General features: G+C 49.8%; 7 protein-coding genes across 8 annotated transcripts; 4 read left to right on the forward strand and 3 right to left on the reverse strand.

Annotated features, from left to right (window-relative positions):
- Positions 1-837: 837 nt before the first annotated feature.
- LOC139669385 (noggin-like) lies at positions 838-1,602 on the reverse strand. The gene has a single exon (XM_071549859.1). The coding sequence runs from the start codon at positions 1,597-1,599 to the stop codon at positions 838-840; it is 762 nt and encodes a 253-aa protein (XP_071405960.1). The 5' UTR covers positions 1,600-1,602.
- Positions 1,559-8,549, forward strand: GALR3 (galanin receptor 3). The gene is made up of 4 exons (XM_071550075.1): positions 1,559-1,600; positions 4,028-4,414; positions 4,986-5,836; positions 8,509-8,549. The coding sequence occupies exons 2-4, from the start codon at positions 4,050-4,052 to the stop codon at positions 8,547-8,549; spliced, it is 1,257 nt and encodes a 418-aa protein (XP_071406176.1). The 5' UTR covers positions 1,559-1,600; positions 4,028-4,049.
- A 4,861-nt stretch (positions 8,550-13,410) lies between these two features.
- Positions 13,411-22,454, reverse strand: ANKRD54 (ankyrin repeat domain 54). The gene is made up of 8 exons (XM_071551753.1): positions 22,136-22,454; positions 21,737-21,784; positions 19,597-19,695; positions 18,235-18,306; positions 17,780-17,827; positions 17,542-17,666; positions 15,943-16,050; positions 13,411-15,255 (listed from the first exon to the last, which is right to left on the reverse strand). The coding sequence occupies exons 1-8, from the start codon at positions 22,437-22,439 to the stop codon at positions 15,181-15,183; spliced, it is 879 nt and encodes a 292-aa protein (XP_071407854.1). The 5' UTR covers positions 22,440-22,454; the 3' UTR covers positions 13,411-15,180.
- Positions 22,455-22,736: 282 nt separating this feature from the next.
- EIF3L (eukaryotic translation initiation factor 3 subunit L) lies at positions 22,737-32,209 on the forward strand. Its single transcript, XM_071551752.1, has 13 exons — positions 22,737-22,836; positions 22,913-22,961; positions 23,077-23,287; positions 23,878-23,957; positions 24,208-24,269; positions 25,609-25,678; positions 26,359-26,432; positions 27,206-27,377; positions 27,640-27,794; positions 28,544-28,714; positions 29,665-30,162; positions 31,147-31,227; positions 31,959-32,209. Exons 1-13 carry the CDS (start codon positions 22,804-22,806, stop codon positions 31,995-31,997), a joined length of 1,695 nt encoding a protein of 564 aa, XP_071407853.1. The 5' UTR covers positions 22,737-22,803; the 3' UTR covers positions 31,998-32,209.
- A 3,117-nt stretch (positions 32,210-35,326) lies between these two features.
- MICALL1 (MICAL like 1) lies at positions 35,327-56,553 on the forward strand. Of its 2 annotated transcripts, none has more exons than XM_071551754.1 (16): positions 35,327-35,519; positions 41,613-41,661; positions 43,480-43,621; positions 44,681-44,784; positions 45,506-45,642; positions 47,860-48,440; positions 48,978-49,041; positions 50,509-50,894; positions 51,177-51,655; positions 52,120-52,254; positions 52,584-52,710; positions 53,021-53,111; positions 53,488-53,561; positions 53,950-54,064; positions 54,399-54,445; positions 54,750-56,553. In XM_071551754.1, exons 1-16 carry the CDS (start codon positions 35,374-35,376, stop codon positions 54,869-54,871), a joined length of 2,799 nt encoding a protein of 932 aa, XP_071407855.1. In that variant the 5' UTR covers positions 35,327-35,373; the 3' UTR covers positions 54,872-56,553. The 2 variants fall into 2 exon arrangements, with proteins under 2 accessions (XP_071407855.1, XP_071407856.1); XM_071551755.1 differs by lacking the exon at positions 35,327-35,519 and adding an exon at positions 41,162-41,196.
- Positions 56,541-60,673, reverse strand: C3H22orf23 (chromosome 3 C22orf23 homolog). The gene is made up of 6 exons (XM_071551756.1): positions 60,498-60,673; positions 60,169-60,231; positions 59,638-59,814; positions 59,105-59,236; positions 57,877-57,977; positions 56,541-57,579 (listed from the first exon to the last, which is right to left on the reverse strand). The coding sequence occupies exons 1-6, from the start codon at positions 60,580-60,582 to the stop codon at positions 57,475-57,477; spliced, it is 663 nt and encodes a 220-aa protein (XP_071407857.1). The 5' UTR covers positions 60,583-60,673; the 3' UTR covers positions 56,541-57,474.
- A 26-nt stretch (positions 60,674-60,699) lies between these two features.
- On the forward strand, positions 60,700-64,617 carry POLR2F (RNA polymerase II, I and III subunit F). The gene is made up of 5 exons (XM_071551757.1): positions 60,700-60,769; positions 61,012-61,081; positions 61,207-61,337; positions 62,766-62,837; positions 64,430-64,617. Exons 1-5 carry the CDS (start codon positions 60,750-60,752, stop codon positions 64,518-64,520), a joined length of 384 nt encoding a protein of 127 aa, XP_071407858.1. The 5' UTR covers positions 60,700-60,749; the 3' UTR covers positions 64,521-64,617.
- Positions 64,618-66,815: the final 2,198 nt, after the last annotated feature.

Genomic DNA, 66,815 nt, shown 5'->3' on the forward strand with positions numbered 1-66,815 from the left:
TTTTAGCCCAGAAAGCGGAGGACTTTTCGCTGGGTTGAATGTAGAGGAAGACATCACTTTTCAAGGATGCAATTCCCAGCCCAGGCTCCCTGACCCACCCCAGACCTCATATGCTGCTCTGGCAGTCCTGAGTCTGGAGCTGTCACCTTCTACACAGATGAAGGGATAGGTGAGGGATTCATGTATCTCACCCATTTTACCTCGGAGTAGGAGATTGTCCTATCCCATCCTATTTCCATATGCACCCAGCCCCACAGATGCTTGCAGCCCTGGGTCCCTGCCTATGCCTCACTTCTATCCTTGCTAGGCTGCCTTGTTGCAGTCCCAAAACTGCTCCTCTGCCTGCTGATGCTCTGCAGCCTCCCTTCAGATCACTGATTCCACTCTGATCTGTGACCCACCTCCCTGTACCCCTCCCCTGCTGGCATTCCCCTACCCTCTCTCCCCACCCACAGCCCTACCCAGGCAGGCAGGGATGCCCCAGCCTGGACTGAGCCTGCTGGGGCTGATGCAAACGGGGACTGAACCTGTTGTTCAGTGCCACAATTTTCCCATCCCACATCCTTTGCTGGAGCTAAATGCTGCTCCAGGGCCTCCACTAACACTAATGCCTCCATGCATGGGCGAGGGGTGAAGCAGCTGCATCCCACCCAGGAGTTTTGGCAAGAAAGAGCAAAGACAGCAGCATTCCCACTTCTTTTCTGGAGGTTTATTTCTCCATTTGGGGATTATCCTCCCAGCTCCGAGGGTGAGTCCAGTCAGACTCTTGCCTTTTCAGGCCTTTTGGATGCAAAAAACAAGTACCAGGGGGTCCCTCCGTAGCCCTCTGCAGTCCCCTCAGCGGCAGGAACACTTGCAGGCAGTCACGACAGGGTAGGGGACCTGCCGCCAGGTGCAGTTTTGGGGGCCGGAGTGCTGGGGGACCCAGCAGTGCCAGGCCAGCAGCTTGATGTGAGTGAGCTGTGAGGGGCGGCAGGTCATGCCAGGGGGCCAGGAGCAGCCAGGGGGCCCGGTCTCACAAGTGGTGTGGCGCACCCAGCGAGGCCAGAAGACAGGTCCCAGGTCGACCCAGGCAGAGGTGAGGCGGCAGGCAGCCTGTTCCACCAGCCACTGCCGCAGGTGGCGGGCCAGGGCTCCTGGTAGCTCGGGGGGCAACCCCAGGACAGGGGGCAGCAGGGTGGGCAGCTCCAGCCCTTCCACCTCTCGCCACAGCTTGCGGCGGTAGCGCCCAGCACCCTCCACCAGGTCCCTGCTCATGGACTCCAGGTTCTCCTCGAGGATGGTGCTGTTGCGACCCCAGGGCTCCTCAGCTGCCATCCAGAAGGGGTCGAAGGCCAAGCCCAGGAGCCGGCGTAGCCGCCCAGGGCGCAGGTGCCGAGGCTTGGGGGAGTAGTGATAATCCTCGGGGGAGAGCGAGAGGCTGTAGGGCCGCACTGGGGCTGAGGGGCGGCCACGCAGGTGGGCAGTGGAGTCAGCAGTGCTGGATGGTATCAGTGGCAGGTCCTGGGGTTCCTCCAGAGCTGGAAGTTGGCGTGGGATGCCCAGCGATGGGAGCAAGCAGAGGAGGAAGAGGAGGTACCTGCAGTGTGGACCCGTCATGGTGAGTGGCACTGTGGCAGGCTGTGGCAGACTGCAGGCTTGTGTTCTGTTGCACCCCCTGTGTTATCAGCAAGTCCCAAGGCATGGCCTTCCCCTTTTCCCTGGTTACAGTGGCTGATAGTGAGCTGGCGGGGACACCGCCCTCCCTTCTGCCATAGGGGCATGTGGGATGCAGAGGCTGCATGATCCCTTCTGCCAGGCCAAGGGGTGCCACTGCGCCAACAGGGATATTGGGACTGCTGCGAAGAGGAAGGGGCCAGAACCTCCTTCTCCCCATCCTGCTCGATCCTTGGAAGAGGCACCCAGGATCTTCCCTGCAAAGGGAAGCTGATGGCCTTTGAGTCTTGCTGGGAAAGGATCACCAAGCTGCACTCAGTCTTAGCAAACCTGGAAGTCCTCAGGGTACAGGTTCTGTCACCAGGGTGGACACGGCAGGTGGGGCGGGAGGCTGGTGTGGGTCACTATTGTCTCTTGGCACATCAGCCAGCACCCATGCTGTCCCGGGCAGCTGTGACAGAGCTGAACCTCTGGAGATATCCTCCCTGGATGGCTTGTTCTTACTCCCTACACACTGGTGGCATGCAGATCTGGGCTGGATGGAAAACCAAAGCCTACTTTCTCCTTCCCCAGGTCAGACATTGTGGGAGAGGCTACAATCTGCTCAGTGCCATTCTACAAAAAATCAATAACAGCTAGTAATATCAATTAATTGCTCGTGCTCCAGAGGGTTTAGGGCCCTATCCCAGGGACAGGGCAGGGATAAGGCTTGCTGTGGTAGAATATTCATGTTTCTCGGAGGTGTTGGATAACATCCTGAACAACCAACATTGAGAGGTGGCCACTGGGGTCTATGGAACCCTTTCCCCCTCCATCCTCCCTCTCCCACCAGAGACTAGTGGGCTTTTTCTCTGCCAACCCCTCCTCTCCAGAGCAAGGAGCAGCTGAACCTGCAGGAAAGCTGGGCAGAGAGGAGTTAACTTCAAACCCAACCTCAGAGGAAGGGGAAAAAAAAACCGAACAGAGATCTATGGATCAGCAGCAAGGGAAGAGGGAGGGAAAAAGGGGAGAAGGAGAGAGAGCAGAGACAGTGGCAGGCAGGGGGAGGCAGTGGAGCACCAGGCAGGAGTGACTGGGGTGATCAAACTGCCTGGATAAACTCTCTGGTAGCCTGCATCCTCCTTGCCACCGCTGCCTGGGCTGGATCGGAGGTATCCCCCGAGCAAGCGACAAAGCTCCAGACCTTCCTCGAAAAGGTGAGTGCCGGCTTCCAAAGCTGAGAAGTGGTCTCAGGCTCCCTAAGTAGAGACATGGTTCCCATGCATGCCCAGAGGGAGACCAGCCTCCTCTGCTCCAGTGTGGGGATCACATGGGCCCAAATGGATAGTTATCAGTAGGACAAAGGGGACCAAAGAGCCAGAGAGGCAGGGAAAGTCTTTTGGTGGGATACACAGAGGATCTGGGAAACAGAAGTGGCGTAAGCTGAGGGATGGGGGAGCATGGGGTGAAGGAGCTTGCATGACTCAAAATCAAGCTAATTGCATGTCAGCAGTAGCTAGATAATGGTGTCTTTCCCCCTCAGTTATTGCTCGGAAAAGTACAATTTGTTCTAGTGATAGCACAACACGAGGAAGGCTCATTCAGAGATAGGCTGTTGGCACTCCCTGCCTGAGCACAGTGTTACTCAGTGCTGGAGAAGTTTTGCAGCAAATCACAATACCTTGAGCTGTGGTCATAACACACTCTTCATAATGATCATCATGTGTTTCAGGCAGCTCCTCCCATAGCTGCCACCATCTAGTCCATGACCACCTCTCAGTATCATGAAAAGGTGCCTCTAATTGCTTTTCCTCTGTGGAGCATAGCTACTGCACAGGGAACAAGGTGAAGCCAGCTCCTGAGTGGAGGTGGCCCCAGCTTAAGGAGTTTCCTCATGGTGAAAGGGTATCAGGATACTGCTGCTGTAGAGTGTGATCCAGGCATCAGATCCCTGCAGATGGAGGTGGCACAGCCCTGAGTTGAGTGTGCCAGGACCACTTACAGCCCATGGGAGCCCCCTTCCCCATGGCCTTGTGGTCTAGCCCTGTCTGAACACCAGCCAGGGTTTAGACTTGCCAAAGCAGGCAATCCCAAGAGGTTTAGCAGCTTTGGGCTTGTAGGAGGAACATAGGAGAGTCCAGGTGGCACGGCAGCAGCGATCCCCTGGGGAGCTGGGAGCACAGGAGATGCCATGATGGGGATGTCAATCCGAGCAGGAGAAAGGGGCTTCAGCTCTGCTCAAGCCAGGCAGGTATCAGCTGACTGATCCCAACAGCATTCTTGCCAGTGATGTCATGAAGACCAGCTGGTTGGGATTGGCACCTCTGGGAAAAATGTGGGTGTTAAAGGCTGGGATCAGGCACATTGTCTTTCTTCCTTTCTCCCCATGCAGGTCCCCACAGTCAGGTGAGGAGATGCCAGAGGGATGGAATGTCTCTTCTGACAGCCTGGAGCTTCAAGCGGCAGGGATTATTGTGCCCATCATCTTCTCCCTCATCTTCCTCGTGGGTACTGTGGGGAATGGGCTGGTGGTGGCTGTGCTGCTGCAGGCTGTGCTGCTGCAGAATGGCCAAGTCAAGTACACCACCACCAACCTTTTCATCCTTAACCTGGCTGTGGCCGATCTGTGCTTCATCATCTGCTGTGTCCCTTTCCAGGCCACTATTTACACCCTGGATGGGTGGCTCTTTGGGGCCTTTGCCTGCAAGGCTGTGCACTTCCTGATCTACCTCACCATGTATGCCAGCAGCTTTACCCTGGCTGCCGTCTCCATTGACAGGTAAGTCTCCCCTTTTTCCTGAGTCTGTCAGCTCAGAGAGAATGTGTTTGCCACCCTTGAGCTAAGGAATGGGAGAAAGGCTATTCCTTACCCTGTCAGGTGTACTGTAAGAAGCAGGTTGGAGTCCCCACAGGCAGAGCCAGCACAGCCAGCTCACCATGCCCTCTCCCTCCATCAAGCCAAACTCTTAGCCGGATCAACCAGCACTCAGCTGGGAAAGAGGAGTGCCCACCATGCATAACCAAGAGCAGGCAAAGCCCTTAGGCAGCAACAAATCTGAGAGGAAACAGTAGAGTCCTGCTCCTATACTCTGCCCTGGTTCAAGAGGCAGACTGCTTACTTGTCCTGAGCTAGCACAGCGGAGTGGTTGATGGAGATCCCAGCCCCACTGTTGAAATGATGCTGATACTGCTGTGAATTCACAGTAACCCTCACTCCCAAGAGGTGTGGGAGGGGAGGGATGGGTGGCTGCATGGGAAGGGATGCACAGATGGCAGCCCCACAGGGCAAGAAAAATACCTTATCTCACACATGCTACGTTTGATCTCCTTCCCCTTCCCCTCCTTGCCAGGTACTTGGCCATTCGCTATCCACTGAAGTCCCGTGATCTCCGCACCTCCCAAAATGCAGGAGTGGCCATGGTAGCAATCTGGTCACTGTCGCTGCTCTTCGCAGGGCCTTACCTCAGTTACTACCAGTTAATCCATTACCATGGTGTGCCCATCTGTGTCCCCATCTGGGAGGACCAGCACCGAAAAGTTCTGGACATCCTCACATTTGTCTTTGGATACCTCCTGCCCGTGACCGTGGTGACCCTGGCATACACTAGGACCGTCAAGTTCCTGTGGACTTCCGTAGACCCCATAGAAAGAATCTCAGAGACCCAGAAGTCCAAGCGTAAGGTCACCAAGATGATTGTGGCTGTGGCCATTCTGTTCTGCCTCTGCTGGCTGCCCCACCACCTGGTCATCCTCTGCTTCTGGTTTGGTCACTTCCCATTCAACCGAGCCACTTACGCTTGCCGTCTGGTTTCCCACTGCCTTTCATACACCAACTCCTGCCTCAACCCCATTGTCTATGCCCTCATCTCCAAGCATTTCCGCAAGCATTTCAAGCAGGTCTTCACCTGCCTCTTCTTCCAGAACAAGACTAGGAAGAAGAAGAAGAGAGTTGGAAGGAAAAATCATATGGTCAGTGTGGACAGAGGTTTCACCAACAGCATCAGAAGTTTCTATAGAGGCAACACTGAGGTGATCGAAGTCCCAGAGAACACCAGGAAGAAGGACCATGAAGGTGCCAGTCATGGCAGAGGATCAACTCAGCAGTTACAAGGTTCTGTGGTCTCTATTCAGAAGGAGATACTGGAGGAGGAAAGTTTGGCAACAGCTTGCCATTCCCTAGACATGACTCCTCTAAGAGGAACTCAGGAGTTTCTGACTGTTCACTACAGATTAACGAAGTGAAGAAACATATTTTTTCAGCCAGTGAGCAGCCACTCTGTTTCCAAACAGGCCAACTAATGTGAGGCAGAGGGGAACAGATTCAGCAGAGCCACCAAAAGATCCTGTAGCAATGGTAAACCCATTGCTCCCACTCACTTTCACTCACTGACCCACATCATTCATCTAGAAATCTCACAATCCACCCAAAAAGATGCAGAATGGACGGACATGTCAATGTGATGCCAAGTGAACTGGGTGGCAACAGGATTTAAGCACTCCATTTTCCAACTTCCTAACTTGCTAATTTTGTGCAATGACTTGAAACTCTGTGAGGGAGACAACCAAAACGAAAATATCCTGGTAGGAAATCCAGGCTGTAAAGGTCACATCAGAGCATGGGTGGAGTTCACAGTCTGAAATAGAGTAGCTGGCAGCCTCTCTTCCTGAGAGCCTCACTATACCCTGCCCACATGCCCTTCTTTGCCCATGTGCCAGGGGCAGCCTTTGTCCACCTCTGTCCCCTTCCCTTGCCCCTGCATCCAGATCAAAGGACCTTTGCTACACTGGTTGGTGTACAAGAAAGTCAGCTGTCTGTGTCAACAGCTCAAGGACACAATCTGCACAGCAGTCACTGTCTGCACTCAAATGATTTATGCCACTGTAGGCATGATGGAAAGGCTTATGTGCGGGCACATCTCTGTGTTTCCCCTCTGAACCTGTTCAAGGAAAAAACCACCATCTGGCCAGTCCTTCTCTCTACCCTGCCTCACCAGAAGTACTCACTGGAGGATGATTCCTAGAGCTCTGTCTCACCTGGTTTTAGCTCTTGAAAGCAGATCTTGTAGAATGCTGGCCCAATTCCTAGAGCTGCTTGAAGTTCAGAAACCTTTCCTGACAACCATCCTCAGTTCTTCCTAAACAAACCCAGTAACTCCTTTCACCACATTGTTCTACCTGATCCACCCCTCTTACTTCTGTTTGCCTTTTGCAAATTCCTGAGGGATTGCTGCCTCCTCTTTGATCTTTGCTTATTACTTGGAGTTTCATCCTTTCCTTCTGGGGCTGAAGGCCTGTTGCTGAGCAGTGACGTTATTCAGCGATATTAGTCCCAACATGCATTATTTACTCAGTTGGCCAGATGTGATGATGATAATGGTGAGTGAATTGATGGCTGTCACCAAAGCAGAAGAAAGTAGCCAAGTGCAAAATGAGCTGTGGAGCCAGGTGACAATCATGGTGAGACAAAGGAGAAAGAAATGGGCCCATCACACCCATGTGCACTTATCTCAATCCTCTCTCCTTAGTGCTCCTTTGTCCCTGGTGGAGAGGGCTTCCAAGAGGGCATGTGGCCAATGTTACTGAAGGGGTTAGGCCATCTTCCAAGGTGGCCACTGTTGGGGGATTGCTGTGGGACCCATGTCAATTTTGGAGAAAAACTTTCCCCTGCTCTGTCTCCACTGCCTCGAGCAGCTGAGGAGGAGCCTTTGGCTGTGGCAGCAACTCAATGACATTCTGCAGCAGAACCAAGAATTCTCCCAGCCTGACAGTGGGAAGTGCTGCAGGGATGGCAGGGTGAGACAAGAAATCACATTTCCAGAAGTTGCTGGAATTTCTCCCCTGCTTGACCTTAATAAAGCTGGTCATTCCCCTTCCTCTGCCGTGTTTGCTGTGTGTTGGATACAATCTCTGTGGCACATGGGGCTCTGCAGTTTGAGTTGGAGGTTGTGTAGGCTGCATGAGCCATCAGACCACAGGCTCATTAGCAGGGCTGCAGTTGTTTCATTTGACTTTGCAGACACCACAGAAGTATACAGAAGCAGCAAAGCTAAGAGGTTTAATACAAATCCAGCACTGATGGTGTTTAAGGGAAAGGAGACAGAAGTAGAGAGAAGGAGAGGGATGGTGAGAGTACATGGTGGAGGGGGAGCAATACAAATGAGAAATGTGTGGGGCTGGGTGGGAGCCAGCCCCAGGGACAGAAAGTAGTGGTGGGAAGGCAGTGCAAAGTGAGGCGCTACAAGCAGAGGGCAAAAGGGTGGATGAAAGTGTATGAGGGATATGGGAAGCAATGTGCTGGCACTCTTGTTTTGGCAGGAGCCTTTTCCCCACCCCAGTAATGTCACGCTGCTCTGGAGCTGGGGTGAGCATCACTTGACTATGCTGAGACTCCAGCCCCACAGCAGCTTTCTCCAGAATTTTTCTGCATCATGAGGCTGCCAGAGAAGCCCAAGAAAACAATGTCTGAGCAAGGCCTTTGATCAGTTTAGCATAGTGGGAGGGAGAGAGAGAGGGAGCTGGTGGGATTTGCATTTCTGCAGTGCTGTGGTTTGTCTGTGGTGCCTGGCAGAGCCAGGTCTGAGCATGTGGTTGACATCACACAGCTCCCATTTTGTCACATGGTCATGACTTGAGTGGAGAGGGAAGGGGAAACAAGCAGAATACTCAGCTTTCCCAGTGTGCCAAGTCCTTGTGCTGCAGGTGACTGCAGCCACCTGAGGCCACCATCTGTTGGATGAGACAGCTTTGTTATGGGGACACAAAGTGTGTGATGTCACCTGAATTGCAAGTACGAGCAAGACAGACCCTATTTGTACACCAATGCAAACAGAGGCCCTGAGCCTCAGTCCTCTGGCCTGGGAGCTTTTGCTGATGCTGTTGGACAAGACCAGGAAGAAACCCTAGAATGCAGCTAGAGACGCAAGAAATAAATCTCCATTAGCATCACAGTTTCTGACCACGTTGCAGGGGTTTTCTTTCCTCCAGGATCATCAGGCCCATACCTTATCCTCACTGAGATAGTTTTATGTTGGCAGTGAGAGATAAGCTTGCTCATTTAGATCCACTAAACTGAGTTCAAATCCCCCAGAGCTCCTCAGCCACCTCCTTTACTATCCTGTAGCCATGTCTGAAACCTGCCATCACTTCAGCTCAATATTCATGGTAAACTTTAAGCGATAGCAACAGTCCTCCTTTTCCTTAATTACGTATGGCATTTAATTAGAGTTGTATGGAGCCTGAGTATGTAACTCTTCACATGAGGCAGATCTGTGCCCATAATTTCTTAAGAGCAGGTGAAAGAGGGAAAGCTTGGCAAAAAGTGTTTAGGGAAAGCAGTGACATTGTGGGACACACATATTTCCAGACTGAAGCTGGGAAACAATTAGAGATTGTGATGCTGTAGGTTTCAGGGTGAATATCTTTGCCCTGAATAAGGCAGATCATTCTCCTTCCTCAGCAGTTCACTTCCCTACACCCCACTGCCCACAGCCAGCATGTGCATGGAGATAACCCTCCCAGCAAAGCCCTACGGGCTGACCAGGTGGAGGCACAAGGACTGGATGCTATGGCAGACTCTGTAGCCTGGAAATTTGGAAGGGCCACACTCCTGCCTTTCTGTGAGGGAACTCACACTGGGGCATGCTAGCTGGTAGAGCGGAGAGGAGACATCATCATCAGGAGGCAATTGCCAGCATAAGGCAGCATCAAATGCAAAGTTGTGGGAGGCTATGCAGCCCCCTCAGTGGTGTCCTGAGCCCTGCATGGTCTACAGAATTTGCTGGTATTCTCACTTGTCCCTGTGTGTGGTGCTGGAGGTTGTGTCAAAAGTAAAGGTGCTTTGGTCCCAGCAGTGTCCTCCAACACTGTCAGTGCTGTAGGCATTGTGCAGTGGGGCTGGGTAACATCAGGCAGCTTGCAGAGCTGTGATGTGCGTGAGCAGAGCCACGCTCTCCCCCTTATTTCTCTTCTCTTTCTGTTCCCTACTTCTGTTTGCGTAAATCTTTCCTTATTGCTTTGTCCTGCCCACTCTTAAATTCCCAGGTGACGTGGTATTTCTAACGCTTGCTGAAACTGTTGTGCTGAGCTCCAAGGACAGCTGGAGGCAGCTGACGAGCTGTTCTGTAAATGAGTTTCCTTTTTCCATTCAAATGCTTGATGTTGCTTTCCGCACTTTGAGCCTCCCTCACCTTCTATCCCTGTTTATGATTTTCCCACCTCCCTCCCTTCGTGGTGGTTGTCACAACTCTACAGCTGATGCCTTTCAGAAACATGTTCAGATTGCCTTACCCACCTTCCTGGGGACAGCAAGTTCTACAGCCACCCTTTGCACATCATGCCATGGCTGGTGGCAAGCTCACACAGCCTCTGGCAACCTCTGGGCAACACAAATGCATACATCATTTCTACAGGTGAAGACTCACTACACAACCTTAAGCATCAGAGGGGGAAGAGAACAGCAGTCAGGAACAGTGATGCACCACAGCTGTATGCTCCCTGTTCCTGTCCAGATGCAGCTGGTCTAACTCCTGATCCTGCTCCTCCTGCTCCCAGCTTGAAAAGGAAGCAGATCAGGTCAGAACTGATGCACATTGGAGTGGAGCATAAATAAAATAGGACAGAGAGGACAAGGAAAACCTTTAAGAGAAGGTGCATTTAACATGACAAGTGGCTGCAAGCTCTAGGCCCCTTCCCTAAGCTCTGCCTGGTGCTAAGCCCTGATTTTGGGGAGCACATGAGCAGGAAGGGCAGACACTGAGCCTGGGTTGGGAAGGCTCTGGAGCCAGGAGGGAATTCCTGTCTGCCCAGTAACCACGTGCATGCTTCATCTGGTTTCTCAGCTCAAAAGCAGAGGTGAAGCAAAGATGTCACATCCTTGATATAGAGTTAGATTTAATTAAAGCTGAAGGAGCTTGATTGCTTCTTTCCATGCAGCCTTCCCTATAGACTGATTAGCATTCTGCAGTCTGTGCTCCCAGCTTCTTACCTTAATTAATGACTCCTTGTTTGTATTTTCTCTCCTACTCGTCATCACTGGGGCTGATGTGTTCATCCTTAACCCTGCAGAGGCTGGTTTGCCACATCAGCTGAGTACTGCCATTCCAAGAGCAAAACAGGGTAGATGAAATGAGAGAGGTGTGAACAGCTTGGGGCTTTGCAGCCAGTGGTTGGTGTCCCCTCCTCTTTGTGAAGCAACTTAGTCCTGCCAACTGTGCACTGGTTCTGGTATCTGGCATCTCCCTGGCATGTGTGACATGAGCCCAGCACTGCTGGGAGGTGTCAGACCCAGGTGTCAAGAAACTCATCCTGCTTACACCCCTGCATGCAAATCTGGCAATCCTGGGTTGGGAAATTTGCTTTTGGGTTTAGCTGCTGGTTTCTAATCCACAATTAGCCTTAGCAGGTTGACAGCTGATTATTTTATTTCTTCCAACAACCACATGCTCTCTTCCCCTCTCAGAAAACAAAACCAGAGGAACAGTTTGCCATACATTTTATCAGCTTCCTAATCAAAATTTACTGACTCTTTCACCTACTCACCCCCTGAGCCCTGAGCTGCCCAGGGCTACTCTCCCACTCTGGGCAGGCACACTGCATGAAGAAGGCATCCTTCTGCAAGCAGCTTTCATTGATGAAGAAGAGATCTGTCTTGCTCACAGAGTCAGTGGAGGAAGAAGATGAAAGGGTGGGAAGTTTGCCAGAGATGCTTCATGGGGCTTCCTTAGCGCAGATAATTGCATTTTGGATTTGGAGTCTGCTAGAAAGGCAGAAGTGGAGGAAGTAAAGGAGTTCAGATGTTGGAGATTAATTATTTCAGCTGCTGAAGAACTGAACAAATTCTTGATGTTCATACATTATTGCAGTGTGCACTTGGCATTCGCTTCTATGTGTGAGTGGCTGCTTCAGAGAAAGGCCTTTTACTTAGTAACATCCATGCAGCTTTGCTAGAATGCTTTGTTCAGGCCTGTTGCTTCTGCTGTGGGTCCTCTGTGAGACACAAGCAAGTTTCCAGCTTTCACTTTTTTGGATAAGACAGATCCTCAACCTGGCTGGTTTTGGTTGCATCCTGGAGCACAGCAGCAGCTGCAGAGCCAGCGGGGTTGCTGATGGGTTTAGTGGCTGGGATTCAGCACATCCCTACAGAGTCATGCTTTGAATGAGGAGGGGAAATGGAGTGTATTCGGAGGTCAGATAATGGTGAGGGTGAAGAAAGGCCTAGGGTCAAATCCCAGTTGACATCATGACCCTGAGTACAGGGATGCATTTGACTGTGTAGCACAAGGAAAAGGAGGAGGCTGAATGGATTACAATGGCAAAATAAATAGCAGAGGGACACCTGTGCTGTTGTTTTTATTCTCCATTACTGTAGCAGACATGGCTGGGAGATGCAGAAACCTGCCACCAGCCTCACAGATTGTGCAGGGAAATCTGTGGCACAGAGTGCAAGGACAGGAGGAAAAGCTGCTGGAAGCTGAAGTCTGTAGGCCAGGGGCAGCAAAAAACCAGACAGTGCCAGTGAACTGCTCTCAGCACAGTGTGAAGCCACATTCTCCTTTTCCCCTGGAACCTCTTCTTTCCATTCCAAGCACCTGACCTGTTCTAGATACAGCTGCTAAGCATGACAGGGTAGTTAAGGCTTTGGCATGACCAGCTGACACAAAGACACATAAAACTTTTCTCCATGCAGTGCCAAATACGATATAGTTCTCAGCAGCCCAGTGCTTCAGTCCTGAGGCAGGAAAGCAGAACTAACTGCAGTGATTCACAAAACATGATTCATGATGGCAGTTTTTTCCGCACTGAAAACCAGATGCCCTTTTCTCTTTCTTAACTGGTGTTACTGCTAAAGCAGTGGCAAAACTTACTATGACCTTGCTTGTTTTACTATTGATTGTGCTGCCTCTCCTCCCATGGACGGAGCAGTGCTGGAAAAGAATTAAGATAATTGCTCCTGGCTGTGTGCAGCACCATCCCTCTTTCCCCTCAGTCAGGAGCTGTTATGAAAAAAACCAAAGCCAGGCAAGACAAAAGCTTGAAGAGCTGTGAACATCATCACATGTCCTGAGGTTAAAAGCTTCTCTCTGAATCCCAGCTAGATGTATTCCTGGTTTTGAGGTAAACTGCCAAAAGGTGTTTAGTTAGCAGACATCATCAGCAACTGAAGTAACTGCAGGGATAAAGTGCATTTCAGCCACCTGCTTTCTGAACACCTTAATGGTCTCCTCAGCAACAAGGCTGTTGAGGGCAGAAATACTGATAGCTGGGTGTATTTGGACACCAAGGCTAAGCTGTGAAGACAGGAAGAAACAAAATGAGTAGAGACTGGGCATGAAAGTCACCTGCTCCTCACACAAGGACCAACAGTGGAATTCTCTGCACTGCCCAAACATCTCTTCTCAGCCCCTCATCCCCTTGCTATCTCTTCACAGAACAGTCATTTTAACCAGCATGGACAAGGCACAAATTCAGCCACCATCTCCCCACCAGCTCCATACTTTTGCAGGAGTGCAGACTGGGTAAGGTGGCTTTTCCTCTTAGCAGAACATCCCATCTTCCAGCTTGAAGGACTCCTGCTGAGATTCCCTCTCCTCTATACGTTTCACAGCAACTGTGTAGATTTAAAGTTTTATTTCTTGGCTGTGGGAGTCTGGATCAGAAAAGGTCAGTCAGCAACCATGTACTTTTATCTGCAAACAGAGCAGTGTTTGAATTCAAACAATTTTGTGTTGTCACTTCTGATCTCAGTACCAGGTATGAGAGTAGTGGTTACCAAGCCCAGTGTTGGGCATGGGACCTAGAACACACATAAAGAGAAATGGACAGCCCTGAAAAAGAGAACTTGGCTTAGGAGTCTTAAAAGGCTGACAGGATTTTATTGAAGTTTAAAATACAAAATGGTCAGATTGTCTCCCACCTCCTCAGCATCCTTCCCCATCCAGCACATCACAATGAAGTATCACTGTTCAATGACAGCTCCAGCCCAACCACAAAACCGCTGGTCCCAGTTGTATCCTCCAGCACCCCATGGATGAACCTATCTAAAAGCCATGCCTATTTCTGGTATCTCAGCTTTGAATACAAAGGTCCACTTCATCTCTTCCTGGACAAGAGGCAGATATCAGACAGCATGCTGACCTAGAGGTCCCTGATTCAAACTGTAACTGCTGCATGTTTAAGCTGCATCCTAGTAAGGAATTCTTCCAAAACAGTGACTCCCAAGCTGTGGGATGGGTAGTAGATGCTAGCAGCACTAATATGGGACACAGGTGGGAACTCAGATTACTATTGGGCATGTTCCTGTCACCCTGCTGCTGTTGGCATCCTATCAATGAGATTTCATGATCCCTGCTCCAAAACAAAGCAATCTAAATCTTCATTACTAACCACAGAGGGGCAGAAGTGAGAGAGCAGCAAGACCAATTCCCTGCACCCTGCACAGCTGCATCACTTCAGGCTCCCAGCAGAAGTCATAATTTGTTTCTCACACTGCACCTAAGGCTCTCCATGACAAGCAAGAAGCACAGGATGGCTGAGCAGTGGCTTTGGTGCTGCTGAGGCAGACATAAACCAACATCAATCCCAGCCCAATAATATGGCTGCATGTGCAACACCTCCTGTCACAACTGGACCTCTTGCCTGAGACCACCAGTAACAGGAAACACAAGTCAGTTATGGTGGATTTTTTTTTTTGCAAGATGCAGATGTCTGCCTAAAACTCCGTTAAGATTGTCACCCACCAAGCCTTATTCTTGCATTGGGGCAGGTCAGAACTGCTAGATGTGTATCTGGATTTTTTTTGCAAGTGTTACACTGTAGCATGTATGCACTAACTTGCAACAATGATTTTAAAAATTAGTCCGGTGAAAGCTGTTAGTCTAGTGATAAAAACCTTTGTATCCCATTTGTAACCAGACAGATTCTCTGCCCTCTGACCATAGGTTCTGGGGAAGGTGAGGATTAAGCCTCAGTGCATGTTTCTCAAGGCAGTATGCTTGCTCAGCTGGTAGCATGTAGAATTAAGTGTGTTGTACTTCTCACAGCACTAAGCCTTCTGTTGTCCAAGGTATTCACTTTCTCCCTCATGCAACTGAGCACTACGAAGGTGGCAAAAAGTGCCTGTTCCATGCATTTCTGTGATGCTGGCCAGCTGCTGAGCGCACTAGTCAGGGCTGGTGACTGCACGTGGCATTGGCCACCAGCTACATTGAGCTGAAGTACTTAGGAGAAGGCAAAATATCTCTGAAAAGGGTGTCCTATTCATTGCCAGCCCATCTGATAAAAAGCAGAGTAGCTCTTTTACCCCAAAGTCACAGCTGCAGCACTCTGTTTTCTGTTGCCTCTTGTTTCTGTCTTGTTTCTGCCTGCTGCCTCCCCATGAGGCAGCTGTGGCAGCACCAGCAGAACAGTCTGAGCACCACTGGAGAGTCAGTCTGGCAGGAATGGCTGCTGGCAGCAATGTTTATTCAGGGATCTGGGAAGCAAGCTGCAGCTTCCTTTTTTCAATCTAAGGCTTCTTCTGCTGCATCAGGATGATGATTTGGAAGTCCATTACCTATTCTCCATCTTCTGCATCTGCAGGCTGAGTGACGTGAAGCTGGCCAAGAGGTCTGTAACCTCATCCACCTGACAGAAGAATACAGATGGCTGTCAGGCAGAGCAATGCAGCTGTGCAGCCACCCACCACCACAGAAGAAACCCCGACGCAGCAGGGACCACCCTTACACTAGGATTGCCAGTAATGCCCATGCTGAAGTTACACCAGGACACAATCCCTTTGGTCCCAACAATCATGTAGAAGGGCTCCTATCCTCATGATCAAACAAGTCCTAATCTAAGGCAATGGAGTTCTTCCCATTTCTTGGGAGGTCGATGCTTGACCTCTACCTTGTCAGTCCTTAAAATAAATGCATGTTGCTGCATTACCTAAAACTCAGTTGTATCAGGCCTGTTTCTTCTAAGCCTGTTTCCTCTAAGCCTGTTACTAGGGCCAATCTTTAGCAGGAAAAAAACAAACAGGTCCTGCAACCCTGTGTGGCTGTACTGATCCTGGCCTTACAACAACTGTGCTCTCAGCCCATCTGACGTTCAGCTTCTCTCCTGAGCTGCTAGGCATAGCAATGCATTCTGCATTTTGAATTCCAACCTGAAGGAGTACCATGAGTCATCACATAACCGGCCAAGTTGACACAACATGAGCAAGAACATTTTCATGACCGTGTCTTCAATGTCCCCCATTGCTCATGCAGTTGCATTCTCCTAAACAAATGTGTCACAACACAAGGTAAGCCACAATAGCTCAGCGCTGCCTACCTGCTCCTTTGTGCTTGTCATCTGTAACCTGGAGCAGAGGTCATCCAGCTGTTCCTTTTGCTCATGCCTCCCCAGACGGTCCAGATATTCCCGCAACATGTGGATTATCTGAAACCAGCAGGCATAAGAGGCAAACATCAGAGAGGTGCATCAGGCTGGGGTGTTCTCACAGGAAAAATCAAATTGCAGTTGAGTTGCCAAGCACACAGCCTTGATGCTGCAGCATGTGGCAGAGTACATGACCCTTAGAGAACACATGCAAAGCCACTGCACAGCACTATTGGGAGCATCAGAGTCCAGTGAGTCACCAGAGGCATTCATCAACCAGCCAGACTAGTTGTGATTCTTGTGTCTGGTTTAAAAACAGGGAAGAGAGATAGGCTCAGCTGAATCTCCATAAGGTCTAGCCCTGGAAGCACCAAGCTTTTCTTTATGGCTAACTAGCTTCCCTCACTGTGAGAGCAGGAACTTCCCACTCCAGTAGGATCTGCTTGTGCACAGGGGATGAAAATCCTTGTTGCTCCTTGTCCTAGTTCAGCAGGAGGGACCAGCTAACCCTGTGTGGGGGTGATCAAAGCTGTGTATTCTACCCCCTCTATTCATTCCCCAAGGTCAATGGGCCATTAGCAGCAGCTGCCCAGGGAGCCATTATCACCTTCACACTCAGCCTGAGGGGGCGGAGCTGCTAATGGGCCATCAACAGTTCAATACCCCCTGGCTCCCAGAGTTAATCACCCATTGTGTGAGTCCCCGCCCAGGGGGAGGGACTGAGTGCTCCCTGAGGGTACATAAGTGGTGGGTAAGAAGACCTCGGGAACTTCTCGTCGGATCCAGAGCAGCAGCAGGACCTTGACAGGAGGAGATCACTGCTCTCGCCCAGACCACAGCCCTCACCTGCACCAACAGGTTTTTCTTTTCCTTTTGCTCTGGACTTGGGGGAACCACAGGGGTCTCAGCACAAGGGCAAACAAACCCCCTTGGGTTTGTGCCCCAGGACACTGGGTTATACTGCTGGGTTTTGTGAGTTGAAAGCAATTTCCCTTGTGTGTCAGTGTTGTTATTGTAATATTATTATTAAATTTTAGCTCTGACTTATAATCTCTCTCGTGGTGAGTTCATTTCCCCTGCTGGTTCACCTTTAAACCAGCACACTCCTATATGGCCCCTGATGTGAGGCCCATGCCCTGTGCATTTGTAGACCCATGACTGCTTTCCTATTCCATGCCTCCACATAGTAGTGGATGGTAGACTGTGCTAGGAATACAGAGTCCCTGCATGTGTAGACCATAGCTACAGCTTCATGCTGTGGTCCCTCTCCTGCCACAAGGCATCTATCTTACATGGTAGTGGAAGAAAAGGAGTGCTTCATACAGTCCAAGAGTCAAGATATTCAATGCATCCTTGGCCTACCAGAGCCAAGAGAGGTCCTGCAAAAATTTAGAGTAGAAATTGGGAAAAAGGAAAGTTTCTGAAAAAGGAAGGAAAAGTCAAACCCTCCCCAGAGCAGTTAAGAGCCTACAGACAGGTATTTAAATAAAGTGTGCAGAATGCTGCCAGGGGCTGCACCACCTTACCAGAACATGTCACTGTTTCTTTTACCTGTTTCACTTCAAGGCGTACAGCCTCCAGGCTGTGGGAGACTCCTTCCTGCAGGATGTTCAGCTTTGATTTAGCGAGGTGCAGTGGGGTTCTGCCAGCTCGATCCAAGGCATCAACTCTGGCCCCTGCAAGATGCATGAGCAAGGACAGAAAGTAAGATCTGCTGTCAAGATTTGATGTCCCTAGGGAGTATCAGCAGGAAAGGGACAGGCTCTAACTGTTATAGAGGAAATGTTACCTCCGCGCAGCAGCGTGGTGATGACAGGAACGTGGTTCGTGCAGGCAGCTGGGAAGGGAAAACACAGGACACACAGCTCAGAAGTACTAGCAAAAATGAGCTTCTGCTCAAGTGTGGAGCTTGCTGCTTCCCAAAGGACTTCTATGCCATGGGAAAGAGGAACAGCTCAAATGCTAAGGTAACCTCACAATCAGGCCTGAGTACTCTCTCTGAAACAGATCTTGGGCTCCTTAGGTGTGGCAGAGGGAGGGAAATCGATTCTCTCAAACCTTTCCTCTGACCCCAAACCTTTGTGAGGAGTGAAGCTAGTGAAATTCAAAAAGTGCCTTCTAGGTCCTTAAATCTGGGGATGCACACTGTGAGGCACAGGAAAGAGGAAGGTGGAGAGGAAAGGAACAGTAAGGTTGTTTTCACCTCATCTCTCTGCATGCAAAGTTCATCTGTGTGGCACTTACCCAAATGCAGGGGGGTGTTGCCCAGCCCATCTCTCTGGTTTGGGTCAGCCCCATGGTCCAGAAGGAGTTGCACTGGAAACAAGGACACAGACACATCAGTCCCTTCCCTCCGCCCTACAGGTCAGGCCCACGAGGGCCACAGATCAATGTTGCAGCTGTGGCAGGATAGCCCACCCTGACAAGCCCTAAAATCCAATCAGAGAATGCACACCATGCAAGCCATCAAGCAAGCTCAACTGTTGGCACCAGAGTGGTGTCTGAGTGTTAAATCACACTAAAACCATTCTAGTTCACCAGACTTTGAATGCACATTCTGCTTTTGAAACAGGATTTGACAGATAAGCTAACCTGACTGCCTATAGATCTGTGACTACCAGTCAACCACTTTATACTATAAAAGTCCAGTATCCTTTTCGTACAGTCAGGCTCTTCTGACATAACCCTTCTTGGGGTAAATGTGTGGAGATTCTTCCCTTTGCTGGGGACACCCTCCCAGGATACTCATTAATGCAGAGAGAAAGAGATCTTCCCATGTGTGTTGGTATGGGTGAGTTACATCAAATATCTATTTAATAATTATTTCCTTTTTGCAAGCTTTAATATAATTGCCTCAATAATTGCTTTAATATAGTGCACTATCCTACCTTATACTATATTATCTTATGCTATATTATACTTTACTAGTAGATTTTTACTTTTTATACTGTGTAGTAAATAATTCTGATAAAGACCTTTGATAATTTGTAAAAAACCCTGTTATTTTATATAAATATTCTTATTTTGCAATCATTAAAACCTGAGGGACAAAAGTGGTTCAACTGCAGCTCTGAAATTTCTTAAACTGTTGACACAATCCGAGGCTAAGACTGGATTCAGCAGCACCTAAACCCTCCTTTGAGGGGTTTAGAAAGCAAGGGAGCCCTTTCTGCACCTCGTGACTCAGTAACAGGGTTTCTTTAATAAATTTTGTCTAAGCCTTTCACTCCCATCCACAACAGCAGCCATCAGGCTGCCTTATGGGTGCTTCTGTTCAGCTGATCACCTTCCCTACTGAGACAGGGAACAGGGGTTTGTGCCACAGTGCAGAAGGACCCAGCACAAAGCCATGCAGTGTCACTGCCCTGAGGCTCCCCGAGGGTTAAAACTAGGTGGAAGGCCACCATTCTCTCTGCATTCCCTAGAACTGGGAGGACCTGCTCCCCCTCCAGGAGAGGGGACATAGGAAGCCCTGGGGCTGGAGTTCAGCTGGCAACTTTGACACAAAAGAGCAATCTCTGTCATGTGCTGAATCAAAATAACAAGTATCATTTGAAATCTCTGCCACAGAGAGGCTGGAAGACAGAACTCCTCCTCCGCACTCACCGATGTGATCGTTGCCATTGCAGGAGGCAAAGTGCAGGGCTGTCCGGCCTTTGTCATCTGCAGCACAGGGATCGGTTCCATCCTCCAAGAGTTGCTGCACTGACAGCACCAAGGGGAAGAAAGCAGGTAAGCTGAATGGGCACCTGATCAGAGAGGGGTAATGCTATCTGCTCTTCTGGGGGTAGACAGACGAGCTGTCAGCTGCCAAGTCAACTAGACTTGATCCAGTTCCCACCAGCACCCCAGATCAGCCCAGGAAGAGTAACCTCCACCCTCTGTTTCAGCCCTCTCAAGCTTCCACATGTTGCCACAAAAGATAAACCAAGAGCTATAATGGCTAAGGATCCATCTAGCCAAATTCTCAACCTTCAAGGACAATCTGCAGCAAATGCCTATAGAATAAAAAGATTGGAAGGATGTGGGGCTCTCAGCTTTAGTTATCTGCATCTCAGGCACTTCCCACACTAGAATTATCATCCTGTGCTTATTACCCCTCCATGTGCTTTTCCCATGCATTTGCACAGTCCTTTTCTGCTCCTGTGTAAACCTTTCACATCAATATGGACCCGTGGTCAGAAGTTTTAAAGTATAACCACGTGTAGTGAGAAAAGCCATTTCTTTGCATCCCTTTTGACTATGCTCCTTACTAGATTAATCTGAAACTCCTGTTTTTTTGCCACACCAATGGTGGCTACAGTATGGGAAGCAGGCAGGGGAGTGCACTGACCTGCCAAGAGCAGTGCAAAGAAACCAATAAAGGCTGCAAAGATTAGGGGTATGAAAACAGCATTTCTAGCAACATGTGTAAGGACAACTGTAAGTATTCTTACTCCTGTTGTTCTGAGATCATCCTGAGATAGTCACCCTGATATCTGCATAAAGTAAAGCTCATTATGGAGCTGTTAAAAATGCTGACAGGTTCACTATATTTTGAGATCTTTAACAGTATATACTGCAACAGCCAAGACTGTGTTGTTTTCACTGAAAGTCACCGTTCATCTCAGCTCCCAGAGATCGAATTACAGCCACATTTGAATTTCTTCTTGCACCCATCCTGCTTTAAGTGTGGTACAGAACTGAAAGGAACACCTGAAACGATGGAAGTGGCATTAACAGGGGATGTTTGATACTCCAGAAGAAAGACAAGGAGACTGGAGTGCCCCCAGAGAAGCCAGTAGCAATGACATAACCTCTTTCAAGAAACAGCAAAGATGTTTACTTGTTGATGAAGAATAAGTTAAACATCAGACACTTCCTCAAGTTGCAGAGCACACAAACACATCAGCATTGTAACAGGGGAATGTGTCCATCAGATCCAAGATGGGTTGAAACCAAGACTTTCGTAAAGCCGCGTTTTTTCATTCTCCCTCTTGCTGCAGGGACTGAAGTCCAGCCTTTCTGTGCTGACAGAACACATGGTCAGCTTTACCAATCAGCTCATGAAACAAGGTGTATTGTGGAGCTGAAGGGTGAGACACACCAGAAACCCACCTGACCTGATGGACTGCGATTTTCTACAACTTTGACCAGTTTACAGTTCTGTTCACTGACTGGCCCAATGAATGCCTGTCCCCTGCACAGCTGAGGGGACAGCACAGTCTAAGAGGGACAATGATAAGGGGCAGATATTGTTGCTGGACACTTTGTATCAAACCTCACCTAATCCAGTCTAGAAAAGCAAAGAGTAACAGGCCATGAGCTTTCTCTAAAGTCACTGTGAGAGGCAGAGTCCATCTCTGGTCCTGGTTCTAATGTACTGGGTCACACTGCCTCATCTTACAGGGCATGGCTTAGATAATCACAACTTTTCCACCTTCATGAAAACACTACTCTACTGCTGCTTACAAATGGGGAAAAGGTACATACCAAAACAGCTGGAACAATGCAATGCTGTTTTAGCTCGAGGCAGTTGAAAAATTAACACTATGAACAAACTGCAGCGAAAACTGAACACTACAACAAACAGCACTCTGACCAGAGAACAAAACTAGGCTCCAAAAAAGCATTTTCTAGATCTGAAGCATCTAAAGCACCATGTCCACAAACTATCCGCACCTGCTTGCTCCTCTCTTACAGTAAAAGTCCGAGACATACTGCCCTTCCAGGAAGAGTTCCCAAGTGAAACTGACAGAAGCCTTACCTGTATCTAAGTCATTGCTATTGGCAGCTTCCCTCAGCCTTTTCAGAGCTATGAAGAAAAGAAAGCAATTACTAAAAAGCATAGGGGAAAAAGCCGCGTTTCCCGACTGAAACATCCCATCCTGGTGCCCGAGCCGAGGTGCGGGGCCAAATCGCGCTGCTGCTGGCCCAGCCCAAAGAAGGGAAAGCAGATCAAGACACCAGGCAAGAACCGCTCTCCTTGTCTCCTCCTGAAGCCCTCCCACTACGCCGGGCACCCTCCCCTGGCAGGAGCAGGGATGTCTTCCCAAGCCGCCCATCGAACAGATCCGACCCCCTTCCCGACGCCCCGTGCGGAGCTGGCCGAAGCAAGAGCTGTCCCGAGGCGGGACGGGGGCTCCCCGCCGATTCCCCCGCTCACCGTGGGCCTCCTTGCCCGTAGGCCCCAGCCGGCGGTGCAGGCGGACGGCCCTGCGCAGGCGGCGGGCCGGGATCTTGCCCGCGGGCTCCTCCCGCTGCCACAGGACGTGCAGGCACCGGAGAGGTGCGCCCGCCGTCGGCCCCAGCGGTAGCCCCGGTTCTAGCAGCGGCAGCCCGACCTGCGGCTGCGGCTGCGGCTGCGACTGCGACTGCAACTCCGGCTCCGGCCCCGGCCCCGGCCCCGACACCGAACCCAACCCAGACCCCCCGCCGGCCGCCGCATCAGCCCCGCCACCACTCTCCATCCTCTCACGGGCCAGGCGGGGGAGAGGGGCGGGGCGCCACCATAGCAACTGGGCGGCCCGTGTCTGCTCGACCAATGGGAGGAGCCTCGCCCCGTACTCGCAGCCAATTGGGAGGGAGCGGGTCAGGAGGAAGGATGGGAGTGAGGCGGTGACCGAAGAGCCTGACGGGCAGGAACGTTCTCCAATCAGAGGAGAGACTGGCCATGGGCAGCCCATGGCAGCCTGTCAAGCTGAAGACGGACAGTTGCTTTAACCAATGTAAGGGAACAATACTGACGCCCTGAGCCCCGCCCCGTGCCCTGCCCGGGCCCGCGTTTCCGCCCGGATCTGATTCCGCGCCGCGCCGTGCCGCGCCGCAGCCGCCATGGCCTACCCCGGCGAGGATTACGACAACGAGGTGCGTATGGGGCCAGGGAACGCGGGCTGCGTGTCCGGGCTGTTCGCGGGACTCACTGTCGCCCTCCTCCCCACAGGCCGCCTACGACCCTTACGCGTACTCCAACGACTATGACATGCACACGGGTGAGTGCTGGCCTGGGCCGCGCCGCCGCGGGGGCACCCGCGCCTGGCCAGGTCTGTGCGACCGGACTGGGCCGGGCCGTGCGGCGGTTGCTTCACTGCCCCACCTTCCCCGCAGGAGACCCGAAGCAAGACCTGGCCTACGAGCGCCAGTATGAGCAGCAGACCTACCAGGTGATCCCTGAAGTGATCAAGAACTTCATCCAGTATTTTCACAAGACGGTGTCAGATCTCATTGACCAGAAGGTGTACGAGCTCCAGGCCAGCCGTGTTTCCAGCGATGTTATCGACCAGAAGGTGTACGAGATCCAGGACATTTATGAGAACAGGTACAACACCACTTTTCCTGCAAATGGGAATCACTGTTTAAACTGTGATGAAAATGGACCCTGCCCTTAAAAAGAACCATTGACTAGTACCTGTGTTGTTTCGAACTTGGGCATCCTCTAAAATAGGTTTGGTTACTGGGGGAATAACCACATAGATCTTTCCAGCCCATTAGGCTAACCTAAGTACAGGTAAGTTGTGACCCCTCTGAAGAAAAATATCAGCTCTTGCTTAACAGGTAGGGAGGCTACATAAAGGGACCACAGTTGTGGTAGTCAAGCAATTTGCAGAATGCTGTCAGGTGTAATTTTTGTGTCTGTTCCCTACAGATATTGTTCCACTCCTGGTTGTAGCCATGTCACCTTGCCATAAAGGGAATGTGGAAGTAACATGCACAGCTGTTCCATGCCTGAGGGATAAATTGAAGACTAACTACTTAGTCTGCAATTCTCATTCTTTGCTTCAACACTGGACTTAGAGTGGGGGGGGTGGTCAGCTTACATCAAGTTCAAGGCCTCTCTGTTGTCATCTCTAACTCCAGTACTGTCATACTGAGAAGCTGGTTTTCATACCACCTGTGTCTGTCTTTCAGCTGGACGAAACTGACAGAAAGGTTTTTCAAGAACACCCCATGGCCAGAGGCTGAGGCCATTGCTCCTCAGGTTGGGAATGGTAAGTCTCTCACTCTCTCTTTGGTTGTTAGAGCAAGAAGGAACTAAATCCCTCTGATACGTGAGTGAGCAGGTGCACAGCGTTGCTGCCACCTGAGTCAGTCATCTTTGTTGAGTCTGGCAACTCCTTCAGTAGATGCCTGGCATGGAGTCAAACTGCAAAGTATCTTTTTGTGCTTCCCTTTATTATTGTGGCAGGAGGTTAATAGGCCTTGTGGCTTGCTAATGTCCCCTTCTGTCATCTTTTCCAGATGCTGTTTTCCTCATCCTGTACAAGGAGCTGTACTACAGGCACATCTACGCCAAAGTCAGTGTGAGTGTTGGCCCTTTGTCTTCCTGTGGGTTGTATGCTGGCTGCCTTGTGCCAGCAAACTTGCCAAATCTTGCTGCCACCACAGTATCAGTGGTCCCAAAATTTTTGCAAAATAGGATTTATGGGTTTGTGAGCTGTAAGTGGCATTGCTTTTGGGGAAGATTAAAGTTCTTACCTTTTGTTAGTTTAGTAAGGATTCACTGATGGCTGAAAAGCAAGAAAAACTCAACTGTCTGTCTGAGGCTCATTAGCTGTCTCTTCAAGCTTGCTCATAATGAGGGTGCAGGATTCCTTGGTCACTCAAATGAATTGAAAAACTGGATCTGAGTTTTCAGGAGGCAGTTTGTTACTGACATTCAATATATTGGTTAGTGAGTTAGGGAAGAAGGAGGTTTTGGAAGGTAATTGAATTTTCCTTTTAATTGCTTTTGTTTGTTTCTTTGTGGCACTTTGTTCTTCAGACGGGCAGGTGAGTGAGAGGGTATGTCACAAGAGGAAAGTGCATTATTTGTGATTAAAAACCCTGTATGGGGTCAGAATGCCTTGCAGTGAGAGAAGAATGGATACCATAAAGGATACAGGAAAAGGAAATGGAAGGAATAATGCTCTGTTAAAACAAACCCCTCACTGTTTTTTTTCCTTAAGCTGCCTTGAAGTCAGTGCAAAAATCACAGTACCTGGTTCTTTAAGCAAAAAAGCTGAACAGACAGATGCATGATTTACAGGGTATATAAGTAATAACTGCAATTTTACTATGGACCAGAGGGAGGAGAAACTCACACTTCAAAAAGGCTGCTGTGTTAACCCAACCCAGGCTTTAACAGGAGAGACTGGTTTCTCAAGCTGTGCTGTTAGGGGTTCTCAGACTCAGTGTCTGCAGGCTGAACAAGGGAGGTAACTCTAGGAAGAGAGTGATTCCTTACCAGTAGGTCAAAGTGATCAGAAATGCTGTCTAGAAACAGAATTGTTGATTTATTAAGATTTCTCATGAAGGGAGAAGGAAGGAAAGCTGTGAAGGTGTATGAAGTCCTTAAGTCTGGACAGCAGAGGGGAATAGGGAAGGTTAATGCACAATAATCACAGGAGGTGTGACTGCTTGGTTGTTCTGGGAGAAGCTACCCATACAGGAAAAGTCAGCTCTGTTCTATGGGACAACAGTGATACAATTTCAGGCTTTCTGGGTGATGCTGGTGGGTGTCCTGGTTGAATATTGGTTCTTGCACTTCTGAAAGAGACCCTCTACTGCTGTGACTGTTGACTGTCCTTTGTATGCAGTTGCCCATGAACTTCCTCCTGCCATGCTTGAAACAGTGCAGATGGTGCTGACTTCTCATTGCAGGGGGGACCCACGCTGGAGCAGAGATTTGAATCCTACTACAACTACTGCAATCTCTTCAACTACATCCTCAGTGAGTTGCTGCATTTCATTTCTGGTCTGTGAATTTTGGAGAGGGAGAGTGGATGGAGGTGGCAGAGCTGGAGAAAGGCTCAGAAGAGCTGCAACACGTTTGTGTATAGATCATATAGGGAGAAATAATCTACATGCTTTCTGTATGCTTGAGTTTGGTGAATGAAGAGCAATTTGTCCATGAGTTTAAACTCACAAAAAGTGGAAATAGTTCCCAATGCTTTCTGAAACACTGTAAAGGACAAAACTTATTTAGCTTTCAGTCTTGCTGAGAACTGCTTCATATCTTTAGCTGTAAGTTAAAGAAACTTGCAGTGTTTCACAACTGTCTGCTGTTCTTGACTCCCTTTGGAAGAAGTTTTAGTGTTACTCCTTGCCAGACGTTTTGTGGAGATTAGATCAGATAGGATACACCCCTGCAGTCTCTGTGCAGCTTCTGAGAATCGCTACTGCGGAGCAGTCACACTCTAGAGATTAATCCTGTTTATGTTCATAATCTTTGAAAGTGAAGGCAGTTGAGGAAAGTCAAAGCTACATATCAGAGCCCTACTGGAAGCTTCATTCATTTGCTGTTGCATCTCCCATTTCAGCAAAATTCTTGTGTTCTTTAATTTTTCTACTCCTGCAGTTCTGCCACAGTTCTTTCTCAAGGTATTGAGCCTCTCATCACTTCTTCTGCAGATGCTGATGGCCCTGCTCCCCTGGAACTGCCCAACCAGTGGCTCTGGGATATCATTGATGAATTCATATACCAGGTATAAGACTAGGCCGTTTTGGGGTGGCTTTGCCTTTATTAGTTGTATAAATTATCTTTTCCCTCGCTGTGATTTTCAAACTGAGAATACCATTACAGGTCAAAAAAACTTTGGCGAGTTCTTTGGGGAGTCGTGAACTTTTTTGAATATTTCTATTTCAGAACACAAGTTTTGTGTTTCTTAGTCAGTAAGACCCTTATACTTGCACTGAGAGATTGATGACCTGCTTTGGAATAAGCTCTGGTCTAACATCTTGATGTTAGGAAATATTTTTACACTTACTGTTCTGAGTGCGGCAGTACAGATCTCAAATGCTGTTGGTTTTTCTCTATAGATTCTTTTCTCTGTAACTTTTTACTATAGACCTAGACCTGCCTGTAATTCCTCAAATGCTATTTTGTCAAGCTTGAGGATGAAAAATGTGTATACAGAAAAGAGATGGGTGTATGCGGATTCATCTTATGATTTGGTCTTTCTCTTTGCTGCCTGTTCAGGCAGCAAGTTTGTGTTTAGTTGCCTGTCTTAATTGTCTAAGAGATCTTTCTCTGCTTCTATCTGTCTTCTGGCCTTTTCCCTCTGCACTGTATAATTTTTTCCTGGGGTGCTTTAAGGGTGGTCTAATTTACCATTTTGATTTCCCGGTGATCTCAGATGAATTTTTTTTTTTCATCCAGCTTTTAGTTAAGTGTATTGCATTTGTATGAGCAGCTTGTAAGCTTAGTGCACTTAGCTGAACAAGCTGCTCATCATTGAATCTCTGCTTTTTCCTGTAGTTCCAGTCTTTCAGCCAGTACCGCTGTAAGACAGCCAAGAAGTCTGAAGAGGAAATTGATTTCCTTCGTTCCAACCCCAAGATCTGGAATGTCCACAGTGTACTTAATGTGCTGCACTCTCTGGTGGACAAATCCAACATCAACCGACAGCTGGAGGTCTATACAAGTGGAGGTGAGCTAGCTGGGTGGTGCCCGGCAACACTGGTGTCTGTGCTACCTTGCTTTGATTTGACCAAACTCAGTTAATTTTGTTGGGAGCTGGATCAAACCCATTATCAGTGATTGGATTGGCTGGGTCTAGGTTCTGTTGGCCTTAAGTGAGAAGTGCTGGTGATACATTTCAGGCCTTGCTTCCTTCACCTGTAAACACAGAGGTGCTGGAAGGCAAGCTTGCTTCCTTGGAGGATGTCCTCATGGTTTGTTTTTTTCCCTAGGTGACCCTGAAAGCGTGGCTGGTGAATATGGTCGCCACTCCCTCTACAAGATGCTGGGCTATTTCAGCCTGGTTGGGCTACTGCGTCTGCACTCTCTGCTGGGGGATTACTACCAAGCCATCAAGGTGCTGGAGAACATCGAGCTCAACAAGAAGGTAGTACAACATGTTTTACCCTGTCTTTCAGTTTCCAAATGCCTCTGTTCAGACATGCTGGGGCAAGATTGCTATAAAGAATCTTCCAGCTGAGGAACTGTTTGTATCTGCTGTAGTTGTCAGGAGTTTGTAGTTGAGCACAGCTGAGGCTTTGGCCTTAAATCAAGCCATATAATAGCTGGTGCTGTTGCAGCACAACTGTCTAGTTTTTTAGGAGGTCTGCTGTGTGGGGAAGCCACTGTTGTTATAGAGAATATTACTGGAACTGTAAGTGGTAGCACAGTGGTAGCTGAACACATTGTTCCTTGTCTTGATCAGCAGGTCATTCTTGTATTTTTGTTCTCATTATGCCCACTCCCACCTTGCATGTTTTTCCCCCAAAACTGGATGTTGCTTGTGGATAGCAAAAGTCCAGCAACACGAGCTTGGCACAGATCTAGTATGTGCTGTTTGGAACAGGATATGGAGTGAAATAGGGGAAAAGGGAACTGAGGAGACCAATATTAGGCACAGTGCACGAGTCCTCTGCTTGCAGGAAACTGAAACTGGAAAACATAGGAAATGGGATGATCTAATTAACAGTGAGGAAACTGCTTCAGGGATGGGTGGGAGGTGAGGTATCCTGAATTAACCCTCACCTTCCTGTATTGGAGAAGGGAGTGCAAGCAGTGGTGAGTGGGTTCTGAGTAAACAAGCTGTTCGGATTGTTGTCTCTCCTCTAAGATAGCATGTTGGCTCTTCCTTTGCAGAGCATGTACTCCCGGGTGCCAGAGTGCCAGGTGACCACCTATTACTATGTGGGCTTCGCATACCTTATGATGCGGCGTTACCAGGATGCTATCCGTGTCTTTGCCAACATCCTCCTCTACATCCAGAGGACCAAGAGCATGTTTCAGAGGACAACCTACAAGTATGAGATGGTAAGAGATAGAATAGACTGGATTTCCCTAAGGAAAAAGCTGCTGTCTTCTCCCCTCCTCCATTGCCTAGTAGCCTACATCAAATAGTCCAGGCTTACTTTCCTGGACTGTGCTCTTGGTGGTGACTGGGGATCCTTTGAACTCCTTTGCCGTATTTGGCAATATTTCCTCTTAGCTGTGTTAGTAGTTACTTTGGTTATTCCCCTTACTGTTGTCCCAGCTCCATCTGCACTCTCCCTCTAGGCAAGGTTACTAAATATCAGCTAATGATGATTTTCTTGTTGATGCTTCTTCAGACTGGGTCGAGTTCCTAGTCCAGTCTTGCACTTCAGGTTGCTACCGTTGTCAGATATATTTCCATTATCTGATAATCATTCGCAAATGTTACAAAAGGTCCTTCATCTTTCCACCTAAGACGTCTCTGGTGCCTGTTTTACTACCTGCTGCTGCTGTATTCTTTTCACCATATGATAATTTCTAATACTTTGTGTAGCCAAATCCTGCTAAATTCCATGACACTTCAAAAACTTGGTGTGTCTCTTTCAGCCACACAGCTCTGTTTCATTGCACAGTCAGATAAATCTTCCTTCACAGTTTTTGCTTCATTGACCTCCCTGATAACTGTTCCTTGCCAAGAATTGGCTGCTAAACTATCTGCCTTCCGTTCTCTGTAGTTCTCTGCACCAAAGTAAAGCAGTCAAACCTGCTTCTGGCCATGCATTCATTCTGTATTTTCGTCTTGTCCAACCCTCTTTTTCACTGGTGATAGCCTTGATCCATCCTTCCTCTGTCAGTTTTGCCTGGAGGCACTGCTTCTTTGTGCTATCCCCCTTGAGCACCGAGGCCACCAGTGCACTGCCTAAAGATCTGTCTGTGACAAATGCAGCTCCCTTCAACACCCCAAAGCCTGAGTGCACCATCAGGCTGTCAGGTTCTCCTCTCTGTTTCAGATCAACAAGCAGAACGAGCAGATGCACGCGCTGCTGGCCATCGCCCTCACCATGTACCCCATGCGCATAGACGAGAGCATCCACCTGCAGCTGCGGGAGAAGTACGGGGACAAGATGCTGCGCATGCAGAAGGGCGACGCGCAAGTCTATGAGGAGCTCTTCAGTTACGCTTGCCCCAAGTTCCTTTCCCCTGTGGTGCCCAATTACGACAATGTGCATCCCAACTACCACAAGGAGCCCTTCCTGCAGCAGCTCAAGGTCTTTGCTGATGAGGTTCAGCAGCAGGCCCAGCTCTCCACCATCCGTAGCTTCCTCAAGCTCTACACGACTATGCCAGTGGCAAAGCTGGCTGGCTTCTTAGACCTGACAGAGCAGGAGTTTCGCATCCAGCTGCTCGTCTTCAAGCACAAGATGAAGAACTTGGTATGGACCAGTGGCATATCTGCCCTTGATGGAGAATTCCAGTCTGCCTCTGAGGTTGACTTCTATATTGACAAGGTTGGTATCTGCCCTTGCTGGCTAGGAAGTTCTTTTACACAGAAGATTCTGGAAGTGGTATCACCTAATTTTGCTCTGTTCTGTGCAAATCATCCCTTATTCCTTTGCCATGTGAAGGGCTTGGCTGCCCACAGTGAAGTTGTAGCCCTGCTTAATAAGAGTGTCAGTGGGTGAAGAGTGATGGGATGTCACAGGCAGCTTTGGCAGTCTGTGTACCTAGAAAACAAAGGTCCTAAATGTCCTCCAGGACAGAGGGAACTGTTTGTTTGACAGTGTTTTCTGGGGGGCAACAATTAAGTGACAGTGCTATTACTGGGTCAGCTTTGTAGGTGCCCCTCACATCTCTCCTTTGCCTGACAAAACAGTGATGTTGCTTGGTCTTATTAACAAGTCCGCTTTCCATTGAAACAGCTTAGCTATGAGTGTTCTAGGTGGAACCTAAACACAAGGTATGGGCATGTCACCATCCTGCCTTTGGAGCTGCAGCAGCAGGAAGCATAGCAAAGAGTTTTGGAGAACTTAATTTTCAATGAAGATAGCAGTAACCATTAGGTTTTTGCTACAAAGGGAGAGCAGGTTTGTCCCTTGTTCCTGGTCCTTAGAATAGACTTCTTCCTGCAAAGTCTCTTGCTATGTCTCAGCGTAGCTCTGCTGTTATATAGTGTGACTCAGCTGCTGAAAGAGGGAAGCATGAATTGGGTTTGGAACTGTCAAACTGCTGCAAAAAGAGACAAAAACAGGCAGTGTGTGCAAGAATGTGAGAAGTAAATACAGTGTGATTTGGGGACCCATCCCAGGCAAAGGTATAGGATGACAGCCCATAGAGAACTAAATGATTGCTGTGGGACTAGCACTGGTTAGGTATGTGTGTTTCTAAACCAGGGCTGGAGTGAAGCCCTTTAGGTTGCTCCTCATGTTTAGCAGTTCTTGCTGTCTCCCTGCTAGCACAGTCCTTTTCCTGACCTCATGCTATTCTCTTCCCAGGACATGATCCATATTGCAGACACAAAGGTTGCTCGACGCTATGGGGACTTCTTCATCCGCCAGATCCACAAGTTTGAGGAGGTGAGGCCCGGACAGGAGAGCTTTGTAGCTCTGTAGGCAGGCATTGGGCTGTGCACAAGCTGGAGGAGCCACACTTGTGTGAGACAGCTGTGTGATTCCTTGCTGGAGTGAGCCTTGACTCTGCAAGGCACTAGACCAAGGCAGGTGTTCTAAGCAGCAGCTGCTGGCCTTTGAAGAATGGTATGTTTTTCTGTGAGAAGTGCTCATTTGGGCCACTGGGGAAAAGGAAGAGGGTTTTACTGTCCAAGGACACTGACTCCATTGTGCCTAAACTATTGTGGTTTCCCTATCAGTAATGCAACCAAAATCATCTCTCTAACCTCTTAACTGTGGGTCTAGAAAGTAGAGATTTCTGGAGCACAGATGATGTCAGCATTGTGCTTGGCCAAGAGGTGACATTCTGTCACTGCTCCACTCTCCCAACACAGGTCACCGTACATTGGAAGCTTAGAGAGCAAAATCCTGAGATCTGGGGGCTTGAGCAATACAGGGCTGCAAATACCAGTGCTAGAAGTTTGCATCCTCTCTTCTCCCCATATATTCCTCCACTGTTTTGGAGAGGAGGAAAGAGAATCACTTGTTCCCCTTCTGCTCCACATGCTGAACTTGGACGAGAGCTCTGTTTGTCAAGGAGTTGGAGAGGAAGGAGTAAAAGCATTGGATAAAGTCTGCTGAGGGGAACTGTATGTGAATCACTGTATTTTTCTGATCTTTGCTTTCTCTAATTCCAGCTGAACCGAACCCTGAAGAAGATGGGCCAGAGACCCTAAAAAACATCGGTGGATGCAGTGCAGGCCTGGGCAGAGAAGTGGGTGGGAGAGATTATTCTCTTTGTGTTGAGGGAGAGGAGCTCAGGGTTCTGGCATTTCTGGAATCTCCTGTGACTGTGAAGGTTTTTGAATTTAAATATGCAGACTTTCTTGGCTCAAACTATCCTACCAAGGACAAGACATCTAATAAATTCTTGGAATTTTTCTGGTGAGCATTTGGTGTCTGATATACACATGTATTTTTCCTCTGTGAAAGAATATAGCTGCATCTGGAGACATGGGCAGCTGCTGTTGGTTTGTGCTTTCCTTGGTCCATGCTGTTGCACATAACAGAAAGGGAGCAGATCTCTTTCAGTGCTCTGTACAGTCATTGTGCACAGTGAACAGGGAAAACTGCAGAACTGACTAACAGGGAGAAAATTAGCTGTTCCACAGTGTCTTCACAGGATAGGGAACGAGTTACAAGGTAATATTTCATTTGGCTCTTCCCCCACATATTGAACAAGCCTGAGTTGTAGCTGCTTCCCTAGAAGTTTGCGTTTTTGCCTTTCTACCCCTCTTTTTAGTTTTGGTTGCTATAATGTAGAAATGTTCCAAAGAGGATTGATGTGGAAGGATTTTTGTAAACATTCAACCGATATTAACTGATCATCCGATGAGATGTCCTTGCTGGAGGCTGTGTTTTATTTCAGCACAAGTTTTGCCTGAGATCTGGCCCTTAATTCGATGGAATTCAGTTTCTCTGGAAAACTCCCCGAGGGCCTTTATTAAAACACTTTAAATGCAAATTTTCCCTGCTCTCCAGCCACAAACTTGCAGTACCTTGAAAGAGGACACAAAGTTGAAAAGTAGCCTCATAAAGGAAAACCAAGGACTTGGAAGTATTGGGGAAGAGAATGTAAAGAATGAATTGCATCCTTCCACACCCTCTCTCCCCTCTCCTCTTGTCTTTAAATAGTTTGGTGTTTGAGTAGTGGAAACAGGTGCAAGAGGAAAACCTGTGTGTGTAATAGGAAAGCTACATAAAGCGTGTTTCAGATACACCACCTGCCTCTCTACCTCTCCCTCTTGTTCCTTTCTGCTGAGAGAGGGGTCCTGGCAGTCCAGTTTGGCTCTGTGTGTGATTGATTCTGTTTAGAAAGTAGGGGAATAATTAGCCTTTGTTGGTTTATATGCTGTGTTTGAATGAGGGTCAAGTTTCCAGTGTCCTAGATACTGCTTAAAAATAAACTGTTTCCCACTACAAAGTCGGGTATCCTGGGCAGGCAGGGTACAGGCAGCACAGAGTGAGATTCAGTGGTCAATTCCTATTGGCCTTTTAGCTGCTACCATTATTGATATGGATGTTAAGAACTTACTACTCCAGTTCTGGAGGGTTTGAGGCAGCCATATCATTAAGAAATTACTGGACTGAGATGCTACTGCATTGCAGCATTCCATGGAAGCTGTGTTCATACCTAGGGGAATACGCTCTCTTTTGTTTTTAGGGCTGACACTTTATCTTCTGTGTATTTACCGGCGGCAGCACAGTAAGTGTAGCTGTCAACAGCAATTGCCCTACTTTCTTAGTATCCAAGCCTAAATCTTTCCCAGAACATGTGTTCAGATGGATGTGTTACACAAGAGGAGAACCTGTGGCAGGTATCTCCATAATCAATTTTAGTTCATAGCATAGTAAAAGGAATCCAGTGCATTACTGGGATTTGATCTGTTTTTAATCTATGATCGGCATGTTAGAATTGGAGACTTTTAATGCATATATGTATTATCTGAAACACTCCAGCAGTTACAGGCTGATCTCAGGTAAATATGCTGCTGCTTATGTTTCCATCTGCCAGAGCAGCTTCCAGAGGATGCACAGAGACCATCCACTGATATCCCTGGCTCCACGCCTTCTTTGAGGGACTGCTGGAGGTTAACTGAGCAGGACTGGCATTTGGTGGAACGAAGCCAGGAGGAGCTTGCAGCTCTCACAGGGTGGAAAGATAGACTCAGCGAGCTGCGGTGCCTGGTACTGCTTGAAGCTGGAGGAATGCAGGGCGTTCAGCAGCATCGACAGAGCCCCACTGCTGCTGGGAAGGCACTCAGCAGGGAGATGGGGGGTGGTTAGAGCTCAAGCCTTGCTTGCTGCAGCAGGGATTGGTTAGTGGAAGTGGTTCTGGACAAAATGGTTTTATCAGAGGGAACCACAATACAGGGTCATGTATCTGTGTCTCTGTCTCTGATCTACAGTTGTGAAGGGGGTGAGTGCAATTACGGAACCTGGAAAACACAACTAAGAAAATGTCCCTGATCCTCTGCTGTCCCTTAGGATACCTCAGGAAAACACTGTCAGGCATGCCTGGGGGATGCTGAGCAGCCAGCCCTGTTATTACAAAAAACTGAGACAATGTTTCATTTCCTTTTTTGCTACAAAGTAGCTTTCCTTGTGATTTACCACAGTTTATCTGGGGCACAGGAGTGGTGTCTTGCAAAAGCCATTCTGAGAATTTGGTTTTCACTTGTTACAGCTCTGGGGCCATGGAGTGACAGAATGAAACAGTGAAAGAAATGAAAGAGGGTGCTAAGCAGGAGATCTGAGTGGAAAAAGGAGGGTAGGGCCCATGCAAAATAAATGGAGAGAAGGAACTCTTACAGTAAGATTTGGAACTGGCACCAATAAGCCCAGCATCGATGTGATGGTTTGGTCTTCCAGAGCAGTAGCTATGGCCCCCATTTGCCAAATTGGAAGTGAAAAAAATGTTTGGCAAAATAAAGTAGCATTTAAGAATGTGCTTCCCTCCCTTTTGTCAAACCATTGCACTGAGTGTGCCAGCTCTCGTGACAATCCATCGCCTCGCTGTCGTGGGTTCCTGAGATTGTATCGCACTCTTCCTCTGCGTTTTCCAGGGCTTCCTGTGAAGCGCTGGCTGTGACTTCAAGTGTCCTTATCTTCAAAGCTCTCGCTGGTCCTGAGCCCACCCTGGGAACCACCTACGTCCCCCACGTACTCCACTGCCATGGCTTATGCCCTTAGGACTGTTGAGGGGCGGGGATCAGCCTATGTCTAAGCCTGAGGAGGATCCAGAGATGAGGTTGCCTGGTGGGTTTTCCAGTTACTGCCTGCAGTCCTCACCCGCCTTCTGAGACTGAGTGTAAAAAAAAGGCTGAAACATTTATCCGGGCTGCTTCTGGGATTCAGTCCTCCCCGAGCTGGGGAGAGCCGTGGAGCGGGTGCTCTCTGCCACATCCCGCCCTGCTCCCGGGAACCCGAACTCCCGGGAAGCCGGCGCGGCCTCGTGTCCGGCCCCCGCCAGGCCCCTCCCCGGCCCCGCCCCCGGCGGCCCCGCCCCGCCCGGGCCAGGCGGTGGTGGCGGCGCTGGGAGCGGCCGCGCCGATGTCGGGTCCGCGGGGCGCCCTGCAAGCCTGGTGCCGCCGGCAGTGCGAGGGCTACCGCGGCGTGGACATCCGCGACCTCAGCTCCTCCTTCCGCGACGGGCTGGCCTTCTGCGCCATCCTCCACCGCCACCGCCCTGACCTCCTGTGAGTTGCAGGCCGCGCCTTGCCCGCCGCTCCCGACGGGGCGCCGCGAGGCCCCGGCTCCCGCCTGGGGATGGGGGACGCTCGGGGGTCTGGGGGGCAGGGGCGCCGGGACTCCCGTTTCGGGAGCGTCTGGGCCGCCAGTGCCTCTTTGCTACCGTCTCGGGGGCTGCAGAGGGCTCACAGGGCGCTGGGGAGGCTGGAGACGCAGTGGGAAACTGCTCCAGGCTGGCTGGCAGGGAGGGATAGAGTCTCTCTAGGCACGGACGTGAGGGGCCCAGGGGCAGAAAGCACAGCCGTGGCTCAGGCGCCTTCTGAAATAATTGGGTACTGGGAATGAAGGATGCCATGCTCTCAGGAAGTGCTCAAGGCTGGATGGGGCTCTGAGCAGCCGGGCCTGGTGGAAAGTGGCCTTGCCCATGGCAGGGAGGTTGGAACGGGGTGATCTTGCATGTCCCTTCCAATCCAAACCGTTCCGTCATTCTGTGTTTCAACAAACGATCTTCTGACCTGGTCCTGCAGACCTATGAACGTCAGGGTTAGCAGAAGTCATGTGATTTAAGGCCAAGGAGAGCATGGAAGTGGGCTAGATCTATACATCCGAGAGCTGTGCCTGCCAGGGAGGAGGCATGGTGTTGGCATCTGGGAGCAGGGATGTGGGCATTCACATTTCTTGAGGACCAGAGGCCTGCCTGGCACAGAGACATTCCCAGCTGCCAGAGAGCCACCCTGGAAGTTGTAGAGACCTGGACCGGGTTGCTGCTGGCATTTGCTTCCAGCTGGTTTTCTGTGGATGTTGCAGTGAAAGCAGGAGGTGGTAAATGCCAGTAGGTTGATCGAGCCTCACTAGCCTCCCCCAGCTTGGGTGTCTCAGAGGGAGAATGTGAGTTTCAAGAGGCAGACAGTGAGTTTGGGATTGCCTCGGGGCACAGTGTCAGGCTGGAGAAACTGGCTTAGCTGCTGGAAGGAATCTGCCCCGACCTGCCGCTGTAACCCTGTGTGCCCCGGCAGTGCTGGGAATCCGGCTCCCATCTGCTCTAATCCTTGGTAGCCCTTGCAGTGCAGGTAGACTCGCTGTGCCCCACCTCACTGTGCCTCTGGCATGTTCCTTTGCCTGCTGGCAAAGCCAACACAAGTGATGCGTTCCCTGTCACGTTCTGCTCTGGGACTGGCAGTTCTTCCTCTTAGGTTGCCCAAATTGACCAGATTTTCTTTTCTGAGCTGGCCCTGGGACGACGTTTTGCCATGACAGCAACCTCTGTCAGGCAGAGGGTCGACTGTGACTTCACTGTGGAGCTGCAGTGTCTGTGAGAGGGTAAAACAGGCCCGTGTCCTTACATGCAGAAGCTGAAGAGGTAGGCTAGAAAACAAACTCCTGCCTGCTGTGTTTCAGGTGGCTGCCACAAAACCCTCAGCATGATGTTCTGGAACTGCTGAGAGCTGAGACACACGATGTCTTTGCATCCCTCTGGGTCTTGAGAGAGCTGTGTGGTCTTGTGTCCCAACAGCTCCCAGATGGTATGGCTCACTCTGACCAGCTAGAAGAGAGACTCTGAAAATGCTTCCAGTTGCAAGGCCGCTGGAGGGGAAGATGCAAATTAACAACAGGAACAATTGCAATTATTATTGGTTTTTGCAAGTGGCACAGTAACTGGGAACTGAAAAGCAGAGGTTCAGCAAAAGCTTAGGATAAACACCACTAAAACCACCCGATGGTTTCCCATTAACCATATTTACCATCCTATTAAGCAGCAGCCACTGCTCTGTCATTGTGAGTGGGCTTAAATCTGCTCCTGGCAGATGTCCTAACTACATGCTTCACAGGTCCTCTGCACGAGCTGAATTGTAGAGGGCCTTACAGGGCCTTACAAGGACATGGCATGTTGTAGAAGGATTTTCAGACTGCCGTTGGGAGAACAGTATCATTTCATCTGATTCCAGCTTCTTCAGCCTGTCCCGATTTGGAAGTAGGAAGATTGGATCAGAGGCAGTAAATCTCCTGACGGCAGAGCAAAAGTAGTTTCCATTCTTTTCTTCTAAAGTGGTTTTCAGTCAGCCCGGTAATGGGACTTGGCAGGGATCTATGAGTGTGTTTCTGACCTAGTGTGGTCTTCCTTTGTGCAGGGCTCTCCTGGCCTGCATGAGACAGCTGCACTGCTCCCCAAAGGCTGGAGTTCCTCTGTATGCAGCTGCTTCCCTGCTCGCTACTGGCTTCCCCTGGGGTTGCAGAGAGGAGGAATAGGCTCATCCATATAAGAGCTGAGCTGAAGCTCTTTTCTCTACCTGTGTGCCACCACTCCTCTGCCACCCGTGATCCCCTGGCCTTATCCATCTGTGGCGGCCGTTGGCCTGTCCTGATTGTCTGACCTTGCCTGGATGAGCCCCCATTGTGCTGCTGTGCTGTCAGGGGACAGACTGATAAAGAGGTTGCCATGAAAGGCCATGTGAGTAAGTTAGACTGAGGACAGTTGTTTTCCACATGATCCCTCACTTGAACAGTCACCTTGGGATAAGGCAGATGGCATCAGAGGGATGCTGCCCTGAAGAGCTTTGGAGTAGCTCCCACAGAGCTCTTGGAAAGAATATGGGTTTGGGATTTTTTGAAAGAGATAGACTGGAAGTGCTCAGTGTACACTGAATCCAGTTAAAGGTGTCTTGAAGTGACCAGCAAGGCTGAGGTGCACACCTGTGGGACCTGTGTGTTGAACTATGAAGAGGAAAATCCCTCACTCTACTCCACTGTTGTACACACCCCTTTTGAACTTCATTGCCTCCCTGTCCCAGTCAGGGAAATGGGAAACCTGGATTTAGCCTCTGACTGTGCTGCTGGCTGTGTGATCTCGAGATGAGACATTAAATCTCTCCCTTTGACTTGTCAGTTAAGCTGGAAACATCCAGACCAACTTGACAGTGGACTCTGGGGATTAATGAGTTTGTTTGCTCAATGCTCTAGAAATCTGAAGCATGAAATTAATGTTTACAAGGCATTTGCTGCAGCTTAGTAAAGCAAAGAGCATCTTTCAGTGTCCCAAGCTGTATAGCCTCCCTGGAGCTCAGGCGAGGATCTTGGCATTCACAAAAGTGCATGGCACATGCCTTTTTGAGAGCTGGAAGAGATGGAAGCTTGAGGAAAACAGGAGATGAGAGCTGCTTTAGAAACACAGTTTTGTGTTCCTAGAGCCGAGGGTTCGGTTACAGGCAGGATCACAAATCTTATTTGTTTCTTCTCATGTACTGCCTGCATTTCCCCGACAAGACCTGGAAAGCTGAATGGCTTATTATGTGGCACTGCCTTCAAAGTGCTCATGATTTATATTTGAGGAATCCAGGAATTTGCTCTGGTTTTAGCTGTATGGCACACCCTTCCACCTTCCCTGGGTATGCTGTGTTCCCTGGCAGCTGCCCTAAACCCCAGTGTGCTTAGTGGCTCTGCATGTATCTAATTAGGTAAGTGCCTGGGATGTTATTTGCATGGAAATATTACTCCAGGATATGGTATGACGCTGAGGTTTGCTGAGTCAAGACAGTTGTTCAGTTGGGATAGCCAGAGTCTTGCCTGTTCTTACCTCTGATCCCTTGGACTGGTGTGTTGTCAGGAGAGGAGCCTGAGCAGGGCTGAATGAAAGACTGCGAAGATCAGGACAAGGAAATAATGTGATATGCAGCCACATGTCACAGAACTGTGGGATGGCAAGTTCTGACCTCTCTGCAGAGGATGCAGTTTATAGAGAGGAAAAGGATGTATCTGGGGTAACTTTCCCCTGTGCTTGAGAGGCCACGCTCCCGAGGCCACACTCTTTGCACAGTGGTACAGGGAATGTGCCTGAGCCACAGGAATGCCACGTGACAAGTGGCATATGGGAGTGCTCATGTCAGGAGGGATGCAGGTCAGCGTGGTCTTGCTTGGCTTGTTCAGAGAGGGAGCTGGAAAACACAGCAGAGAGGAACTGAATAAACTGATCCCTGGGGCCTTGTGCTGATGGACTTCCGCATCTGGGGTAAAGCTGAGAGTCTGCAATCCAAGTGGAAAAAAATCTAATGCCTTGCTGCTTGGTAGCCCCTCTCTACCTCTTGAGCTTCATGTCCTCTCTGCTGGCATCTGCTTTCCCTGATGGATTTGCCTTGGTTTACTAAAACAGCTTAGGTTTGCTGGGGGAGAGTGGAGTGGACATGATGTTTTTTCTGTCAGAAAATACTCTCCCAGCCCAGTCTACTAAGGAGTCTTCAAATTTCCAGCTACACCACTCCCATATCCTGAAAGTAGGGGCATTTAAAATGAAGGTCATGAATGTTTAGAGGTCAGGTGATGTATAACTTGGCTGTCATTGCTTCTCCTGTGTTCCAAGCTGGCATTTTTTTTAAAAGGAACAAAAAAAATACAGCAAAGTTAAAGGCATTCTCCAGGCAAAAACAAAACAAAGACTCAGGGACAAGACATCTCCCAGTGGAGACTAGTTATAAGTATGAAAAAGGCAGTAGTTTTCACATCAAAGCAAAGGCTGCAGCTGAAGTCTTTGCTTGCCAGCACTAAGAAAAGGAAAAATTGTGGTATTTTGAGCAGGCGGAGCTCTGTACATGTATTCACATCAGCTTTCAGAAAGGTGGCAGAGCTGAACATCCAGCCCATCTTCTGCATGTCTGCTGTGTTTGTTCCCACAGCAGTGAGTGGCTGCAGCTTCATTTATCTATGAGGAAACAGCACCAGCCACCTCTTGCTTTTGAAGGGAGGAAGTGTAATATTATGGTGGTGCTGGCAGCTGGGAAAATCCTCCTGAGCTTGTCACAGACTTCCTCTGCAGCTTTGGGAAAGCTGCATGAGGGGCTTTGAGAAGGGGCTGGTTGCCCTGCCATGTCATGCTGAGATGGGTTGCATCAGTGTTACAGGAAAAGGCAGTAAAATCCAGAGGGAGATAGAGGAAGAGAGGTTCCTGTAGCCCATCTCCATGGGTGCATGGCTGAGGATTGCCCATCTTGCCCAGTGCCTGCATGCCAGCTTTGGTGTGGGGGACACACTCCCCACCTCTAATTTGAATTGTCTTTCTGGGTTGGTCTCCCAAGCTTTGGCACTTCTGTGTGGGCCATTAGGGTGTCTTCACTTGAACCTAAACCTCTCTAGACTGTGTTCTCCCCTGTGAATCCAGCTTGCAGGCACACCAAGCTGCTGCATGAGGGATTTTTTATGGTAACAAAGCTGATACCCTTGGCAGGAAGGGCCTGTAAGCAGTTCAGCGTGATGCTGTTTTCACACATTATACCCACATGCACATTCAAAAGGCATAACTAACTCCTTCCTGTATTGCTCCCCCTCTACTGAAAGCCTGCTTTAATTCTCTCCCTCTGCTGCTCTGGTGAAGGCAGCTAATCAGTCCCTTTGGCTAACTTGATCCCCTAAAGGGATCCAGGGGTGCAAGTGAAGGGCCACAACGTGCCTGGGTTGGAACTGCTGAGGTTCCCCTGTGTGCCCTGAGCACCTTGAGTTCAGCTCTAAAGACTGCAGCTGAGGATAGTTTGCTGTGCACTGCAAATCTGAGGGGAAAACCAGGACAGAAGTACAGTTTAAGATCTTCTGTGTCACCACAAATTCTGGAGTGACTTCAAATCCCTTGAGTTGGTGCAGGAGGTTTGCCTAAGGACTGTTGCAGGAGGGACAGATACATTGAATGTGGCTCTTTATCTCGAGGTAAGGGATCTATATTCCCATCCTCCTGCCGTTGTGTCAGTGGCCTTGGAAGGGCAAGTTTGGGGTGATGTTGTGCACCCTTTGGTGCAGCAGTGTGTGGTGCTAATTGAAACATGATCCTGGTATTTCTGCAGCCTTTGATCTCAAGGGCAGAAGTGGGAAATCAGGGACAAGAATGACATTTTAATTTCCTGGTCACCACCCATTTGGGACTTGCTTTCTTTTTCTAATTGCAATTTCCCTTTGATTTCTGTGTCTCTTTGCAACCTGAAGTCTGTGTTGCCAAGGTTTGGTTTATTTAGGGTCTTATGTGTTGAGTTGTTGTAAGGTTGGCTGTCCTGGGAACCTGCATGTGATGGCATAGGGACACTTTTCCTCTGTACCTCACGTGGCTTTTTTGTGCTTTCTCATTTCAGAGACTTTGATTCTCTCTCCAAAGATGACATCTATGAGAATAACCGCTTGGTAAGTCCCTGTTCTGCAACAGAAGGAAGAAGGGATGTGAGAATGACTTGAGGGAGGTCATGTAGTGTGAGAGCATTTTGTGACTGTGGTGAGAGTGTAAGAAACATCTGTTTGTAAGTAACAGCTTTCAGAAAGGATCTTCTCTGGAAACAAGGGAATCTGAAACACCAACATCCAGCCTGTACTGGTTACCCTAACAGTTGCTGAGACAACATCTCAAGTGAAGATTTAAATGGTGCAACATCATCTTGACCTCAGTTGTTCCAGACTTGGAGGCAATGGAAGCAGGAAGCTAGTTTTATTTCAGGCATAAGCAGAGAGGAAGGTCATGCTGGACCCTGGTCTACAATGTTCCCCTGCTGCTTGGGACAGCTAGAGCCATTAACAGAAGAAGGCAGTGTGGAACGGGAAGGTGCCCAACCCAGGGGCTAGTGGTAGGACAGAGCAGCAATAACCCTGCTTTTTTTAATGAAAGACCTAATTACTGCAGGCTCCATCTGATAGTCTGTGAAGAGACGTGGCCCATCACTTTCCCATGGTGAATTGAGCTACATACAAATATCCTAAGGGCAGGTGTCAAGAGGATAAGGCCAGACTCAGAAAAGAGGTGCTCAATGATGGGGCAATGTGGCCAAACTGAAAGTTCCATCAGGAAGTCCAATCTGAATAAAATGAAAAGTTTTTTATTCTGTAAGGGTGACAGAGCTGGACTAGGCTACCCAGAGAGGAAGTGGAGTCTCTTAGTCTGAAGATATTCAAAACCTGCCTGGGCATGACCCTGTGCAACCTGCTCTAGGTGAACCTGCATTAGCAGGGGGTTGGACTAGGTGATCTCCAAGGTCTCTTCCAACTTTGGGCATGCTATGATTCTGTGATTTGGATTTACAGGATTAGGACTTTGCAGTTGTGTCCTGACATGTCGTTTCGTAGGCCAGTTGTCCCCTTTCAGCCATTAGCAGCTATCTTTTTTCATTCAAAACCTACACAATAGGTATCTTGTTCTATAAGGTGGGGTCTCTCCTTGCTCTCGGCTGCTTACAGCCATGTGTTCAGCAAGGCTCATCCCAGAGAGCCATCTTAAAGCTAGGCTGAGTAGAGCAGGGTGTCAACAGGGGGCATTTTTAGACCCCTAGTTACTGCAAATATCCACTTTATTTCTCCATTTTCTTTAGATTCCACACTCTGTGCAGTATCTCATGCCCCAGAGATGAGGCACCTTAAGTCTTCACTGTGCACTTGGTACTTCACCATTCAGTGGTCCAACAACTCTGATCTCCTCCTGGCTTACCTTCTCTGTGTACTTCTTATCACAATGTCCTTGTTTCTGCTTGCTGAGACACAGAAAAGTACTGAAGTGACTTGTGCATGGCAGGTTGCTGGATGGCTGTTAGTGGGAGAGGAAGATGTGGCACCTCAGAGCATGAAAGGATGGACAGAGTCAGTGTTTCTTTGGGGTGGCTGAGGACACTGCTTGGTGGAGCTGGTGTTTGGCTGTATTGCTGGAAGTGTCTGCCAACTCTCAGCCTTTCACAAGGCTGCCAGCCAAGGCTCTGCCAGGCTTTTGTGTCAGGGCACTGGTGGTGTGTCTTTCTAATGGGTTGAAGAAACACTGGCATTTTTTTTCAATGAAAACTTGAAAGGAACCTTACTTCTGATGCTACCTTTGTAGTCAGATGGCATGTCTGGGAATCTCTGTCTGTCAGGGATGCCATAGGCTTTCTACTTAACTTTCCCCAGGGTGCTTCCAACTTGATTTCTTTGTTTCTTTCCAAAAAGTGTTAATTTTCTCTCCTTAATGCCTCTTTGCTGTTCCTCCAGGCCTTTGAATTGGCAGAGCGGGAGCTGGGCATCCCAGCCCTGCTAGATCCCAATGATATGGTCTCCATGAAAGTCCCCGACTGCCTCAGCATCATGACTTATGTGTCTCAGTATTACAACCATTTCAACAACCCCAGCCAAGGTGAGTGTCCTCCCACCCTTCTGGCTTCCAGTTTACCCCCATTTGAGTACAGGAAATACAGTGTTACTTTGTGCTTCCTCCTTCCTATGGCAACTGGGAGCTGCATGAGCTGCATCTGTTTGTGGGGAAGGGGAGAGAAGCAGGTAGTACCTACCTCTCCTGCATCTTGCTGGTGCACCTGAGCAAGGCCTGGAAGAGGGAGTTCATTAGTGCGAGGTTTCACAAGAGGTGGAGAGTGATGTAATAGCTCAGGCTGTGGAAAGAGGAACGCCTTTCTCCTCCCTCTGTGCTGCATTCCTGCCGCTTGTGTTGGGCCACCACTTCTGGTGCTCACCAGACTCCTTTATGATCTGCTCTAGCCCACTAAAATGGTAGAAAGCCAGATGGGAGCCTGCCTGCTGCAGCTAATTTTTCACATTGGTATGTGTAAAGTGACTGGAGGACAGAGGGAGTGGAGTGTTTCAGATCAGTTCATCTGTCCCTACAACTGCAACCTGAGCTTACAAAGGGCTCCAGGTCTCCTCTGTTCTGCTCTGTAGCCACAACATCAGATAAATCTGTTCCACTTGCAAATACTTCCCCAGGGGTGCTGGTCTCTCAGGCAGGACATCCCGCTGGGGACTGGTGTGAGTTCCACCCCTGACAGCAAGAAATGCTTCACAGAGCTGCTGACAGCCTGGAAGCCCTGTGGCCCAGTGGGTCACAACAATAATCAGCAGCTACCCCAGATGCTCTGGGCTTTAAGCATTGCTTAGGGAGTCAATTACAAGGACGCCAAGTAGTATTTGATGACTAAATAAAATCGCAGTCAGAGGCTGATATCCCCAGGCCACTGAAGGGGATCCACAGCAGGGCCAGGCGCTCTGGCAGCCTCACAACTGACCCATTATTAGATTGTGTTCATCTCCCACTTAAAATAGGCACTTAAGTGTTGGAAATGGCTAGTCCTGTCTTATGTCACAAGGCTGGATGATTTTGTTTTCCCCTCCCTTCCCCCACTTGGGTGGTGTGAGTCACTGCTGCTCCCAGTGCCTGATCCTCCTTCCTTTCTGCCTCCAGCCAGCGTCCCTCCGCCTATGAAGCACCCAACAGCTGCCTCCTTGCCTTCTCTCCTGTCCCACAAGAAGACCGTGGCTGCGGTTGAGAGTCCTTCAGCACCACAGGTACCTGATTACTTGATTCAAAGCCAGCCTGAGACAGTGGTGCTCCCTGCACTCCGAGAGAGGAGACAGGAGAGAGCCTGTCACAGTGCAATGGATCTTCGCAGGGGGCTGCCTGTGTATTTTGGGGTGTGGCATTTTGGTTCCTTGGGGCACCCAGCTGGGAGAGTGGTTTCTGTCTAGAAGTCTATGGACAGTAATTTGTCCTTGGCAGGCAAGAAGTTGGGCAGATTGGTGCTGAATTGGTTCCTAGAGCCACACAGGGCACAAGGACTCTCCTTCCTATATAAGGATAACCCCATAGATAAGGAAAGAGCAGGAATGTGGGACAAGAAGAGCAAAAAAGACACCTTTTATTTCAGGTTTTAGCAGATGTCCAGGATGGGACATTTTTCAGTGTGTTGCAGGGCCATGCTGCCTGGAATATAGATTAATCCCTTCCACAGCCCTTCAGCCATAGATGGAGGCAAGGCACCTTTTGGATTGGCCCCTTCTAATTTGGGAAGAGGCAGCCTGCCTGTGCCTGGACTCAGGGGCAGTTGTGCATTGTCAGCCCCTGAGGTCAGCCCCTGAACTATGCCACCAGCCCTCAGCAATGGCCCTTGCATGGGGAGCAGCTGCTCTTGAGGATCTGTGGTCTGGGGAGCAGCTGCTCTTGAGGATCTGTGGTCTGGGGAGCAGCTTGGGGGACTGCATCCTGAGCTCCCTGTGTGTTGTGCCTCAGGATGATGCCCCTTTGGACCCACCGGAGCGGTCCCAGCGCACCACGCCCAGCAGTACCTGTGCAGCCTGCCAGCAGCACGTCCACCTGGTCCAGCGCTACCTGGCCGAGGGCAAGCTCTACCACCGCCAGTGCTTTAGGTATGTCATGGCCAGGCCTGGTAGGGTGGCCACTCTCCACAGCAAACTGCAGGTCTGTGGTCAGCTGCACCCCGTCTTTGTGTGTCTGCATCCTTGGGCAATGTGGAGCATCAACAACAGTGCTTGAAATGATACTGAAGATGTTCCATTTGCCTGCCAGCCCCTTGTCCCAGAGGTCTGACTAACCCCTTGTGTCCAGTCCTGTGCTCCATTCTTCTGCTATTCTCTGCCTCCCTTGCTGACTTGTGCTTTCTCACTGGAATCCCAGCCTTTTGAGCTTCTCCCTTGTCACATAAACACCCTTGTCACTTTACCTTCTCCCTTGTCACTTTACCATCTGCCTACCCAGGACCATCCCTCTTCACCTTCCAGTGAGGTCTAAGTCATGACATCATCCTACAGACCTCCTTCCACCTACACTCCACATCCTTAACTGGATATACAGGCTTCCATGCTGCCTGGGTGGTGCTGAGCTGCAGATTGTTAAGAAACTGAGGAATGAGGGTTTAGATGTCAGCAGCTCTGTGGTTACTCCCTGAGTGCAGGTCATTACCTGCAGCACCTGTGAAATCATTTTTCTTTGCATTCCCTGCTCTGATGATGAAGGGATGAGGTCTCTCCCATGGGTCACAGAACAAGGGCTGTCATCTCAGGACAGAAATATTTAGCCACTGGGAAGATATAGGAGGCCTCATTCACCTGCCTAAGCCAGTTGGGGATGAGCCATAGAAACAGCATCGCAGCAGGGAAGCTAAGCTTGGGCCCATCAAGCTTCCCATCTGCAGCTGGAGCCAAAGGAAGAGTTTTGGGATGTAGGTGCAACATTCCCACTACCCTCATGGGCCAGGGATAGGAGAGGTACCATATCTGTCATGGCATAGTTCATGGCCCTTCAGACTGTGCAGTGACATCCCTGTAATTTTATCTCAAACGTTTTGCTTCCTTATGCTTTTCTTGTCTTTTTTCTGTTTTTTTTTTCCCTGTGTTAGTTCATGGTTGCTGTGTGGTTTTGAATGTCCTTTGGCGGTGTCTCCTGTGGGCTGATAGAGATAAGTCCAAAGCAAACCACTTTCTCCCCTTGTCCGAACTTGCCACCTCTTAATTTCATCATACCCCTTCTCTCTGGAGCCTCTGTGTCCTCACACTTCTGCTCTCCATTTCAAAGGAAATCCCAGTCAACTGGATGCCCAGAGCAGAATTCCTCACCAAAACTATCTGCTTGCAGTGTAGGGCAGCCAGCAGCTGCAAGCATCAGGTATTCAGACAAGAAGGAACAAGCTTGGTTTTCATGGGAGTGCTTGATCAGCCCCTTGCCCTTGGCTGTCTTTCATGTATGCTATCCACCTTCCTTCCCAGGTGGAAAAGGGCTGACTTGGTTGCTAGTGCTGTGTATTACACTTTTGCCTGGAGGGCTTCATTAGGAAGCATTCAGAGTCTCAGTGGGGAAAGAGTGGATGATCCAAGGAGATGTGGTAGACAGCAAAGGACAGGGAAGCTATTAGTCCAATTTCAGCAGGCAGGCAGAGTGTATGAACGGCCCTACTGCTTAATTCCCCTGTCCTTAGAGCCAAATGCTGTGGCCCTGTTGAGTGCCATGGTCAGCATTAGTGAGGGTGAGCATGAGACTGGGCCATGCTTGTATGCTGTTTCTCCTGACTACTCTTGAAGCCTCCAGTGTAGGAATTTCCTGAGCTGGAAATCATGTAATTTTATTTACTAATCGGGGTTTGGGAGCTTTTGTTTTACAAACAAATGTGTCTGATGGTTCTTTAACCCACTTGGACCCTTAGCCTCTGCAAGGGAACCTGTAGCCTCCCTGTACCAGTTCTGAACCAGCTGCTCCCTAATTCCAGTTCATACTCTCTGTTTCATGTCTGTGAGTGGTTGATCCTTCTCCCCCTTCCAAGTCTGGAAACCATGCCCTATTCCAATACCAACTGTTGCCCTTCCACATCTATTAAATCCTTTCTGAGCTGAAGGAGGAACCCAAATGCATGGAGTATTTGAGTTGTGAACTCCCTCTGGGTTCATACAGTGGCATGGTGACATTTCTCTGTCCCTCTTCTTTCCCAAATGACTTCCACAAGACCATGCTAGGATCTAGTAGCCAGGATGGGAACTAACTCGATGTCCCTGTAAGGATCTCCCAAGTGCATTGCCTCCTGCGAGGGGCAGGATGGTAACCCCCATCTCATGGGACTGTCTTCTCATTGGCAGGTGTAAGGAGTGCTCCAGCACACTGCTCCCAGGGTCATACAAGCCCGGGCCAGAAGCGGGGACATTTGTCTGCACACAGCATCGTGGTAAATTGGCCATGAGTGGGAAGGCAGAGAGGAGGCCCAGCCCAGACAGACAGTCACCAGAGCTAAGAATGGAGTCTGGGGCTGACAGCATGAGAGAGGATGCCCTCCCTGCAGAAGCAGAGGTGGGGAAGGATGACGGCGACTCCCTGGAGAGCATGGCAGAGACCCACATGCCTGCAGGGGGCCTGGCTGGTCCAGCAGAGAAGGACAGCACACCCAGCAAAGCAGAGACAGCGATGCCCCCTGCTCCTGCTGGCAGTGGGGCGCCCATCTCCCAAACTCCTCCCAGACCTCCCCTTCCCAGCAAGCCCACGGTACTCACCCAGGACAAAGCCAGCTCACTGGATGGACGGCTCAGAGACTCACGTCCCACCCCTGCCCCAAGGAAGGCCACCGATGCCTCAGCCCTCTCCCCTCCAACCTCTCACCCTGTCCCCCGGCCCAGGTCCACTCTCCAAGGCGAGAGCAGCGAGTGTGGACCTGGCATAGTAAACGGTAAGAGGGCACAGTGGTGGCAGGGGTTACCCTCCACATCCCCAGCAGCTGAGGTGGTTGGCTGCAGGTTGGATGAGTTTCATTCCTTCTCTGCAGCACAACACTCTTGTGCCTCTGAATAAATCTCAGGCTCAGACACCAAGCCTTCAACTGCCAGCCATTGCCAGCCATCCCCATAGTGGGGAGAGCAGTGCTAGCTTTCATGCCTGCCTGTTCCCTTGTATTTCTCCAGAATTCTACAGAGTTTTTGGCCTGTGTGGAGGGAAGGTGACAGTGCTAGAGCAGTTTGCAGGTGTGGACATAGAGGGTCACATAAGTTCTCCCTGTGCAGTACTCAGGGTGAGGTGGGGAGAAAAAGGCAAAGGGAAATGTTTGGGGGTTAGCTGGCTGCACCAACTGTGGGAGAAATACCATGAGGTCTTCAGAGAGTGGGAATATCCACCCTCATACGGGAAGATAAGTCAGAGGGGCCTTGTATTGATTTAACCTCTTCATGTCCTTTTGTTGTTGTGACAGTCTGACCCTGTGTCTTTCTAGGTCGGGTACCTGAACCCAGTCCACCTGTCCCAAAACCTCGAGGAAGACCATGCTCCTCGGATCGGTATGTTCTTTTTGGAGATCACCTGAAAACTCCATAGCAAAGTGGCATTATGGGAACAGCACAGCTGAGGTTCTCTTTACCACCTCCATCAGCCCCTACGTTTAGGAAGACGTAGGTTTTGAACAGGTCCCTTTCCTAAATGGTGCCACCTGACATGGTCAAGTTAACAGTGTTTGTCCACACCTCACAGACCCTTTGTCTCTTAGGGTTTGTAAAGTGTTTGAGGGCTTCGGAAAGGGATTTCTGTGGCACATGCAGATAGCCAAGTGCCTTCTGAAATCGTCTTACTTGTGAATGCTGAGAAGGGGATACTTGTCTGCTTTGTGGAGAGTTTGTCCTGGGAAAGGTCCAGTGCAGGGTCATTGTGAGTGCCTGGCTGCAACCTTTACACCACCTGGGCTCTTACCCAGAAGCTCACTGCTTTTGATTTGTTCCTGCCTGCCACTGGGACCGAGGTTGCACAAGCACCCTGCACTCATAATGGTCAAAGAGCTGCCTGTGTGCAGCAAGTGGTGCCCACTTTCCTGACCAGCAGATTCACTGAGCTGTGACATGGGCTGTGCCCCCAGAGGACCAGCAGCGAGGACTGAGCCACAGGAGTTAGCAAAGAGGAGTGCATCCCTGGAAGTCTCTGATTAACAGCCCTCTGCATGTTGGTGGGGAACATGCCTCAAAGGGCAGGTATCTGATCTCATCTCCCCCTCTGGCCAAAGCCTGAGGAGCAGAGCTGTGTGTAGGAATGGTATCAGTGAAGAGAGACCAACTGTGCCCATAAAGCTCAGCATTTTCCACTGCTTAGCAGATCTTTTCCACTGCTTAGCAGAGGGAGGCAGTAATATTCAGAAACCAAAACACTGGGTCCAGCAGGCAAGTCAGGCAGGCTGTGCTTCCCTCAGGCCTATACATTTGCCCATGTGGGGCAGTCCCGTGGTGTAAGGGAGAGCACTCCGGCCTCTGAATCCCAAGGACCTGAGTTTGAGTCTCAGTGGGGACCGTCCCCTGGCAGTTCAATGCGTCCCTGCCATCCCATCCTGTCAGATCTCGGATGCAAACCAGGGTCAGCCCTGGTTAGTACTGGATGCTGTAGATAGTCCTGAGGACTTCACTGTCACTGTCCAAGCTCGCTCGGCCGTGGCAGATGGACCTTAGGACTTAAATGGTGGGAACAGTTCTGCGCACGCTGTGCCTCACCTAAAAATCCACTGTGCAGGTTGGAAGGGCACACCCGTGTGGGGAGAGTCCTGCCCAAATCTTCATTCGCGAAGTCTGGCCATATATATATGTTTCCCCATGCAGAGCAAGACACTGTGTCCAGGGAAGACTCTTTGGATGAGAAAGCTGCTTCTGCATGGGAGACATCCTGTTTCATCTGTCCTTTCCCCCAAAAACTAAGTCCCTCTCCAGTGCCTTGCCATCCCAGCTTCTCTCTGCTCCCTTCTACCTTGATTTCTCTTTCTCTTCTACCAGTGGTGGAGCTGCTGGAAAAGCCAAGGACCCACCATGGATGGCCTTAGTGCAAGCAGAGCCCAAGAAGAAGCCAGCTCCCCCTCCTCCCCCAGGCAACAGCCATGAGACTCTGAGTAGGACTTCAGAGGAAGAGGATGGGGAGGAGGTGGGAAAAACCAGGAATGAGGAGAGCAAGTCTGATGCCCCAGAGCCTAGACCTTACAACCCCTTTGAGGAGGAGGATGAGGAGGAAGAGGAGAGTGCCAGTACCCAAAAGAACACACCTGAGCAGGAGCAGAGTGAGGCTGCTGCTAAGCCTCTCCACCCCTGGTATGGCATCACTCCCACCAGCAGCCCAAAGACAAAGAAGCGGCCAGCTCCACGAGCCCCCAGTGCTTCCCCATTAGGTAAGCTTCCCCCTTATCTGTCCTCCACAACCCGTGTGTCCCCTTGGAGGCATCCTCTTGGAGGCTTCCCCTTCCCAGACACCTCAACATCACTGGCAGGCCCGGCATTTATGCAGTGATGGTTGTGTTAAAACTTACACTAGCCATGTCCTCTCTACCCACTGAAGCACAGCACTTGTAGGCAAGACCTTTGTGCTGACCCCTGTCTCTGGTGTATACCACCCTCCCCTTGCCTTCTGGCTGTCCCTTCATTTCTCCCTGAGCTCTCCCTTTGCTTTGCAGCCCACCACCCCATCTCCAGGCTGTCACACTCTGAGCCATCCTCCTCCACCCCATCTCCAGCCCTCAGCCTCGAGAGCATCAACTCTGAGAGTTCAGCCAAGGTGCTGGGAGACACTGATGAGGCCTTAGTGCCCAAAAGCTCCTCTGAGCCCACTGTCCACACGCCGACAGCTGCTAAGACCTCTAGCACTGATACGCCACTGGCCAGTGTCTCTTCCAGCGAAAGCCCTGCTGCCCCAGCCAGCCTCTCCACCAACTCCTCCTTCTCCTCCTCCAGCGAGCTGGCCAGCTTCAGTGGGGAGATGCAGCCCAGCACCCTGAATACCAGCAGGAGCGTCTCCACTGGCAGCTTAAAGACCAGCCCCAACCGGCTGCCACCCAAGCCTCCAGCTGGGGCTAGCCCTACACCCATCCTCTTGGCTTCAGATGGGGGTGCTGGAAGCCCCAAGACACCCTCCTCACCCAAACCACAGCTGAAGGTGAGATGGTGACCTTCCTCCCATCTAGATCAGGGGGCTTTTCTTCACAGTCTATTACTTGGTCACAGGGAGATCGTGATTCCAGGCTTGCCTATTTGGCAGGTTTGATGTGTGACCTCCTGAAAACAAGATTTCAGGTGCGTTTGTTAAATGGTGGCTCTACTTGTGCTCTGCCTGCCCCACATGCTAGAGATGAGGCAGAATGTCATGTCATCAGAGCAAATAGGAAGGGAACTGTGAAGGAAAATAATTCAGCTTGCTTGTTGGAGAGAAGTTGGGGAACTGATGCCAAACAGATGCACAGCTGTTTTTTTGCCCCATGGCTTGCCTACTGGTGAAGATGAGAGAGTTCCTCCTTTAGAAGGATGTGGGGCAGGATAAACTCTATCTGCTCATTCACAGCTGTTGGGATGCTATATCCACTCTGTTTCCTAGTTGTATCTCTTTTTGTCCCCCCTCTCTAGTCTTCCTGCAAAGAGAACCCCTTCAACCGGAAGCCATCACCTGCCGCCTCTCCCTCAGCAAAGAAACCTCCCAAGGGCTCCAAGCCAGTGCGTCCTCCTGCACCAGGTCATGGCTTCCCACTGATCAAACGCAAGGTAAAATGGCCCTCAGGAGCAGAGAGGGGAAAAGCCAGCTCTGTGCTATCCCCCAGGGCCATAGCAGTATATATGCACCTTGCTGATGCATGTCTGGGCAGGGATTGCAGTAGGTGGCTGTGACTGAGGAGGTTGGTGTATAGGCTTGACCCTGTTCATGATAGCACCATGATCTCCCTTTGCTCCAGAGTGGGGTGGGGATTTCAGATCCACACTTAGGTGGAATATTCTCTTGTTCCCCTGGCCCTGTTAGTGTTGACCAGCCTTTGGGTTATCCCTGGAACCTGGAGGTTGGTGGTAACGGAAGTCTCTGATTTATGGTTTGGCAGGTGCAGACAGATCAGTACATCCCTGAGGAAGACATTTATGGGGAGATGGATGCCATCGAGCACCAGCTGGACCAGCTGGAGCACCGTGGGGTGGCCTTGGAGGAAAAGCTTCGCAGTGCTGAGAATGGTATGTGAGGTGGGCTGTCTGTGGGTGTGGGGCAGGAAAGACCTTAGGACTGCCCTCTCTCCAGCCAAGGAGATAGTAGCAGTGACTTCCTCCCTGCTGATGCTGGGGTTGGAAGAGCAACAACGGATATGCCAGACTCCAAGACTGGTTACAACCATATCCTGAACATGGAGATGCCCCTAGAATGAAAGCAGGTGGGAGAAAAGAACAGTTCTCTCTGGGGCTCAGGAACAGGCTAAAGTTGGGTTGGCTCTAGCCCAGTGCCCCTCTCCTGGCTGGGAATGGCTCTGAAATGTCCCTTTTTTGGCAGACAACCCTGAGGACAGCCTGCTTGTGGACTGGTTCAAACTCATCCATGAGAAGCACATGCTAGTGCGCCACGAGTCAGAGCTCATCTACATGTAAGTGTGGGCAAGTGTGTGGAGAGGCACTGACGTGCTTTGAAGGAGCCCTTTCTCAGCCCTCCTGAAGTGGTGCTTCCAGGGCAGAGCCTGACAGGGCCTCCTTGCCTAGAGAAGGGAGGGAGAAAGGCAAGCAGACAAATCTGTCCAAATACACTCAATTGATCCACAGCAAGTCACCAGAGCCCCTGCAATATCTCCTCCAGGAAAGCCTTGAGCAGCCAGGGCAGGTCCTTGCTGGTGCTTGGTTCCCTGGCTATACAGGACAAGATCAGCATCTTGATGGCTCTTTTCAAGCTCACCCTATACTTTAGGATGATGTTCTTCCTCTCCGGAGCCTTGCAATGGTTCCAGACAGTTCCCTCTTCCCTTGCAGCTTCAAACAGCAGAACCTGGAGCAGCGGCAGTCAGATGTGGAATATGAACTGCGATGCCTCCTCAACAAGCCAGGTAAACCACCACTCTCAGCATGGTTATCCCTTTTTTCAGAGTCATAAGGGACCTACAAGGATCATTTCTCCCCTGGCATCACCTCCCCTCTGTCCACGAGGGTCTCAAGTGGAGAGAGACAGATCTGTAGGGATACCAGTGTGATCAGCTGGCTCTAGAGCCACTGTCCCATCTCATTGTGTGCCCCAGCTTGTGCAGGGACATGCTCCTTTTGACCCCATGGGATGCCACATGCAGGCTTCTTCCCCCCAGCACTGCCAGCCCAACTGGCCCTGCCACATGACAGGGTAGAGGGGATCATGCTGGGGATTTCTGCCCTGAATCTCTGAATTTCATTGCTCCTTCAGCCACATAATTACCTGACCTTTTTTGGGATTTGGGTGGGTAGAGAAGGACTGGACTGACGAGGATCGAGGGAGGGAGAAGGTGCTGATGCAGGAGCTGGTGACCATCATTGAGCAGAGGAATGCCATTGTGAATTGCCTGGACGAGGACCGGCAGAGGTGAGTGAAGAGTGGGGTGGGTTGGGGAAGAAGGGAAAAGCATAGCCCATCTGACTCAGCACCATATGCGCGACTTGTGGGGGTGTCCCAAGATGTCCATGTTGCTGATGTCTTTCCCTAGCTTCCCAGTCCTTGTCTTTTTGAATGCCTTGTGTGGGAAAGACAGGACAGTAAGTGCAGCATGTAGAATTTATCCTGCTGATAGCAATTGCTCACAAGGCAGTGATGGATCTGCCCCTCTGTGGCTTCTAAGTAGAAGTGTCTCTAGCCTTAAACAATACAGCAGCTGTTTCCAGGGCTGAATTGCTGACCTCTTTCCCATTCTTTCTTTCAGAGAAGAGGAGGAGGATAAAATGTTGGAAGCCATGATTAAAAGAAAAGGTAAGAAATAGCTGGGAAGAGTTTTGGGGTGATGTTTTCACTGCTGATCCCAGCAAGGGGCAGCACGAGCCATTTGAGAAATTGTGAGCAGGAGAGATTTAAACTATTCTGAGTAGACTGGGCAGAATTTCCTGTAGGGCCGTTAAAGTTTGGGGCACAGTTGTGCTGTACCCTTTTTATCAGAGAAAGAAGTGTGCATACAGTGGATGGCTTTGATTCATGGCTCTCACCCTTGCCTCTGTTGTCATGCATGTCTGTACCACCTTTGACACCCCACAGTAACAACCTCCCTTTGCAATCCCAGAATTTCACAGGGAGACCGAGGCTGAGAGTAAGAAGAAAGGCAAATTCAAGCCCATGAAGGTGCTTAAGCTGCTGAGCAACAAGCATGACTCCAAGAGCAAGTCACCAAAGGAAAAAAGCTAGAGCAGGGGAACACCAGCAGTGGAAGGCAAGTGCTTGCCAGATGGCCCTGACCTCCCTGCAACTGGTTCGCCTCTCCCCCTGCTCCCTCCCCAGGCACTGGAGCTGCTGCCCCAGGGAGACACCAGCCCCCAGTCTAGAGTGGAGGAGTCTGACCAAAGTGCTCCGCTCCCGAGGCTGCAGAGGAGCATTGCTGTCCCCTCTGTGAGGCCTTGCTAACAAGGTGGGGAGAAGATGGATTTGCTTCTCAGATACGTTACTCCATTGTGTGTTCCTGTCCTTAACTGAGAAGCAAGCCAAGGAGTTTCATGTTTGTGGGAAAACTTGCACTAACTGCACCCTGTCCTTTCTCCTGCTCTAACTGTGACAGTTCCACGTGCCTCTTACTTCTGCCAGGAGGGGACTGGGCCTCCCTGTCCCTCCATGCGCGCCCACTCTTGTGCCCTTTCTGTCCCATTTTTAACTTCAGGAGAAAACTCTGACATTAGAATCAGGATTCTTTGGGTTTTAGTCGCCTAAACTAAAAGGTTAGGAAAACACTTCCACATCACAAGGCTCTAGAGCCATAGCCAAAAAAATAACTGGTGCCCTATTTATTTTGAGCTGTCCCCTCCCTCGAGTGCCAGGGCTGGGTGGGCTCCGTCACAAGGCTGAGAGGACCCAAGGGAACCTTGTACAGCTGCTGGGACGTAGCGCACGTGCCCTACTCAGGACTCCCACTGCTGCTAAACTCTGCTGCCTTCCTGGGAAGGGAGGAACGTCTCCTTCTCTGGGCAAGGACAGAAAAGCTCAAAACTGACTCAGTGCTGGCAAGGGCCACTAGACTTGTGTCCCTACTCACCAGTGCCACCCTTGAGTGGCTGGGGAGAAAGGCATGGCCACAACTGACCTTAACCCAACTTCATCTGTGTATACTTTAAAAGTATGCAGGTGTTGGCTGGTTACTTTTTACAACTCCTTTACTAGCTGAATTCAAACACATTCTAAAACTTTAAACCCCTTATTTTATTTGTGTGTGTGTATGTGTACATTGGAGGATGACATGGGGGGCAGTATTCTTCCAACCATCCCTTCTTCCTTCCATTTTTGTTTCCTGCCTTCTCTTCCAAGGCAAGAATTATTTATTGAATTGTTGGATCAGCCAGAATTAGTTTCATGGGTGTTTGGTTGCTCAGCTGTTCATCATGCCTTCTCATTAGCAAATTAGACATAACCAGTCCTGAGCCATCTGCTGCAGTCCCTTGTAAAAACCCCAACAGGCTTTAGCCAAAATGCTTTCAGAGCAGTGCCTTGCAAGGTGGCTGGCATAGCATTCTGGAAAGGGATCCTCATTTCCCAAGACCAGAGGGACCCGAGCCCCTCCTCAATCCCAGCATGGCCCCCGTGGCTGGGAGTTGTCCAGCTCAGCCCTGCGCTGGCGATACCATCTCACCCACCCCCGCAGGCTGATGAGAAGCAGTGATAAAGGAGGGGAGATCCCAAAACACAACTGTTCTCCAAGGAGAAACAAACCTATTTAGAACCTGCTGTCATGTCACTGTTGCCAAAAGGCCATTGGGATCACTGCAGCCTGACACCCCTTGGCCCCAAGCCCGGTCAGATTGATTTGTAAATTATACTGTACTAACTCTGTGACTTCCATTCACCTGAACAGAAATAAAAGAAACATTGGATTTAAAAAGTGATCATGGCTTAGGTTTCTGATTCCTTTGTGCAGTCATGTTGTCCCGAGGACAGGGCATGCTGCCTGGCTTTGGTGAGTGGCTGACGAGAAAATTGCTAAGAAGCAGAGGATAGGATCTTAAGGAAATCAGGAACTGGACTTTTTGTTGGGATTTGCACAGGAAAAGCAGGGCATCATGCCTGTTGGAGGACAGAGGTGCAAGTATGTATGAGGTTAGCAAACAGCCATTTTCAGGCTCTGTGGGAAGCCAATGGCTATTGTGCATACCATGATTTCAGGAACCAAAAAAACACAGCAAACCCACAGCAAGGAGCAGCAGGTGCTGGTCTGAAATCATCCCACCCTGCTCAGCACAGCTGTGCTCCTGAGCTCCTGCCCACTTCAGCTGCTGCCAGAGGTTTGCATACACACTGACCTGCAGCAACACCCAAGTGGGGGGGAGTTCCTTGTGCTTGCTCAAGGCCAGAGAGCTGCATCTTCCTCCCTGCCTTCTCCCAGCAAGCTGTTCACTGAGCCATTCCCTGAGTTGGGAGGGACAGGAGCAAGCAGGCTGTAGGTGTGGGGGGCAGTATGTGCGTTAGTATCATGCTGTCACAAGAAACCTCCACCTCTGGGCAGATGGGAAGGAATCACATTTCTTTGGGTGTATTGCTGTACTCTGAGGCATTGCACGGGCAAATGAGGCTCTGCTTTTTCATGTTTTGGTTGCCACGTGTTTTCATGTCTTTAATATTATTGAGCAAGAAGGGATCTGGTGTGTGGTAGGATTTTACAACAACTTCTGTTGTTGTCTATGTACAAATTGGTCCTGCCTGATAGGCAACAGATGGTGCTTCCCCCTCTTTGGGAACAGACTAGTCCTTGAGACTGATGTCTGGGAAGAAGAGGTGGGAACAAATTGCACTTGTGTTTTGTCCTTGACCTAGTCCTGCAGATCAGACTTTTTTCCACCAGGGAAGTCTTTTGTCATGATCTTTCGAATTTCCTCACTTCTCTTCTTGTCAATGATCTCCATCTCATGCATTTTCTGCAAAGTACAAAGAGGAAAGGTTGAGCAGGGAGAAAGCCAGCAGCTTTTTTTTTTCTTCTTTTTGGCAGTTTCAGGAACAAAAGTTCTATTTCCCTGATTGAGTTACATGCAGAGATAGAAAGAAAGACTGAAAAAACTCTACTCACCATTCCCTAAATTCACACCTGAGCTGTGCCATGAGGGGAAACAGCTCTCTGCCCCCTTCCCTGCTCAGATATTGGAGGAGACTCTGCTTTATGGTCTTTGACACAAGGCATTCCCTCCATGTACTGTACAGCCAGGGCCTTTGCATACCTGTGAGATTTCAGTGAGGACAATCCCTTGATACTCCTTGCCCTCTCCTAGAGCTTCCATCTGTGCCAGGAAGTCCCTTCTCTCCTGAATTTCATTTACCACTGATGGATAAGAGAAAGAACTGTGGAAACAGGACGCAACCAAAAAGCAAGAAAACATATTTGTCTAGTTCTGAATGCCCAATTTCCTAGCTCTGCTTCAACAGCAGTCCCGCCAGGGGTATGTCTACTGTATGTCCGCTGTAACACTCATTTTGTACATGTCATAACAATACCCCAGTAGTTCCTTCCACAATGGGAAATGTCCCTCTGCCCAACTTCTTACTGCTCCCCAGCTTCCAGGAGTGGTAGGTTTCTGGTTTTCTTTGTACAGACAATTCTCTGCTTGTGGGTAATTTAATCAGGCTATGGATGGAGACAGAACCTGCTGTTGAGGTTCATTAGTTGACACACATTACCCAGTTACCTCAGCCATCTCTGCTCCCAGGACTAGGCACAGAACTTTGCTGCTGTTTTGCAGCACAGACCTGCAGCCAGCTGGTCCACATCCTGCTTCAGATGAGCCAAGGACAACACTCAACTTGTGACAAGTTTTGGAGGACAGCAAGCATGTGTGACACCAGCTACTGCCACCCTGGAGCAGGAACCATGTTATTCTGGTGTTGCCCATCTTTGTGCTGCCCTGGCTAGCGAGGGGCTGGCTGGGGTATACACACACATTGAAGATTCAAGCACAGAGAAGTATTAGTCAGGGTTCTGCTATCCCAGAACACTCTGCAGGCTAAAGTCTTTCACTGCTTAAAATTTGGCTCCACATTTAAGCTTTGCTAGTGTAACTGCTGTGATCCTGGAGTGAAACAGCCCAAACCATAGTCAGGCTGGCAAGTGGCCTAGTCTATATTGAGTTATGCTTGCTGGGGAAAGGATCAACAGTACCTGGGCTTGCTGCCCAGGTCACCCTGCACATCCCTAGGGTACTCCCCTGCCAGCAGAGTTCATTTCGTGCAAGCAGCACAGGGAGCTCGAATCTGCCAGAAAACCTCTGCAAGGACAGCTGGATCACAGCAGCACAGCAGCAAGTCCTTTCTCTTGGAAACTGGGCTTTGTGCCTCCTTCTGCAATGGGCTTCATGTTACTGTCAATGCAGCCTGCCACTCCAGCCCTCAGAGGGAGCTGCCTTCCCAGGCTTCCTGCCTGCCTCCCTCCCTCCAGGGAATGTAAACACATACATTCTTCAAATCGGTCAGGCTCAGGCATGTCCTCTTCCTTTCTCTGAACCAGCACCTGCTTCATGTCCTCCACCTCATTCTTCCCTGTTGCTAAGATGTTTTGAAGTCTTTGCTTCTCCTTTTCCAAATCTCCTGTGAATGCCAAGGGAAAGAAATTTATTATCAGCCTGTTCCCTCAGGAAGGAGCCTGACCACACCACTTCCCTGCTAATGGTGCCAGAGGAAGTGTTACATTAATGTCAGTCCACCCCATGACTGAACTGTGCAAGCACCACACAGGTGGACAGAGCCAATCAAACTGAGGTTTGATTCACATTTACGTGCTACAAAGTTAATTAGTGCTTCATTCCCACTCAAGGGCTGTGCAGGTCAGAGATCCGTTTCTAAAGCATCTCTGAAGACTGAAAGCATGAGGATGTGGAGCAATTCAGGTACACCTTGCCACTGCTGAGACTGCAGGCAGGGGATGCACAGAAGGGGAAGAGAGGGTCCAGGCGTCACCGTGTATTTATTAGTGACGTTTGCTGACTTACGTGTGGGCTGTGGTTTGAATTTCTCTCGAGTGTAGGCATCTCCTGCCTGGCAGACCTTGGCAGGTCGGAGATGTGGTCTAGCTGGAAGCCTGCGTAGCTGACAGGCTGGGGGGGAGGGAGCAGGCATGGACTGTTTGCTGGATGTAGGGGGCCAGTGGAAGGGCAGGGCTTTTCCTCCTGGGGAACAAACCAAACAGAACAGCAAATGAGACTGAAGGGACTATGGATAGATGATTCTGGCCGACTGCCAGCAGAAGATCTGCCTGTTAAACTACTGTAGCATCACAAGCAAAGGAAGACTCCAGGAGCCACAGATGCCTCCTCCTGGATGTTGGTGTGTGTCAAGTCACACCGTTGTTCCTTGTTTCCCGGATGACCTTTAGGAACCCCTCGCCCCTTACATCTAGCCTGTCAGCAGCTGCCGTGCTGCTGTTTCAAAGCACTTGCGTATCCAAGCAGGCTGTGTACTGCCGTCCTTGTCTCTTCACCATAGCATAGCAGCGGGCGGGGGAGCCCGCGGGCCCCACTCACGTTTCACATAGTCCATCAGGTATCGCCTCTGGGAATGCGTCAGCTTCAGCTCCTCCATCATCGCTGAAAAACACGACGCGTGGGTGAAGATGCAGCGGTGCCGGGGAGGGGAACCCGTCCCGGGGCCACCCCCGTCACGACCCGAACCCGATGGGGAACAAGCGGGTTACGGAGACCCCAGGCGGGGCGGCGACACCAGCGACGGGCCTGCCCGAACCCCGGACCGCCCTGGGACGCTCTACTTGTAGTCGAGGAAGGGCGGGCGGGCCCCGGCGGTTCGCGGGGCACGGGGGGGCCGAGCGGCCGGTCCTGCCCCGCTCCGTCGTTACCTCTGAGCAGCTCCCGGGTGCCCACGCTGTACCGGGCCGGCCTGCCCGCCGCCGGCACTCCGCCCGCGGTCACCAGCGCCTCCATCGCGACGGGCGGCGAGCGGGAGGGACCGCGTTGGTGGTCGAGACACGGCGGCGGTCGAGACACGCGGCGGTCGCCATGGCAACGGCACCGGGTTAGTTCCGGCGGCGGAACGGCCGCGCCCGGAAACGGCGCCCGGAAGCGTTTCCCAGTTCCGCCGGGCGGGCAACATGTCTGACAACGAGGACAAGTGAGGGCGGGGGCGGCCAGCGGTGGGGACGGAGGGGAGGCGAGGCGGCAGCGGGGGCGTGTCGCGTCGCGTCGCTCCTCGGGGCCTCGGGTTGGGTTGGTTCGGTTGGGTTGGGTTCGGTTGGGTTGGGTTCGGTTGGGTTGGGTTCGGTTCGGTTGGGTTCGGTTGGGTCGGGTCGGGTCGGGTCGGGTCGGGGGGAGGGGACAGCAGCCCGGCGTGCAACGTTCGTGCTTCTCCCGCAGCTTTGATGGGGACGACTTCGACGATGTGGAAGAGGATGAGGGCCTGGAGGACCTGGAGAACGCGGAGGAGGTGGGAGCCCCGCGCCCCGCCGCGCTGGCCGACCCGGGCGGGCTGTGCCGGCCCCGCTGCGGAGGCCTCGGCGGCCCTCGGGGTCGGCCGCGGCTGAGCTGCGGTGCTGCTCTGCTTTCTGCCAGGAGGGACAGGAGAACGTGGAAATTCTGCCCTCGGGAGAGCGGCAGCAGGCGAACCAGAAGCGGATTACAACGCCCTACATGACCAAGTACGAGCGAGCCAGAGTGCTGGGCACTCGTGCCCTCCAGATAGCGTGAGTATTGCCTGCTGTGTCCCCTCTTTGCCACTCTTTGCACTGGAAAGTGCTCTCTTCCCTTAAAAACTCCCGGATCTCCTGGACCCTTTCCATGACTGCTGAGCTTGCACATCGTCGTCCTGGTAAACACTGATGCACAGGATGGTGGAACTCTCAGTTGCACCTGAAGTCTCTATGTCTCTTCTTGGCTGAGACTGTGCTGCTTGTGTCTAGAGACAGAGAGCATTTAGTAGCCCCAGTGAATTTTCCTGGGTCACAGGCAGAATTACTAGGGAATGGGACAAGCCAATCCTGATTTCTGTATCTCCTAAGAGAACCAGTGTGGACTGGGAAGCTCATAACTGGCTTGAAAAAATTGGAGAGCGGGATGGTGCAAAACATTTTCCATTGATGGGCTGTAGGAATTGGCAGAGGAGAATCAAACTTGAAATCTATTTTAAGTGCAGTTTCTTTATGGCAAGCTGTAAGTTTTTTGAAGTATTTGCATTAATAAGGCCTTGTTTATAATAGACAATAACATTTAGAACCTGTTTTAAGTGCTGTTAAGGTTGACTGCTCTCAATCAGATGATGTAGTTACATTTGTTATATATATCAAAAAGTTCAGTGCTTTTGGAAAAACTACCTTTTCAGTGAGATTATTAGGCAGTTTTGAGTTTCGTCTTGGTTATATCCATCCTCAGAATGAGACCTGTTCACTGCACAGCCTCTGCTTTGTGAACCCGTTTTGTGCACCTTCTTGCAATTGGCAGAAGGCCAGAAAAATGGGGGGAGATGAGATGGGCTCATGCCAGGCCTTTAATCCACAACACTCTGGCACCTGGTTCTACTTCACCTGCATCCTCTGCCTGTGGTGCTGAACCCAGGCCAGCAGGAACCCCCATGGCCTCACCCACACGTAACATGAGCTTTCTCTGCTGCCACAATCCTTTGGAAAATGCTTCATTTTTTAGTTCCTGGAGGTAAAGTTCATTGTAAATCCAGCCCCTCTCTTGCTCTGATCAAAGCCTGGAAGCTGTGAGCAAGTCAGAACATAAGAGATGTGCTGGAGTTGCAGGAGATGTGCTCAATTTACACCAGTTCCACCCTTTCCATTGAATTGATTTTAGAACTGCTCTTTTCCTCATGTTTACGTACAGTAGAGGGTGATGAGAGGAGTTGGGGTTTGTCCAGTCCTTGAGCACAAGCTGGGCATCAGAGGTTAAGGGATGGGACTAGAAGAACATTCTAGCAGAAGTTCATTCTATAACCATCTGGGGGAATTTTCTTCTTGAAGTGCATAAGAAAGCAAATCAGTTTTGCCAGGGTGGCGTCCCACCCTCCTTCTTTATTGGTCATTGTACAGGTGACATAGGTAGGCAGATGTTTAGCTGTCCCTTTTCCCTTTCTGTCTATTGGCTCAAGTGGTTGTTGATGTTTTTCCCAGGATGTGTGCCCCTGTGATGGTTGAGCTGGAAGGAGAGACAGACCCTTTGCTGATTGCCATGAAGGAACTCAAGTAAGTCACAGATTTGGTTGTGAGTGTATTATTTCCCGTAAAGCCAGCAATCTTCTCCTCATCCCAGCATTTAGCAGTTTACTCCAAGACGACCTCGTCTTCTTTGAGTAACAGTGAGCACTATAGTTGCCTTCCCCTTTTTCCACCTTGGATCTTCTTCACAGCTGCTCTCTCCCATCCTAGCTGGTTATGCAAATACTCATGATTAGGAATGCTCTGGACCTCTTCTACTTCACAGTCAGTGTTTTTTATTTCTGTGATGGGAACTAAAGGTCCTTCTCTTTGCAATCAGTTTAATTCCCTGACGGGAATTGTTTCAAAGCAGCGATTTGAACAGACCTGTGTTCAAATGAAGTACTGGCAAAAAGTAAAATAAGGCTGGTGAGAACATTTGTTTCCTGCACCCTTGCATGTTTGGCTTATTGTGCTCGGCCCCTGCTTACAGAAAGGTAAATAAATCCCTTCTGACTGTAGCAGAGGCAGGTTTTGGATGACCTCTTGTAGGCCCACCTTTTCTAAAGCAGAGCTTCCTGCTATCCCACAGTTTGCCTGCACAGTCAGTGATGTAGATCACATACAGGTATCCTTTAAGCAACTGATTAGGTCCCTGTCCTTGAACTGAATTGTCCCTGTGCTCTGCCAGTTTCTCAGTGCATAGAAGTTGCTCTTGGAGAATTTGTGTCCCTTTGTCATTGCCAGAAGCTCCTTAGGCCACGTTTCTGTCAGATCTCCAAGTTCAGACTGAGTTGTGTCTGGTCACTGCCTGAGTGTGAGGTCTGGAAAGTAAGTCAGGGTGTGATGGAAGTGTGATGGCATCCTGTTCTACACCAAAATTCAGATATAAGTCTTGGCATCAGGGAGCCACTTTGCTACTAGAAAAACATTGTCTCTGTAAAGAAGTTACATTACTTTTCAAGTCTGGTACAGCTGAAACCTGATGCCCTGGTTACATTCCAGACTGATTACATTTTGCTGATTTAAATCTATTTCCATTGATGTAAAATGTGTTCAACATTTTTCTGTTTTCTAATGAGAAGCATTGTTAGCAGGTGCTTTGCTCCACCCCAGCTGTAACAGGTTTTAGTCTCTGAATAGTCCTGTTTCATGCATCCTTCTTAAAATACAACTGTTGCTCTCAGGATGCATAATTCTCTGCAAATACCAGCCTGGAAGTTCTCAGAATTCTGCCACTTTTGTAGTGTCATGTGGGGAAAAATCTTCCATCAAATAACAGGTGGATTTGTTCTGCAAGTCCCTTGATCTATTTTTCTCCACCTATATCACTATTAGATGCTTGATGTTGTCTCATAGCGGGCTCACATCACAGGGCTCAATTCCTGCAGTAGCACCAGAGGGCTGACCTCCCATCAGTCTTTGGTGTTTGTAGTTTAAGGGTACTCAGTGCTTTGCACCTACAAAAGACAAAAGGTGTTGCAACTTCACTATATAATATGAAATCACTGGTGCTACACAGATCTCAGTTAAATATGATGAGCTTATGGAAGCCACCAAGCACCTCAGTTCCCGTTTCCTGCTAAAGTGATACAGTGAAGGCTCTGATGTTTCTGTTCATCTCTCTATCTTCCCTTTAGAGCACGCAAGATCCCCATAATCATCCGTCGGTATCTGCCAGATGGGAGCTATGAAGACTGGGGTGTGGATGAGCTAATTATCACAGACTGATCAGGCTCCAGCCATTGTTTTTGCTTTTGCCTTTCCAGGGATGTTTCTAATTTTGTTTAGTATTTGTGTAAATAAATTATAAATCTCCCCATTTTAAGTTAAGTGTGTTTGGAGTTTTTTGCCCCTCCCACTTCCTCTCATCTCAGTCCTACCTGCCCAAGAGATGACTTTCTTACATCTCTTTGCCACCTTGGTTATTATTTTTATTCTCTGTGTCATGGACTCCATTAGTAAGATTAGAGAGCCAAGTGCAATGCTTTTTTTCTTTTTTGAAGGCCTTAGTTTTTAGCTAAGCTAAAGTCTGCAATAACTACTTCCTCTTCCAACACTGCTCCTCCCTGATTATAGGGCTGATATGCCGTTAAACTCCTACTGTACAGAAATGATCTTGCAGGTACTCTGGCTTCAGAAAGACTCCAGCCTTCCACCCTTCTTCCTTCTTAAAATGGGAGTGCTGAGACATCTCTGTTGCTTCTCCCTAGACAGTTGGGCCTTTGTGCCCTCAGCAGGTTGCTGTGGAAACCCCCAATTTCCTCTTTGGCCAGTGCTGACTGTGGGGCTTCTCAGGAGTATCGTAGAGCAGCTCTCATCAAATCACCTATTGTTTCCCTGCTCCCTCTGCTTATCAGAAGTGGGGATCCCCTTTCAGTGGCACTGCCCCAGCCGGAAGCACAGTCGCCACACACAGCCCCTCCAACTCGGCAGTTGGAAGTTGTTGTTTCGCTTGCTCCTTGTGCAGCCATTCTCTGACATGTGGTGGAACTGATGGTCCTGCAGGTGTGGGTGCCCTCCAGCCATCTCACTTGTACATACCCTGGTGGTTATAGTGGTGGCACAACAGTAATTAAATCCTGCAGTTCTCTTAATCTGTACTGTGATGAAAGATCAGTCATTTGTCCCCTTCAGGTACCTGCACTCTCACCTCTGATGTGCAGAGAGGTAACACACTTGAGTCAAGAGTTGGGTGGATGCCTTACAGTCTTCAAGGGCTTTCAGCCAGCTGCTACCACATTTTCATTTCTTGCTCTGTGTGCTTCAAGAGGTTTTTCTATATGAGGAAGATCTGAGCTCTTGGGCAGAACACACCACATCATTCCCAATTATCTTACTAAAAAGTTCTCTCAGAGTTTTCAGGTTTTGTTTTTAAAGAGAAGAAGGGGGAAGGTTCATCTCACCTATGGTTTCTGCCTTATATTTTTCTTTACACTGGTACAAAAGGAGCATTTCCAGCTAGTTTGTGTTAAAGCTTGTGCCTATATGTAGAGTTCATTCTCCATGCTGTATGTGTGATCAGAGCCTGCACATGAGCATCAATGTTCCAAAGGGAGTTATACCCACCTGCCTGGGAACTCAGCTCATATAACCAACCACGAATGTCATTCTCTTACTGCTACCTGTAAAAGCACCAGTCTCTCCTTCCTTTGTTGATGTGCACAGGAGGGGCTGAGGCTGGTTTTGGAGGCAATAATGCAAGAACTGAATGGGTCCCTGGGCAAAATGACAGGTCAAAGGGGATGTGGAAATGCTTGCAGGTGTGGGAAGGGAGTTGAATGTGAGGAACAAAAATGCTTCCTGGTCCAGGCCATCCTTACCAAGAAAAGGTTAATTTGCAGCACTGTGGCCTTCAGCCTTCTCCCCCCACCCTCCATGGAATCCTTTAATCACATTGGTGCGGTGAAATTTCAGCCCTGAAATGGTGCCTTTGTGCAATCATTTTGGCGTCTGCCATGGAGCGCAGGGTCGTTTTCTTGTCCTTTTTTTATTTTTTTTTAAATGGCTTCTTTGTTCCCTACCCGACTCCCCTTCCCAGCCTTGCATCTGTATCAGATACGATTAAAGGGATAGGGAAGGATGCCGGGCCAGCTCCTGCTAGGCTGCAAGAGGAGTGGTTAACCCCTCTGTTACCAGTGGTATTTTCAGTCCTGTCTTAGTTGTGAGGACCCTCTTATATGAGAGGAAGCATCTCCTTCCACTGGAGAACAGTTGAGGCAGAGCCCACTTGTTTCCTTAATTTGCTTTATGAGGAGCTGGAGAAGGGTACTTAATTGTGGTTAAGAACTTTGTTTTCCCATGCTCCTGTTGACCTGTGCTGTGTCACTTGTCTCCCACACCCCTCTGATCAGCTCTTATACCCCTAACTCCACCATGGCTTTCCTTCTTCCTTATGCACACTCCTGACCTGTTCAGCAGTGCAGTAGTTCCCTTCTGAGCTCTTCCCCCAGCCTATAATTTGGGATTGAGATTTCTCCTCTCCATGAATGGTCATTCCTATTTTTCATGGAACTCTTTAGCTGG

This window comes from Pithys albifrons, chromosome 3 (assembly GCF_047495875.1).
Source record: "Pithys albifrons albifrons isolate INPA30051 chromosome 3, PitAlb_v1, whole genome shotgun sequence".
In the NCBI taxonomy this organism is placed as follows: domain Eukaryota; kingdom Metazoa; phylum Chordata; class Aves; order Passeriformes; family Thamnophilidae; genus Pithys; species Pithys albifrons.

Coding starts and splice junctions, on each gene's coding strand:
- GALR3 (XM_071550075.1), top strand. CDS start 4,050: ATGCCAGAGGGATGGAATGTCTCTTCTGACAGCCTGGAGCTTCAAGCG. Junction 4,415..4,985: donor GCTGCCGTCTCCATTGACAG/GTAAGTCTCCCC, acceptor CCTCCTTGCCAG/GTACTTGGCCATTCGCTATC. Junction 5,837..8,508: donor CATGACTCCTCTAAGAGGAA/CTCAGGAGTTTC, acceptor CTTTTGCTGATG/CTGTTGGACAAGACCAGGAA.
- LOC139669385 (XM_071549859.1), bottom strand. CDS start 1,599: ATGACGGGTCCACACTGCAGGTACCTCCTCTTCCTCCTCTGCTTGCTC.
- POLR2F (XM_071551757.1), top strand. CDS start 60,750: ATGTCTGACAACGAGGACAA. Junction 61,082..61,206: donor ACCTGGAGAACGCGGAGGAG/GTGGGAGCCCCG, acceptor GCTTTCTGCCAG/GAGGGACAGGAGAACGTGGA. Junction 62,838..64,429: donor ATTGCCATGAAGGAACTCAA/GTAAGTCACAGA, acceptor TCTTCCCTTTAG/AGCACGCAAGATCCCCATAA.
- C3H22orf23 (XM_071551756.1), bottom strand. CDS start 60,582: ATGGAGGCGCTGGTGACCGCGGGCGGAGTGCCGGCGGCGGGCAGGCCG. Junction 60,232..60,497: donor CACCCGGGAGCTGCTCAGAG/GTAACGACGGAG, acceptor CGTGTTTTTCAG/CGATGATGGAGGAGCTGAAG. Junction 57,978..59,104: donor GCCTGACCGATTTGAAGAAT/GTATGTGTTTAC, acceptor CTTATCCATCAG/TGGTAAATGAAATTCAGGAG.
- ANKRD54 (XM_071551753.1), bottom strand. CDS start 22,439: ATGGAGAGTGGTGGCGGGGCTGATGCGGCGGCCGGCGGGGGGTCTGGG. Junction 21,785..22,135: donor TACGGGCAAGGAGGCCCACG/GTGAGCGGGGGA, acceptor TTTTCTTCATAG/CTCTGAAAAGGCTGAGGGAA. Junction 17,667..17,779: donor CACCACGCTGCTGCGCGGAG/GTAACATTTCCT, acceptor TGCATCTTGCAG/GGGCCAGAGTTGATGCCTTG.
- EIF3L (XM_071551752.1), top strand. CDS start 22,804: ATGGCCTACCCCGGCGAGGATTACGACAACGAG. Junction 25,679..26,358: donor TCTCTTCAACTACATCCTCA/GTGAGTTGCTGC, acceptor CTTCTTCTGCAG/ATGCTGATGGCCCTGCTCCC. Junction 28,715..29,664: donor CAACCTACAAGTATGAGATG/GTAAGAGATAGA, acceptor TCTCTGTTTCAG/ATCAACAAGCAGAACGAGCA.
- MICALL1 (XM_071551754.1), top strand. CDS start 35,374: ATGTCGGGTCCGCGGGGCGCCCTGCAAGCCTGGTGCCGCCGGCAGTGC. Junction 48,441..48,977: donor TGGACCTGGCATAGTAAACG/GTAAGAGGGCAC, acceptor GTGTCTTTCTAG/GTCGGGTACCTGAACCCAGT. Junction 52,711..53,020: donor GCTTCGCAGTGCTGAGAATG/GTATGTGAGGTG, acceptor CTTTTTTGGCAG/ACAACCCTGAGGACAGCCTG.